The following is a 72,089-nucleotide window of genomic DNA, read 5'->3' as shown; positions in this document are numbered from 1 at the left end:
TGTATATATATATGTGTGTGTATATATATGCATATATATGTATATTTATGTATATATATATACATATATATACACATATATATACATATATATGTGGAGGGTGGACATTAGGTACGGCTATGATGGGGAACTTTTCAAGCCTGCTAGACTAAAATCTCAAAGCTTTGTGAAATTCCGACACGTCACAGAGCTCCAATATGCAGATGACAACATGGTCCTTTGCTATTCTAAGGAAGACATCCAGAGATCCGTAACCAACTTCACGACCGCCTACCACCGCTTCACACTCTCTGTTAATATTGGCAAGATAAAAGTGTTAGCACAACCAGTACCCAACACCATCTTACAAGACAAGTATTCACATAAATGACACCCCTCTTGAGCAAGTAGATCACTTTCCATATCTCGGTAGCATAATATCAGAAAAGTGCTCAAATGAGAATGAAATAGAAAGCCGAATTGGTCTTGCCTATGGAGCTTTCGGTAAACTGATGAAACGCATCTTCAAAAATAAACATCTTTAAATAAAAACTAAACTCATGGTATACCACGCAATTGTTATACCTACGCTTTGTATGGGTGTGAGACCTGGACCATGCACCAAAGTAATCTCATTAAACTCGAAAAATTCCACCAATAAAAACTTCGAGCTATACTGAACATCAAATGGTATGACTTTGTAGCCAACACAAGCGTTCTTGAGAGAGCAAACAGCTACAGTATTGAGGCCACCACTATGAGGCGCGTACTCTGTTGGTTGGTGTACATCCTCAGAATGGATGAAAACAGGTTCCCTCGACAAATCCCGTACTCTGAGCTAGCCACAGGAAAATACCTATATATATATATATATATATATATATATATATATATATATGTATTTTACAAGGGTGTCACCACTTATCAAGGCCCAGAGGCCACTCGAGGATAAGGGTTAATAGGTATACATTAGTCATTGTGATTTTAGCAAAGTAAACAGTGGGAATTTTGTAACTTGGATTACTTAGGGGGACAATTCAATTAGAACTTGTTCACATTGGACTTTTTCTTTTTTTTTCATAGGTATCAACTCATTATCAAGGCCAAGAGGCCACTAAAGGATAAGGGTTAAAGAGTGTACAGTAGAAATTGGACAATATAATAATCATTAGTAATGAAAATTTGTTAAATTTGATAACTTGTATGGAACGGCTCATAAAGAACTTATTTACGTTAGACTTGAAGACAACCATATTGTAGTCAGCCAGAAAGCAGGAAAACGGAAGACAATTCCACAGGCGTGCAGTTCTAATAAAAAAGCTTTGTTCATGGAATCTACATTTAGGTTTAGGCACAGATAAAGAGTGGGGGGAATTATTTATAGTGTTTACAGCTAGACGAGTGTTTCTTGTTTGGCGAGGGGGGACCATAGATTGAAGCTCAGTCGAACACTTTCCATGAAAATAACGATACATCAGAGACAAACTCGCAACATCTCTTCTGTGAGATAGAGGTTGCAAGGAAGAGAAAAGGACATCTCCTACGAGGCTACGAAGTCTATTTTGAACTCTATCAAGGCAGGACAAGTCCTTTCTAGCAGCTCCTGCCCAGATGTGGCAACAGTATTCCATTCTTGGACGTACCTGGCTCTTATATAAATAGAGAATTGCATCAGCAGTGAGATATCTACTGGATCGATAGAAAGATCCCACCATTTTTCCAGCGGCCTTGGCAACAGATTTGATGTACGTATTCCATTTAAGATCAGGAGTAATGGTCAAGCCCAGAAGCTTGTCAAAACTTGAGGCCTCCTGAAGACGAGAGCCATTCATTTCAATTGATGCCAGATGTTGATCAGAATGTTGATGATGTAAAGAGAGAAGCTTGGTTTTAGATGCATTAAAAGTAACCAGCCACTCCTTTCCCCATTGTACTACATGCTCAAGATCAGAGGAGAGAGAATTGGAGAGAATTTGGTCGTTTACTGTCTTAGATGTGCTACCATAAATGGTAGTGTCGTCAGCATAAATGTCTACAAATGATGTAAGGATGTGATTTGGAAGATCATTAATGTAGATCAGGAAAAGAGTTGGGCCCAGGATGGACCCCTGAGGGACACCGGCATTAATACTAATTAATAATATAATTAATAATATATATATATATATATATATATATATATATATATATATATATATATATATATATATATATATAGTAGTGATTTCAAAAGTTTAAAAAAGTGACTTGGGTACAATCAGTGATAATCGACACCCAAACATCTATTTCATGTTAATTTCAATGTTATGTCTCCAGTAGTTTAAGAGTTTATCGGTTAAATATTTTCACTCACATACATACATCTACTGTTTTATTTATACAGACTAACAGCGAGACCCGAATTTGGATGAGCATCCACGAATGTCCCACACATCCAATACATTTATTATCATCAAAACCTCTGAAATCGTCCATTTTTTTAAAAATCAAATCGCCTGTCTGGTTGGGGACCTGGAGGGGGGAAACTTCACATGTTTCCTTGCAGTGAATTAGTTTACAATAAACTGTAGTCTACATTGCACTGTAGAGAACGTACTGTTGATTTTATATAATTATTTTTTATATATTGGCTTTAATTAAAGTTTAAAAAGCAAACAGAAACATTCATTTCGAACGCACCTCTATCCTTTCAAAGAACCTACTACTTATTTTATACGCCGAGCCTTTCTGATTGTGTGCTGATAAAAGTTCGAAAATGCACTTGTGGTATTAGACTGTCGAAGTGTGGTTAAAATAGGATTGTTTCTTGTTTAAGCGAATATTACTGATTATTGAATTTTATATAGTTATCGGAGGAATTCCGATACACAATCCATCGAAAGATGTTAGTTTGTGAAATTTTTTTGGCAAGAGTTGCGTAATCTCGAACCATACTTCTCCTGAGTCGGCATTGTTTTAATTCCGGTTACAAATATATATGTTCAGAATGACTGGTAATATTGCCGAGATAAACAGAGAGAACTTAGAGCGCCTAGTATTCCCAAATGAACACCCGTCCGATACTGGCTGGGATTATTGTTGCTTAACTTCGGTGATCTGGGGAGAACCGGGTTGTCAACCCGATTATACCGTCCGTTTGTATAGTGCGGATATAAATAGGCTAAAGGCTGTTTTTCCGTGAGTGTGTGTTACAAACGCACACACACACACACACAGACACACACACACACACACACACACAAACAAACAAACAAACAAACAAACAAACAAACACTGATGCTGAGATCTCACGAAACGCGTTGTGTACAAACACAAACAGTAAAACTGCGTTTGCCATAAAGTGTAGTGCAACCTCGGATCCGCCGAGAGAAACGCAGGTGACGAACTGAGAGAATCTTGCTGGTGCCTCGTGGCAGACTTCCGCTTCTCCACTCGAATAAACCCCACCTACCTTCATTATTACACTTTTCTGCTTCCCCTCCTCTTCTACTTTGTACTAAACTCTGCTGGTAATTTGATTTTGTCAGTACGCGTTCATCGGTGGGCATATCTTCCGGCATCGACGACACTCTCTCACTAGAGCAGTTTTCGACTGTTTGAACAGGCAAATACGTTGACGAGCACTCATAAACGAGTATTTCTTTATCTGTCAAGCTATCTCTTTGTCTAACCGTTTGCTTGACTATCTCTTGTGTGTGTGTGTGTGTGTGTGTGAGAGAGAGAGAGAGAGAGAGAGAGAGAGCGCACACACGCGCGCATGCGTGCTAGCAGGCTGCCTGGCGTTGCCCGGTCGTAAAATCAGCTTAAAAATGATATTTTAATTCATTGAGACTTCGTATTCATTATTATACATCCAATTATTGATCGATTATTATATTGTAGCCAATAAAAATTAGTGAGATCGAAAAGTAAAAAAATGAGTCTAGATTTGATACCAAAACATACAACAGCTTCATTCCTTATCCTCTGAGCCATACCCATACGCATAGAAATACATAGAAATAACGTTGTTTGACCTATGAATATAGATTTTTACGTGCAAATAAGTTTAGTCAACTGTTTTGGTTTCAAATTTTACCCCTTTGTAACAATATAGCCGGCTAAAAACTAACCCGAAAGTGTGCTATAGGCCCAACTATCTTATATATAAAATTTCAACGATGTGACAAGCAACGCCTCATACAACTAATCGTAGAATGTAGAACTGGATATAAATATAAGAATTTAAAAAAAATCGAGGCATAATCAATAGATTGCGCCGTGGCCCATATGGTTAGGTCGTCAGTATTGCACACTTCATGAGTGCGACGACCTGGCTTCACGCCTATGTCGGAGCACGTCATTGATGAGATGCAGTACATCGAAACCCACTTTGGGCCTGGCGTTGTCCGTTGTCGATGCAATTGCTCGATTCTATCTAATTCTGGGTTCTATCTTTATCGTGAATGGGTGTTTATATATATATATATATACATACATACATATATATATATATATATATATATATATATATATATATATATATATATATATATATATATCCGTGTGCTAGAAATTTTTCATCTTAAATTCTACGCACTTATGCAGAATGTAGAAACTACGCATAAACAGAATTCAACGTAATAATGAAATGAAACCAATCATCTATAATATAAAGCTGAATGTGTGTGTGACTGGTCACGAATAGGCTCTATATGGTTGACTATTTTAAAAAACTGATTACATAATGTATCGAGACACAGGAATGGGTATGTTTGATCTGGCAGAACAGTGGTTCATTAAAATTGTGGGGTCTGCGTTCGCGCCTGGTCCACAAAGTATGGAAATAAAAAATTAAAAAATAAAAGTTTACAAGTGTTTTTTCATATAGATGTACGTAATAATACTTTGATAAGTATTTTCAACTTAAATAGGAATGGTATAATAAAATTGTGGGGTCTGCGTTCGCGCCTGGCCTCCATGGAATGGAAATAGGCACAAACTTTAATAAAGACTTTTCATATCTATCTGCGTAAGTATACTTTGATAATTATGTTTCAGTTTGAAGAAATATGGTATAATAAAATTATGGGGTGTTCGTTCGCGCCTGACCGCCATAGAATGGAAATATGTCACAAAGTTTAACAAGGTTTTTTTTAATATAGATCCATAGAATATTGTGATAAGTCTTTCAGTGTGGACAGGTATGGTATAATAAATTATGAGGTTTATCTATTCTATTTTTACTTTCATCATATTTTGCTTTGGTTTTGATACCCCCAAACTCGAAGCTATCTCTTTACAACCCTTCCTTTTCATAACCTATCATACTTTCATAAATCAGAGTCTATTTTCGGTAGACTGTTTTTGAACCCAGTCAATGACGGGTATTTTGCTAGTATATATATATATATATATATATATATATATATATATATATATATTATTTGCCATTCGAAAACTCTACCAAATTCCTCCGCCACACTAAACACTTTAAATTTTAGATGTAGATTACTTGAACATGAATTAAACTTTTTGGTTTGATTAATTTGAGTTAGACTTTGTAGGGGTTTGTTTTGTATTTTTGAAGTTTTACCTGGACACCCAAACATACAAACGCACAGAAAACTGTCTGTTATATAACAGATGAGGGAGGGGCTTCAAAATTTCTTTATTTTTACTTGGAAGATGACTTAAGTTTCGGAAAAAAAGCTTGATCATAAAAAAAAAAGAAAATGGCGACGAAGATTCGGCAACAGTAACGATTCCTTTTATTTATCGATAATCGATCGAGTTCGTCTCACGGTTTGTCGTAAACAGTGGTTTTCGTTCGGCGTTAATCTTAAACTTTGTGAAAAGAAAGACGAAGAAGAGAAAAAGACGGCGACTGGGAGGCAGTGTTGATCATTTCCGGTGACAGCCATCGAAAAGCTACTTGAAGAGATCGCCGTTTCTCTCGGTCCTTTCCTGTGAACATTAAAAATACACACTCTTCTTTTTATACTGTTCGTAATAATTGCTCTCGTGTTCGAAGAGAATTCTCAATTGCAAACTACCAACCATAACGCTCCTCAATGGTAAAAGTGCCCATAAAATTCTTCACCCTTCATTAAATCTGTGATTTTTTCTTACTTATTGCTTTTTAGTATGCTCTCTCGACATCGTTCGTATTTCCTTTAAGAGCATCCCCGCCGTCATAACTATGTAGCACTTTTAAAATTTATTTTGAAAGACATCTCCTCTACCTCCTCCTCCCCTCCTCCTCCTCTCCCCCTCTCTCTGTCTCTCTCTCTCTCTCTCTCCGTCGCACATGCGTTCTCCCGTTCTCATTGTCTGTTCCTTCCCCTCTCACGCACCCCTTTTGTCCTTCTCTTTTCCTCCCTCCTCTTTCTTTCTCTCATATTTTTCTCTCCGATTTCACCCCTCCCTTTCCCCTTTTTTTCTTCTTCCCTCTCTCCCCCCTCCCCTATCTCTTCTATTTCCCCCTGTTTTTCCTGTTTTTCCTCTTCCCATTCTTTTTTCTCCTGCCTCTCCTCTCTCTCCACTTTCTCCCTGGGACCCGTGGATTAGTGGATAAAGTACTTGGTAAAATTCAGTTGTAAGCTACACACTTTTTTTTAAAGGTTAAAGGTTCAATCCTCAGTGTTGATAGCACTAAGGAAACAATCAAGGATTACTTGAAATTTCTCCTCAGCCATGTTTAATTAAACGAGAGTATGCTACTCCTGCGGATTAAATCAAAGATTCCAGAGTTCGACAGTTGTACAAATAATACAAATTCAAGTCTTGTTTCCTTTATTTCAATGTTGTCAACTAAAATTATTTAACTCCGCTAGATCGAAACCCCCCACAGAAGACCACTAGATTGAAACTTTTAGTATTCTATATAAAATATAACAATAATGATATTTCGTGTTTTCTATGCATATATTTTTGTATTTTAGTGTTAATTAAAGTGTTGAATAATAGGTCGCCCAGGTAACGATAGGTTGCCGATCCTGGCACTGCGATTTTTGTTACCGGAATGAAATATTTAATAGCCGATTTATAAAGTTTCAATAGAATATTTATGAGTCAAATGTTTAAACAAGATAAATAACTTAGCAAAACAAAAACATATTTATAGTTACAATTTCATTATAAGAATTTGGAATTTAAGTTTTCATAAACAATAATAATATATATAAAAAGGGTTACCTATTTGGTGACGTCATGGTATTAAACTGTTAAACAGTTAAAGAGTTTGATTTATACACGTAGTTAGTTAGAGAGAGGTGAGCTAGACAGCGATGAAGAGAGAGAGAGAGAAAGAGAGAGAGAGAGGGGAGCGGGTGAAAAATGGGGTCAGAAGAGATTTTGGTCTCTTGAAGTCCACGGAAACACTAGCAGTGGACATTACAGAAAATGTATAATAAATATATAAATAAAAATGGGTGCAACTCTGAGACGGGAAAACGAGGAATTAAAGTTTATATGTAAAAGTTTAACGTGAGTGTCGACTATCGTTTCTTTCTGAGGAAGAATTTCATTTGCAGCGTAACAAACATGGAGAAGCCATCTATAATATAAATCTCACCTGTCTGTTTAAATGAATGCATGTATGTATGTATGTATGTATGCCTGCCTTAAACTTTCGACAGAGGCAACGGAGTTACACGAGATCGGTATCGTTTTGAAGCTCGACCCTTCGGATGACAAATGTCGAAAAATTGGCCCCAAACATGAATTCCTTCGTCCTTAACTGGGCACTTTTCTACAGCGAGGTTTTTTCACTGACATATTTTGCAAATCATTCAACCCCCGACGTCGCATAAAATCCGTTATTTCAATCTCCCGTGACGTCACAATCACTGTAGGCACATCGGTAAGACTGTTTGTTTATTTTTTACCTCTTTTTTCCTTTGGCACGTTACGGGTTCAAGCCTGCTTACGACGCCTATTTTTCCTTTTTTTTTTTTTTTTTTTTTGCTCAACACACACCTTCAAACAACCGGGCAACGCCGAGCACCCAGAAATAAAAGAAAGAAGAAACGAAAGAAGGTATGTCTCCTTTTGATTTTATGCCCCCCCCCCACAAAAAAAAATGTTACTCGTCCTTGTCAAAAACTGTGTTCGTAACATACAATAAATATTTCCGGTGTACTATTATGTGAATGTCTAAAACACCGACGTACACACAAACAAATATTAGAGACTAAACGACATGAGACGCTAGTCACGTGGACGTATATATCAGTGCATCATGTATACAGCACAGCTACACGAAATACACGTATCCACTGACACATGTTTCGTCGTCTACGACTCATCAGAGTCGATGAATTAAGCGATATTCGAAATCGGGAACCCCGTAATAAGAGGCCTAAACCACTTCCACCGAGCTATCTCGCACGACTACTAATGTATCGCGCTTTTACGTAGACGTTGTTTATTTTATATTTGTATATATATATATATATATATATATATATATATATATATATATATATATATATATATAATTCTTTCGCCCTCAACTGGGCATTTTCTCTCCCCCTCCCTCTCTCTCTCTCTCTCTCTCTCTGTCTATATATATATATATATATATATATATATATATATACACACACACACACACACACAGGCACACATATATATCTATATGTGTACACACACGCGCGCGCTATATCCACAAGCGACAATACACTGAAACGATACTGTCGGTATAAATACGGACGTGTATACAATTAATATACACTCTCCACTATATAACAAAAGTATTTCCAATTTTAATGCTATTAAAATGTAATTTTTAATGTTAAAACAAAGATGTAATTCAGGAATAGAAAATGTAAAAAGTGTTTTATAAGGTCGGGTCGCTCTCGACTACGCTTGAACTATCGAATTATCCATGATATTCTATTATAATTAGGTAGCTTACTTTAAATTTAAGGTCATATTAAACATTACGCTAAAACCATAGAAGAAAATGAGTAGTAACATTTAGCAAGACCCCTGTACCGGCGTTGCCCGATGGAAAGATTGCCCAACATCAGAACAGATACATCACAAGAATACCCCACCCCCAACTCCTAAAAATAAAAAAATGTCAAGTTCATAATTTTTATTCAAATGACTTTTTAGTAAATTTGATAACGCGGATTATTTGGATTCTTCGGATTACTGTTCTCATCTTGAGCGTCATTTTCACAACGTTTCGGTCGATGCCACCGTCGACCTTCTTCAGGCGTATTTTGTCAAAGTCATGAACGTTTATGTCGAAGTCGGGAATTTGAACGTAATTTCGAACAGAAACCTTTATTAATTTCACATGGGTAGTATTCTCTTGTTCTGTCAGCCATGACTGGATAGAGGTCCTAAGTAATTCGTCATTATATTTTTCGGTCGCCCACACTGAGAACTGAACATTTAGCCTTCAGGAGAATATCACTTTTATAGTTGATTTTTCCAAGTACTCTTACCACTGCGCCACGGGTCCTTGCGACGTCAACCAATGACAACCTCACTTAAACATTATGAATATAAAAATGATCACAGATGCCCTGTGCTTTTTAAAGTATTGTACAGTGTTTTTAAATAAAAGACATTTATTTAAATTGAATTCGTAATGAAACTTGCTTATAGAAATGTAGTAATTTTCCCTCATCTTGCTGTAAACAGTTAGGGTTAGTGTTAAGGTGTAAACTGGTATGTTTTCACAGATGAAGTGTTGCAAAATATTATCGGACGCGATGTTGAGAAATGAGATGTAAAGAATTTGTTTGCTCAAAAAAAAGAAAAAAACAAAATGACATCCAAAAACCGTTAACTTTTACTTTCACATTATTTATACAACTATTACGAATATGCATAATGTTTCGTATTTTCTGGGCATGTTTTTATTTTAATGTTAATTAAATTGATATTTTGTTGCGTTATTGCTATTTGCATTTAATTTTAATGTAAAAATAAAGGGAGGTAATTCATGACCATTTGTGTGTCTGACTAATCAACAAGAAAAAAATATAATTCAACGGGTTGTGCCCATTAAAGCAAATACCCCAATTAACCCACAAGCAGCAAAATTTTATCCCTTCCCTGTAGAGGTTTCTCAATGCCGAAGAACCTTCTACTCTAAAAGTTTTTCTCCCAAACGGTTAAACTTTGGAATTCCTTCCCTGTATCCTGTTTCCTCGATTGTACTGAAAAGCATAAATTTAAGTAAACTGTGAATAGACATCTCGCTGCTCAACTCCCTACTCGCTAGCTCAAAAATAAAATATAAAAAATTCACAAACCGTTGGCTCTAATTTTTCGCATCCTGTATACAACTATTACGAATAAAGATATTTCGTATTTTTTGTGCATAATTTTATTTTAATGTTCCTATTTACTTGCTTTCCCACGAGGGCAGAGCAAGATGCAAGGTCGGTTTTTAATGTGAGGAAAATCCAGCCTCCTAAAAAGGGTCATGTTAGATAGGAATAAAAATAAAATTGTACCAGTCTGGAAGAATTTCTCCCTCACTGACCGAGAACAGAAAAAGTGAAATGCAACACCAGAACAGATACTACACTGTGATCTTGGTCCAAAATAGTTATTTTGTAATGTTAATGCTATTATTGGCATTTGATTTTAATGTAAAAATAAAGAGATGTAATTCATGTGTTTGACTAATCGAGAGCAAGAGGTTTATAATTCAACGGAATGTGCTCCAACGAACTTGTAGTATTTGTGGTCATTCGATGACAAGCAGAAAAACGCCGCATCTTTAAGGTAAATGTCCTTAGATGCCGTAAAGTCTTCTACTCTCATAGTTTCTTCCCTCTAATCGTTAGGGTTTTGGAATTCCTCTCTGTATCCTGTTTTACCGATTGTACTAACATACAGCAGTTTAAGTGTAATGTGAACAAATGTCTCACGGCCCAACTCCCTCTTTAGAGTGTCCATGTAGGCGTAGTGTTAAATACACAGTAGCCCTTGTTGCAGGGTAAATATATGAAAAAGAAAAAGTCGTAGTTAATTGGGATTTTAGGGGCAGAGAACCCGTGAAATATTATAAAATAATATAGAATTTTTACTTTTTTATTATTTTTTATTTTTTATTATTACATTTTCACCCCAAACAAGGCAAATTGCAACTTCGGTGTAGGGGGCTACTATCAGGGGCAACAACTACTGGGGTACTATGTAGGGATTTGGGCAGCAAGATGTCGGTTCACGTTACACTTGAACTTCTGCACATCAGTACTGTTGGGGAAGCAGGGACCTGGAATGGAATTCCAGAGTCTAGCGGTTCTGGGGAAGAAACTATTGGAGTAGAAAGATCTTTTACATCTAGGGATCTCTACAGTGTGGGGTGGGATTTAGCAGCCTGTCGGGTTTGTCGAGGGTGCTCTCGTTGTGGGGGCACAAGTGTCTGCAGTTCGTCAGAGCATTCAACACTAAAATACTTGTAGAACAGACAGAGGGATGCAACATTTTGTCGATGGGACAGAGGCTGACGCTTAGATGCCAGTTCAGGGCCTATCAGATTTGCGACTCTTTTTATTGAAATATACAACTACTACTGTTCCGCAAGTATCATATATTGAAGATATAGCTTAAGAAATAGTTTCATATGATGACTAGATAGGAAATGAATACGGAAAGTAGGTTAACTAAAATTTGAAAATGCGGTTGTGTGGATGGCAAACGGAAAATTGTGTAAAAAAAATTATAGCTTCTAAATCCAAATTTTATTTGCTGAATTTCAAACAAAACTTCCAAATCTAGCGAGGAAAAGGCTAAATTGGCAACACTGCGTTTATTATGCTTCTTTTGTTATCTATTTCTTTTAATCACTAAGTTGACATTGTTTAAAAATGAATAAAACTCCTGCATTTTTGGTTTTAATGCATTACATTTCGTTGCTAAATTCTTAAAGTATAATATGTATAATATTGTAAAGGGAGGGCATTATTTAAATTAAAAAAAGGGAGATTTGCGTGGTTTTAGACACAATAATATTCTTGTGTGCTACCTATATTTATCAACTATAATGATATATATATATATATATATATATATATATATATATATATATATACGGCCAACTAGCACCGTGTATATTTGTGTGTGTGTGTGTGTGTGTGTATTGGGGTAGAGAGGGCTCCCGTAAGCCATGGTGAAGGCAACCTTTCTAGGAGAAGTAAATCTCTGATTTAAAAAACCATAAAGTGGAAGACCAGTACCCGCATTAAGCTGGTCTGCAGTTTAATTTGTTGCTGGCTATCTTGCTCTTGCTTGTTGCTGGATCTCAACATTTTGAACCGAGAGAGAGACTTAGCTGTCGTACAAAGCTAAGACTCTGTAACATCATATTTGTATAGATACTCCCTCAGACATTTGGGCTCATGGATTTTAAATGTCTGAGGGAGTGGCACTCGTCTGACAAGACGTTGCAATCATATATATATATATATATATATATATATATATCTTTTCCATTTGCAGAGCGGTTTTAATATTTCAGCTGGCATGTTGTATAAAATGGCGCCCAATAATTGTTCTACTGCCATATTCTTCTCAAGCGCTTTCTATCGGTGCATCCGACTATCATCGGGGTGATTGTTGTTGTTTTCCTTTCCCTTTTCTTTCCCTTTGAGGCTTATTGTATTTATATATTAAAAAAAAAAATTTTTTTAGAATATGGCTGAACAATAATATTTCGGCGCCATTCTGTACACCATGCCGATTGAAATAAAAAAAACTGCTAGGTGAATCGAAAAGATATCCAGAAAAATCAGGAAAAAGAATAATTTTCTCGTGTTCAATCAGATGTGCTTGAATAACGACTTGCTGCCAATATATATATATATAAAATAAGTGTAAATAAAAAATTAAAAAAACGAAAATACGAAGATCTGTTAAGAAAGCAAATAGCAGACAAAAAAGTCGCAGAGAATACTAGCTGACGAAGAAGTCGTGGAGAAATCTTACCGACGAAGTATTCTTGGAAAAGTCCAGCAGATGAAGAAGTCGCCGAGAGTTGTAGCAGACGAAAAAGTGGCAGGGAAATCTAGCAGACGAATAAATCCCGAAGAAGTCTAGCAGACAAAGCCCTGGAAAAGTCTAACAGGCGAACAAATCGTGCAGAAGTCTAGAAAACGAAGAAGTTCCAGAGAAGTCTAATAGAGGACGAAATCGTAGAGAAGTCTAGAAGACGAAGAAGTTACAGACAAATGAAACGTGGAGAAGTCTGACAGACGAATAATTTGTAGACAACTCTAGCAAACGAATAAATTCATGGGAAGCAAGTAGAAGGCAGGAAACACCCGAGAAGATGGCAAGAAGATGTAAAATAAAAAGCAAAAAAGAAAATAATAATTCAGGTAAAGAAAGTACAATAAGAAAACAAAAGTAACGAAAGAAGGGAAGAGCTGGACAAGAAGAGTACATGATAAGAAGGATGAAAAAACAAAAAGTCACAAAAAATCGATCAATATGAACCGACGACGAGGGCAGCAATAATGACGAAGCGAAAGCAATAAAAACTAAATTTACTGAAGAGAATGTACAAAAAAAGGAGGAGGAGAATGTACGACCCAGGTACTTGAATATTTTTTTATTTTTTTTAATTCTTTTTTTTTTTTGCATTAATTTCATTACTTTCTTGTCAACAGTGTAAGAGTGTGTGATCGCCGAACCGTTACGATCCGCCTTCGTTTACCCCCCCCCCACCTTCTACCCTCTCCTTTGTATTAATCGTGAATGTAAAGACGCGCGCCTCTGTCGTCAACCACCAAGAAGACATTGTGACGACACGAGCCGAAAGCCATTTATAGGAAATCGAACACGCATGCGCACACATGTCCGTGCCTTGATCAAACTGGCTTTTAAGAGAAGATTAAAGGAGTTTTCCTCTTTTTTTTAACGCAAAACCTAGTTGTTCGATTAGCACCAAATTCACGGCAAACCTGATCGGTTGTAGAGGGAAGAAAGAAGAGGGGCACTGCGATCGAATCTTGCGTACTTGTTCATCGACTTCAAATAATTCTTAGTCGTTGGATAGACATGTGAATGGACATATCTCTTGACTCTTTCTTTTGTTACTGCTGACATACAAGTGCTCATGCTATATCTGAGGATGTGTCGCTGAGAGAACTCTTTCTCGCCTAGTACTGAAGAAGTACTCACAGGCGACTTGAACCGGCTTCCTCTGAAGGAAGAATTTCAAAGGTGTATGAAATTCACAAGCTGGCTCCAGTCGTATGTATATTTCCATTAAGGGAAATCACGACATACAGTTTCGAGAAAATCACTCAGAAAAAGGGGAAAGTGTGAAAATACTAATAATACAAATTAGCGTGACGTGTTGAAATTTTACAGCCGCATCTTTCATATGTAACATTTTGTAACTGTTTTAAGTTTTTAATTATTTAGATGCAGGATGATTGCTTGCCTTATTTGGATTAATCGGACTATTGTTCTCATCTTGAGTGCCACTTGCACAACGTTTTGGTCGATGTAACCTCCGACCTTCTTCACGTGTTTGGGTTCTAAAGTAATTTTCAAAGTATTTTTTTAATATAAAGCCAATAAAAATATCAAGCTAAACACTAGTGTCATATTGTTTCTAAATTATTTATAACTAAAAAAGGGGTGGACTGAAGTTTAAATACGAAACTTCGAAAGTGTATAGTTACCCTATTCCATTTGACTAAACATGGCGACTTATACACTTGAAGAAGGTCGAAGGTTACATCAACTGAAACGTTGTGCAATTAGCACTCAAGATGAAGAGATTAATCTTAGTAATTCAAATAATACGAGGTGGAATGATAAAACACTATTCTTTATTTTTTCATTCTTAAACTTTGCTGAAATAATCAATTCAAGTAACTTTATTATGTAGTAGAGCTAACGTCTATTGAAGGTAGCCATCTCCAGGCTATATCATAACCTCGAAAGGGTCCAGAGCTGGCAGCATGCCTTTTCCCCTTTTCCACAAGCGCCGGCGGGATTTCGGCGACTACTCGGCGGATGGCGGCGATGAATTGGCTTTCGTATTGTGGGAGGTCATGGTGGTGATGCTCTCGACATAAGACCAAGCTAAGTAATCCAGCGGGTTCAGGTCGAGGGAAGAGGGAGACCATTGAGGAAAAGGTACAAAGTCGTAGCACTCCTTCTGAAGCCAACCTGGCTCTTTTTTAACTTGAGGGCCAGCGCAAGGTCCTGTTGCTACACCCAGGGTCTGTCAATTGTCACCTGATTGTACCAGGGGATCACCATACTCTGCAACACATCCAGGTACACTTTAGTGTTGACTTTCAAGCCGACTTGAAGATATGAGATGGTATGGTGTGGTCCTCACTTGAAACCACATTAAAGACCATAACTGTGACCGGAAACTTTGTTTTCATCATCCTCATCTCTGTTATTCGTGGAAATCCAGCCACGTATTTTGAGGGTGCTGGCAATGGTTCTGTTGTCATAACTTGGATCGGTGGTGAGCATGAGTTGTACAGCGGCGCTTCATCTATCTCTCTCATTGAACGTTATGTCACTTTCAGACATGATAGAAGGCTCCGATCGTTCTTGGGATTCGTACACAACTGGCTTACTAGTGGATAGTCTGCAACAATAAAGGAAAACCGGTTTTTATCATACGGAAATGGAATCATGTCATCTTTTCTTGAGCGACCGAGAAAAACAACCACCCTGTAATATATTTTTATAAAGCCAAACACATTTTGGATATTTGTTAAAATTTATTTTTTTTTTAATTTTGCCTATGTATTTTTTTACCTAGTTTTGAAAACCAACTACTATTTAGTAAACGTTATGGGCTTTTTAAGTTCCTGTAATATCGATTCTGAACAAAGTAGCCATGTTTGTTTAGCTTATAGACAAAACAAACATGGGTAATTCCTTCAGAAAGATATTTACACGAATTTAAAAAGCCTATGATTTCCATTATGTATTTATTTTTACGAAAGTACATTACAACTTGTACGCAAAGCAAAGTATTTTATTTATACAATGATTTCACAAATTTCTTTAAAATAATTCATGTCGGTAATGACTGACCAATAAAAACAATATTTGCAAAGTGAAAAAAAAAAAGAATCGTCAGCAGAATTATTAAAGCGGGTACAAATGTAACAGAGCGAGTGTAGGCGCGTGTTAGAAAATCAGCAGAAGCCGATGATGATATTAGCAGCAGCAAAACCCGTTAAAGCACGTAGTCAAATTAAAAAGTGTGCGTGAGCTTGCATCATAAGAAAAGAGAGAAAAATAAACCACGTGGTCAAGGAAGGTAAAAGTCTATTATATATGTGAATATACTAATTATATGAATTAGTGGGACCTGTCGAAATTCCACAGGAGACGCATTCATATGTAATATATTGATGTTGGCATTCTGTAGATGTTCAGCGTAAATGGAGACGCTCTGATATTATTGTAGCTCTTTTGTTAAGATTGCAAAAGTATTTATTTAAAGCTAGCAGGGACACCCGGTGTAGCCCGGTCGTAAAGTATTCTTAAATATATTTTAATTCTAGCAGATTTCGTATATATTATTTTAGAGTTGATGTTGTATCGATTTTTATATGTTATAAAATTGCGATTTCAAAAATAAAAAATATATTCATATGACGTGGGTGCATCAGCTTGATTCGAAACCGAAACAAAAGCTTATTAAAAAAATACATGCATATATATATATATATATATATATATATATATATATATATATATATATTATTATTATTATTATTATTATATTATATTACACACACACACACACACACACACACACACATACATACATATATATATATATGCTTAATCGCCATATATATTTTATAAATTACTAACTAGCTCTACCTACGTATTGGGCACTTTTGAAGTAAATACTTAAAGTTTACGCATAAATCTATACTTTCGTATATTAATTTTATGTGAATAAATGAAGTAGTTATATATATATATATATATATATATATATATATATATATATATATATATATATATATATAAACCAAAGATTATGAATAATTCTTGATAAAATTATTCATAAAAAATAGATGACTTAAGTGCCATCAGCTATATTCGAAACTGAAATCAAAACGTATGAATAATTCTTGATAAATTTATATATTACAAGAAATGGAATTTTATAACAAATGAACAACAGTCACTCGGATGTAAGCGTGACACACACAAAAAAAAACGCTATTTATATATAGATAATACTAACATTGCTAATAATAGGTAACAGTAATTCCAAAGTTACGAAAATTTTGGAGATCTGCTTTTTGACAAGATTCAGTAACAAAACAAGGTAGCGTTTATATTAGACTAATAATATTATTTGAAGCGCATGGTGTTTTGCTACAAAAATTATTCTAAGCAAGGAAGTAGTTTATTGTTTAATTAATTTATTTCTACAAGTATATTAACTAGTGTTTTTTTTTACTTGGGAGTAACCACTTATCAAGGCCCGAAAGGTATTCGAGGATAAGGGTTAATGAATGTAAGGTCGTAGTATAGTAATCGCTAATGGTGTAAAATCGGTAGAATTTGATTATTTATGGTTATTTATTGGGGACGACTTAACAAGAATTTGTTTACATTGGATTTGAAGGCTACCATGTTGTATTCAGCCGGGAAACAGGTCAGCGAAACAGTGTTCCACAGGCGGGCAGTTTTTGGGAAAGATAAGAAAGAAGCTTTGTTCATGGAATCTGCGATTTTTTTTTTTTTTTTTTTACATTGAGGTCACCACTTACCAAGGCCCGGAAGCCACTCGGAGATAAGGGTTATTGCGTGTATAGTAATCAATGGGATAGTATTTAGGCACAGATAGAGAGATGGGGAAATCATATATAGTGGTTGTAGCTAGTCGAGTGTGTTTTTTTTGTGAACATTTGGCTTGCTATTAAAATAAGAATCGATTAGAGAGAGGCTCGCAACGTCTTTTCTATAGGAAAGGGGTTACCGGGAAGAGAAAACGGTGTTACCTATTAGGTTTCAAAGCCGGTTTTGAACACCGTGAAGGCTTGATAGACTGCGCCGAGTAGCTCCTGCCCAGGTGTGGCAACAATACTCCATTTTAGGGCGTACCTAGTTCTTACACCAATAGAGAATTGCATTGACAACAGGATGCCTTCTGGAGCGGTAGAGTGATCCAACCATTTTTTCTAGCGGTGGGGTGGGGTGTGTGACTAATCAAGAATCAGAAAAATGAGAACATTTTGCGTATTGGAATCGGCATCAGAATCTGTATCTGAATCAGTATCAGAATCAGAAATGCTTTAGCCTAATTTCCGATTCCTAAAACGATTCTTTTAATTTTATCAATGGAAGATGAAGGTTAAAAAAAAAAACTAGTAAATTATACGAAGATTAGTAATCAAGTCTAAATATCAATATTAAAAAAATGTGAATAATATCGAATAACAACACACGTCGGATATTAATAAATCATGCATCTGAAACAGATGAATTAAATTTCAATTTCTGCGAACCTACTCCATCTACAATAAAACCTACCATGCACGTTCGAAAGTCGAACACACGCCTAACGAAGGAAAGACATCCCAAAATATAGCATCACGGATCTAACCGCCTGACGCAAGTAAGAACATTCTACATATAAAATATTGTATATATATAAATAAAAATATATGCATATATATATATATATATATATATATATATATATATATATATAGTTGTTTACTATAATAATTATTCAATAATTATTAAATGCCATACGTTATACATATACACATAAACTGGATAAATAAAAATGAAACTGCATAGCAGGTTCCACCATTATATTTTAAGTTGCGTCAGTTTGAGTTTATCCATTAAACCTTTGCATTGTTTTACCTTCTATAAACTTAAATATTTTCTTATATACACACTTAACAATGCTTCAAGCAAATTATTTTAAACTATTAAAAAACATTTAAACACTTAGTTTCCCATTAATAGACCTAACGATAATATAAAGATGAACAGCAAAGCTTTTATAAATATTTACACAAAGTAAGAATTAAAACCAAAAATACTTCTATGGCGTTTAATAGATGACACACTGAATCCTAAGGTTTGTTTTGTATTTTCAGGTTGTTGTTTTGCATTAACATTGTGGGGTCTGTGCCCGAGCCAGACAACTATAAGGTTAAAATAATTCAATAGTTCAATAATTCTGCCTGTTCTACAAATACTTTAATCGTGATTGCTCTGACGATCTACAAGCACTTGCACCTCCTCGACGTGACTACCCCCGACAAACCCGGCAAGCAACTATATCCCACCCCTTTACAGTAGAGATCCCTAGATGTAAGAAAGCCTTTTACTCTAATAGTTTCTTCCCAAGTTCAAGTGTAATGTGAACAAATATCTTGCTACTCATCTCCCTTCATAATGCCCCTGCAAATTATGTCCACGATACTTCAAAGTGGCACTGCGCCTTGTTTGGAGTGAAAATTGAATTTAAAAAAAAAATAGTCCAAGGTCGACCTGTGAATTTCTTTAGTTAATGTTCTCTTTAGAGCAACGCCGGGACACAGGTCGTCTAGTGGATTAAAATAACTTATGCAAGCGACAACAACAAATAACACTGAAGAAACTGAATAGGATCAACTATTGTAAAACTTTATTTTGATTCCGGGCAACATTGGGTTCCTTTGCCGATATGTATGCATAGAAAACGAAAAGAACGATTTTACGATAGGAAAAGAATCCAGCGTGTAAAGAACTCCTTCCTATTTTGGAAAAGAAGGATGGTCGCTTGCATTGACAAGTGATGCCATTCCAAGCTGCGCATCCCGGAAGGAACCCGTCACGAATAAACAAAACTTTACAAGTATTGTCAACGCAATAAAGGATCAGCTTTTTACAACCATCAAGCGAAGGTTACCGGATGTGGTGCACACCTGGTGAAAACCGGTGTGCACCTGCTGAAACTTCGGATAAAAAAAAACATTCACGACAAGAACTCGCCTTATTACCACAATTGAAAATAACTATAATAATTATAAAAGCCAAGTACGTCCAAGGATGGAATACTGCTGCCATATCTTGGCAGGAGCTGCTAAAAACATCCTATCCTGCCCTGACAGAGTACAAAATAGACTTCGTGGCTTAGTGGGGATGCCCTTTTCTCTACCATGCAACCTCTCTCCCACAGAAGAGCCCTTGCGAGCCTATCCTTGTTTTATCGTTATTTCCATGGCAGGTGCTCGTCTGAACTCCAATCTCTGGTCCCCCCTCGCCAATCTTTCACGAAAAACACCTGTCTAGCTCAATTCACTGTGAAAAATTTCTCCCACTCTGTATCTATGCCTAAATCAAAACGCGGATTCCATGAACAAAGCTTCTTTCTTAGAACTGCACGCCTGTGGAACTCTGTTCCGTCTGCCTGCTTCCCACCTGACTACAACTTGGATGTCTTCAAGTCCAACGTTAACAAATTCCTAATAAACCGCCCCCTTAAGTAAACACTTCATCAAATCTCCACACTAACGTAATGTACTTGCAATAACCCTTATCCCTGAGTGGCTTCGGGCCTTGATAAGTTGTGACCACTGTGTAAAAAAAAAAAAAAACTTTTAAATTCTTACTAGGAATCCTTAGCGTCGGGTAATATTTAGGTGAATAGAAGTATTCTTTCCAAAAAAATCATCTCTTGTGTTACCAAATCAGACTGTCTGAAAATACTGACTTTCTGGTCTAAAATGCATTAAATTTATTGTTATTTTTTTACTTTCTGCTATCAAAACTCAGTCCAGTTCTGCAATGTCAAAAGCAAACACAATCATTTTATAAACAACGAAGAAAACCAAACCCCATGAATAAATATTTGAAAATCTAAAGAACTTGAAGTTTGAAAACTTTTTCCCCCAAATTACTGAATTCGGTATTAAATAATCCAAAAAGGGGTTGATATACCGTAAACCAAAAAGAAAAAAACAACAAAGAATTTTGCATCTCTGGAACACATTATTATGAGACTTCTCCATGCAGACTACAACATTGTTATTTTCAAATCTAATGTACACAAATACTTGTCATGATCCTTCCCATAAATAACCAATCATTTCTTCATTCCACTGTTTCTCAAATATATCTCATTATTTAACGGACAGTGCAACAATTATCTTTGCGTGTCTTTTGGCCTTGATAACCGGTGATTCATAAATAAATAAAAAAATTCAATCGGCCTATTTGCCAATGTAAAAGCTATTTGAAACTGAAGACGGACAGACTGGCCGAGGACCTGATAAACGAGCTTTTTATAAAGAGGTGCTTGAACGCATCTTAGCTTAGATACGTCCATTCGATATAACAATTTAGATATACATACTAAAACAGGGTTTCCCAAAGTGGGTCCCGTGGAGCCCTGTGACTCCCTGAATAAGGCAAAGAGGCTCCGGAATCCTTTTTTTAAAGAAGACTAAATGCTTTATATGGAAAAACTAAATGCCTACAGACATTTACGTATTGATATTTTTTTACTGGAAAAAGATATGATACATAACTACAAGTGCAAAGAGTTTCAAGATGGTTCATGAAAAAGAAAAAATAAATAAATTAACAAAAAATGCAACAATTTTTGATTAATCAAAAACAAAAAAAAAATGGTTGCAAAGTAAAATCACGAACAAGAAAAACAAATGAACAAGTATAAGTAAAAATTTGAAAATAGTGTTTCCATATTTATTTTAGAAATTATCTTGTTAGTGCTCCTTGAAAATACTTTGTCCTGCTCAGGGGCTCGATGGTGTCATGAAGTTTGTGAAATCCTGTTCTAAAAGGTACTTCAACACAAATTAAATGCCACACATTAAATTGTAAATGAAATTCATGATCATTTCTGCAATCCAACCATATTTGGCACAATAAAACTTCAGTGGATGCCTGACTTGTCCGCCATACGCCAGTTACCAATGTTCAACAGTCTTTGTTTTTCGCAATTCAATAATCTACTCCAAATGTGCTCAGTGGTGTTACCAGATCAGGCTGTTTGAAGAAACTGGATTCCTGATCTAAAATGCACCCAAAATTTATGTTATTGTTGCTGTTGTTGTTGTTGTTGTTGTTGTTTTAACTTTCCCTTTGCAAAACTCAATCCTGTTCTGCAAAGCGAAAAGCAAATGTATGTTCTTCTACAAAACAACTAAAACAAAATTCAAGAAGATATAAAAATTTTGTAGTATAAAAATATGTTCTCAAAATTACTACATTCGGTATTAATTAACCGAAATGCGTTGATATGCCGTAAAACAAAACAACCAAACCACGAAATCAAATGTGCAGCATAGCGATGCACACACATGCCTATATCCGACTGATTTGAGCTGATTCCTATTTCCATATTAGGAATAGTCGAGATTGTTTGAACAGCGGTTATCTTTGGGATGACCCTACGGATGAAAACAGTGGTGAGAGATTACGGAGTGAGATGTGCATTTAGGATCATACCTTCTGCTGATGAGATAATCACCAAAGTGTCCCGCATATCATTGAATGGCATTATAAAACAAAGACTGTTGAACATTTAAGACTGAAACTTGGTGGATAAGTCAGACATAGGCTGAAAGTTATTTGTACGATATATAACTGGATTGCACTTAGTAAATTTGAGTGGGGAGGGCACCTTATGCGATACGTTTGTTTGATATGTGCGTTAAGTTCAAACATAAGCGTGAGAGGCGGACCAATGAACAAAGCCCTTAAGTGTCTACATGGTATTTTGGACTTTTAAAGATTGCTTTTAGTGTAAAAGAAATTGTTTTATTAGAGACACTCACCTTACCCACTGGCCCCCAAATTCTTTCAGCATCGTCAGCATCGTCATTGTTAATTTTTTTAAGACAATAGTTGTGCCGGAAATTAATGTGTGTGTGTACGTGTGTGTGTGTGTGTGTGTGTTTTGCATGAGTCTTCAAGAGGTAATACTACTAAGAACCCGGGCCCTGAAGACACCGTCTTCAAGGTAAGGCTTTGACGAGCCGAACAATAGGCAAAGTGTTAACTTTTTCTCTTTTTTTTTTTTTTTTTTTTTTTTTTTTTTTGAAAGTCATAAGGTAAAGATAAGAAAAAAGGGTTAGGTAGATGGTGAGACACCAAGATCAGTAATGGTGGAACTTGAGTAAGGCTAGATTATATAAGAGGACGACCCAATAGGAATTTATTCACATTTGATTTCAAGTGAACCATGTTATAATCAGCGGGGAAGCAGACAAATGGAATTGCGTTACACAGATGGATAGTTATAGAAAAAAATATGCTCATGGAATTTTCGATTAGTTTTACGCACAGATAAAAAGTGCGGGAAATTATTAGCGGTTGTTGTAGCTAAGCGTGTATTTGTTGGGATAGACCATAGATTGACGATCAGTCGAGCAGCTACCATAAAAGCAACGATAGAGCAGAGACAGACTCGTAACGTCTCTTCTGTGAAAAAGAGGAAGCGGCGAGATGAAATGGGCCTCACCCACAAAATTCCCAAGAAGGTTTTGTACCCTGTCAAGGCAAAAAGGGGACTTTTCGGAGCCTCGCCCCAAATGCTGCAACATCTTAGACAGTATTTGACCCCCCCCCATACAGGTAGACTTGGGTGCCATTAGCTGAAATCGAAATTAAAACATTTAACGCTGTAGCCGCGTTCTATACCGTTTGAGATATAAGAATAGTTTAAAATAAAATTAAAGATAAGAATAGTTTAAAATTAAAACACTTCTAGCTATGATTGAATTTGTGCAAGCATAAAACTCATTTTCTTAACTAGTTTAGAGTTTAGTTCGAGCGGTGAGGGTTCCAGAAGACCCGGGTCCGTTTCTGCGCTCGGAACACTTATGCTGCACTAACTCGTGGTCCACACCTATCTTCTGTAAAGGAAATTCATTTTCATTGGTTAGAATGATTTTAATAGCAAATGTCCATTAGCTGAAAGCAGTATTAATCGTCCGCCTCTTTATTTCATTTCTTAATTCTTTTCCAATTTGAAGCTTCACTTTTTTTCCAGTTTTTCTTTGTATGTTTATTTTCCACAAAATGTCGCCGTGGCTTACAACAGTCGTGCGCATAACACATGTAACATGCCTTTTCACATATAAGACAAATTTTGTTTTTATATTTTACGGTACTTCCGCATAACTTCAAAAACCAGCCTTGAGTTCGTAAAAAAAGCAAAAATACAACAAAATTGCAACCAAATTAAAATTTAAATACTAAATTATATATTAAATAAAATATTCGATTAAATATATGTGGTCAAAGCTGACGAATCAATACAATGACCACGTTTTCTTTGCGTTTTTTTTTCGAAAATATGATCATGCAACTGTTTCACACTTTAATGTTCTCTTTTGTATATTTATTTTGCTCTACAACGTCTTTCAAGCTGAACCGTTTTGCCAGTAGATCACAGTCAAGGGTGTGCTGCATCATAATGTCCTCCCTTCCACATTCATAGATGGTTGGATCAATTGTTTTAGCTCCATCTCGTAATAAACAACTTTTGATCCTCTCATTCTTGTTCTGAAGCGGATTACGTTTTCCCACTGTAGTCAGAATACTTCTGAACCTGCAGAAAGGGAATCAGAAGGGGACAAGTTGTTTGGAATTATTTGCTAAAAATGACAGAGAAGAACGGCGAAGATCAAAACGACTCATAAAAGCAGCAGGTATAGTGGGAGACAACCAATTACTAAAGTAGACCTAGAATAGAATTGAATACGATATGGATACAGTTGATTACAAATAATAGATAATATATATAGTAAAGAGTACAAAGTGGAATGATAAAATTGTCGCATTAGAAAACACGACATGATTCCATTTCGGGGTGATGAAAACCGGTTCTCTGTTTTTGATGCAAGCCATCTACTAGCCGGTCAGTTGTGTACAAATTCTAAGAGCGATAGGAGCCTTTTATAATGTCTGAAAGTATCACAATCTCCAACGAGTGAGATCGGAGATATGCTACCGTACAATACATGCCCTCTACCGATCCAAGTTATGACAACAGAACCATTGCCAGCACCCTCAAAATGCAAACCTGGACTGTTTAATACTTAATGGCGCAGTTCAACGCATCGGACGACTTTTTGGATGTGGTGAAGCAGAAGCCCAAGGCCGAAGACACTGCCAGGAAGATCCGGACGAAAGAGTTCATTGAAAAGGTCCAAGCAATCTTTGATAAAACTTCCCAGCGGCTTTTTCGACAGATTGCTAGTGATTTGGGCATCTCACACACAACTGTGAATGCATGTGTGAAAAAGCACCTGACTTGTAGGTCCTACAGATGCAAGACAAGCTAGATCTAGATTAGAAGACAAGGCACCTCAGGCTAATCAAGTCCGTCAGGCTGCTCAACAAATTCAAGCATCCGAAGAAGCTAAACATGTTCTAGTCGGCTTCAGACGAAAATGACTTATGCCAGGACGAAGTGCAAAGCGGCCAGAACCTTCGCAGGATTGCCACGAATAACAGGGCCGTAGGCAATGTGATGAAAACAAAGTTTCTGGCCACGGTTATGGCCTTTGGTGTATTTTCAAGTGAGTGTAGCATAATACCACCTCACATCTTCGAAGCTTGAAAGTCAACACTAAAGTGTACGTGGTTGTGATGAAGAGGGTGGTGCTATCAAGTGGATGCTGGCAGACCCTGTTTGTGACAGCAGGACTCGATGCCGGCCCACAAGTCCAAAGAGACCCAGGCTTCAGAAGGAGTGCTACGATTTTTTACCTTTCTCTTACTGCCCCCCCCCCCCGACCTGAATCCGCTGGACTACTTCGTTTGGTCATCCGTCGGGAACATCACAAAACCAAAACCAGCCTGCTCGATGCCATCCTCCGAGTATTGCGATACAACGTCACGAGTCACGAGTACGTAACAATAATAATGACAAAAGAATAGAAAGAACCCTGGAGTTCGATGTATTACGTTAACCAAGAGGGAAGGAGGTAATTCTATTAAGCCAGAAATAAACAGTGAAAAAAGAACGGAAACAAGCACAAGTTTACAATTTGAAAGCAACTTTTCTTACAAACTGGAAAAAAAGGAAGAAAAACAGTCTGGTCCCCCCTCGCCAATCTTTCATGAAAAACACCCGTCTAGCCGAATCCACTGTGAAAAATTTCCCCACTCTTTATCTGTGCCTAAATCAAAACGTGGATTCCATGAACAAAGCTTCTTTCTTAGAACTGCACGCCTGTGGAACTCTGTTCCGTCTGCCTGCTTCCCACCGGACTACAACTTGGATGTCTTCAAGTCCAACGTTAACAAATTCCTAATGAACCGCCCCCTTAAGTAAACACTTCATCAAATCTCCACACTAACGTAATGCACTTGCAATGACCCTTATCCCTGAGTGGCTCCCGGGCCTTGATAAGTGGTGATCACTGTGTAAAAAAAAGGAAGGAAAACAGGATAAAAGCAAATTGTGGAACTCGTAAGCTAATAATAATATCTAAATCTGCCAAGCAAAAAAAAAAAAAATACAAAAAAAAAACGTATCGATAAACGGAAAAACGGCAAAACAAAAGACATATCAATTTGTCGCACGATAGAGAATGAGAGAAAAAAAGGAGGGTAGACTCACAGTTCATTCTTTTTTATGTGGGATATTAGGTGTTCGTATTTCACGTCATCTCCATGTTTCATTTACATAATTTCTGGCGTATTCTGTCTGAGTCGTACAACGGCCCATGTTTCCGAATTATCCTTCATTCAGGTTAATTCATCTTTTCTTCCGCTTTCGGTTCGCATCGACAAATTTCATTTTTCAAATTCATCGGTCAAATGTCGCTTGAAAGAAGTCTTTCCAATGCCACCTTAGCAAAACCAACTAAAATGGCGAAATATCATCTTTGCAAGCCATAGTTTTTGTTGTTAATTTCTTTTCTTCTTTATTTCTTTTTTTTTAGCTGCAGAATCTGCATCAACAAGTTTATTTGGTCGGATTTTTTTTTCTCATGGTCGCAAAATTGAAGCCTTCTTTGTTTTAGCTGCTGGAACCGAGCCCATCCTTGCCCTCTTGCCGTGATTGCTTGCCGAAATGTGCTCAAAGTGTATTTCGTTTCTTTTTTTCTCTTTCTTTCTTTCTTTCTTCTTCTTTCTCATCGATCTTATTCTGCTTCTCTCTTCTTTTTCTTGTTTGTTCGTTTTTGGTGGAACACGAACACAAAACGGTCAACAGGCTACGCTTGGGTACGCTACAATCGCGATTATCATCAAGGATTGGGAAGGAGTTTAGAAAATGTCGCTATACGTTCCCGTTTCAATATTTTCTCTTTTTCTCTCCTCATTTCTCCTCCTCTCCCCTCTCTCTCTCTTAACCCTCTCTTTCTCCTAACGCATCTATTCGTCCTCTTTCTCGCTCTCTGCAGACTCTCTTCCTCTCTGTATATTCTCTTCACAGAGACAATTAGTAAAACAGAAAAAAAAAACAAAAAAACATCTAAACTTTTCTTTCTTTTCTTGTTACGATTATTTAACACGTCTATTATCCATGATCATACAGTGTGTAAAATGGCGACCAGAAAGATATTTACGAACATGTGTGTCATTATACCACATCTTGGCTGGTGTACCAACCACTAGTCTGCTATTCTTGAATAAATAAGGTTCTCTAACTTAATCGATCCTATACCGTATACAAAGCTTTAGACCTTGTTCCATCGTCGAAATATAGTTTCCCTGTGCTTCACTTTTTTATTTCTTTATCATTTTTTTAGATGAGGATGGAGCATCCTATCGGATACAAGAAATACACCTGCTATCGCATACATTCTAACCGTGAGATTTTTAAAGAGTTTAACAGACTTTAAATGTAATTGTTTGTATTTCTCTTGTCCTTGTTACACCGGGTTTATTTGCCTGGTAGTTTTTGAAATTATTTTTCATAAGTCCGCTTGCCCCTATGATTACTGAAATGAAGGAGATCTTCCTAAGATTCCAATTTCTTTTCATATCGTATACATTTCGTTTTCCAGGGAATGTGCTCAAGAACTTCCTTAACGTAAATACACCCGACAAACCCGATTAGCAGGAAACCCCCAGCCGTCTCATTGTAGCGGTCAGGAATGCTGAAAACTTTTCTGTTTCTGTTTATTTTCTTTGAATCGCATGCATTTGGAATCCCCTCCTTGCTCACTGTTTTCAGTTTCAGTTGTACCAATATACAGAAATTTTAATGTAATGTGAACAAATATCTTGCTCTACAAAATCCTATTTGGAATGCCTTTCCATATAAAGCTAACCCACAATCACATGTGTCTATCATAGCTCAGGGAAAGCAATTTGAGTCATAGAAAAATACACATTTAATATTAAAATAAAACGTACTCAGTTCACTAAAATAAACGACCACACATTAGGAAAGTGAGAGTTGACGCTTGTCCAGTGGTTGACGACACAGACTGACGACCTGGGTATCCACAGATCGAATCCAGTTCATTATACAAAAATTTCGGTACTAGTGCACTTATTGATCCGTGCTGACTTAATAACGTTATTATTTAGAAAGACATTCTTAACATGAGGGGGAAAGGGTGTTTTGTACCCATTATGCACATTAATCTCATAATTTAATAAAAAAAGATATCATAAAATTTTAATTAAACTTGAAAATACTATTTTAAAAATAGCGAGGATCAATAAGTGCACTAGCATTAAAATTACTATCATTTGGGATGCTGGCAACCATCACCTGGTTTCTCCTATAATCCCTGTTGTTTTTCTCAAAAGAATTCTGCTGCCATATCTGGGCAGGAGCTGCTAAAAACAGCCTATCCTGCCTTGACAGAGAACAAAATAGACTTCGTTGCTTAGTGGGGGATGCCCTTTTCTCTACCCTGCAACTTCTCTCCCACAGAAGAGACGTTGCAAGCCTATCCTTGTTTTATCGTTTTTTCCATGGCAGGTACTCGTCTGAACTCCAATCTCTGGTCACCCCTCGCCAATCCTTCACGAATTTCCCCTACTCTTTATCTGTGCCTAAATCAAAACGTGGATTCCATGAACAAAGCTTCTTTCTTAGAACTGCACGCCTGTGGAACTCTCTTCCATCTGCCTGCTTCCCACCTGACTACTACTTGTATGTGTTCAAGTCCAACGTTAACAAATTCCTAATGAACCGCCTCCTTAAGTAAACACTTCATCAAATCTCCACACTAACGTAATGTACTTGCAATAACCCTTATCCCTGAGTGGCTTCCGGGCCTTGATAAGCGGTGACCACTGTGTAAAAAAAAAAAATTCTGACTAGAAAAATATCGAGAAAACCAATGGCAACAATAGAATTTTCGTATTCATACATACACACATACATTTTCGCTTTTATATATATAGATGATGACGACAACATTCTGTCTCAGGAGACGATGGCTTTCTGGTGCGTGCAGGGCAGCGTTTGTTGTGGCTATACAGTTCGAAGCTGGAGTTGCCTCTCCAGATGTAGGCCTAGTCGGGTGATCAAAGAGATCTAGATTTGCTCAGTTAGCAGGGTCACCCACCCCGGCGTTCAAAGTTCGATAGAGAGGCAAGCCAATACGATCGGAGTCAGCGCAGCTGCAAGAGTTGTTGGAAGTGTTGCAATGTTTCACCATTTGCATATCGGAAGGCTAAACCGGATTTTTTTAGAAGTTTTCTCCCTTGGACTTTCCCAAGACATCCACAAGACAGTGATATGATGACGCTTAGCAAATTATTGCCATTAAAGATACAGTGTACGTGTTTAGAAGTAAGAAAAGCGCAAATTGCTTTGAAATTTGCTTCATCAAATACAGCAGGTTTGCTGCCTTATGTTACAAAAATAAAGTTAAAAAAAAAACGGGCTAACATGTTAAAAAAAGAAGAATTTGCTGGTCAGGCAGTGCGAATAGACGAGAAGCGACGACGCCATTCAAAACAAGCAATTTGTCGGAAGGAAACATCTTTTACTTTTTATTTATTTATTTTTGTTTTTAATGTCTTTTTCTTTCTGTTAATTTTTACTGAATGAACTCGAATTTCAAAGCAGCCAATCGTTGTCAAAACCCATCAAAGTTAGCTGGAGGGGGTCATACTGAAGATAGAGAAATTGAGAGAGACAGAGAGAGACAGAGAGAGAGAGTGAGAGGGGGGGAGGAAGGGGTGAGACACAAAAACGATTGGAAACATTAGAATATCTTTATTCCGTTTTTTGTACTTTAATTATTTTCTAGTAATTCAAATCTTTCAGTTTGTAGTTTTTTTTTTTACTTTTTAGTTTTCTGTTTGCTTTTGATTTTGAAAAGATAGAGAAATTGAAGAACACGGTGGCTAATCGCATGTGTGAATATCTAACATCCTTCCCTCTTTCCCTCCCTCTCTCTCTTCTCTCTCTCTCTCTTTCTCTGTGTATATATATATATATATATATATATATATATATATATATATATATGTGTGTGTGTGTGCGTGTGTATGTGTGTGTGTGTGTAGTATCTATTTAGTATCCATCTTTTTTCTTTTGTTCTTTCTCTTCCTGTGTAACTGTTTTCTTTTTTCTCTCTATCTATTTATATCTCTATCTATCTCTTTTATTTCCTCTTTCTACACCTATCTATCTATCTATCTTAAAAAAATCATTGAAAATTTTATATCTATATCATTAATTGCTAGAAAGATAATTTTTTTAAAAAGTGCAACAGAATGTACATTACATAAAATAAATCCAAGGTACGTTTTTGATTCAATTTAAATTAAATGTTTATACCTTACTTTGTAAAATGTATAAAATTGCATTTTGAAGATAAATAAATTTCAAATTGAATCTTGTACCTTTATTTTTAAAGCCTATAGTAAAAACATTTTGTTTAACAATTTTCATGCCTTGGATGACAAGCTTTTCTAACTTGGATCTTATCTTTTTAAGATGATATTTTAAAACTCTCCTTCTTTTATTTCAGTTTGCATTTCTCCTCACACCACAACTCATTTTTGCAACCCCCTCTTTGCATTATTACAGGTCTGAATCTTCTCTCTGTTTCAGTTTGTATTTCTCCTCACACCACAACTCATTTTTTGCAAGCCCCTCTTTGTAATACAGGTCTGAATAATGAGAAAATCTGATTTTTTTTGCAGATTAATTTTTTTAAACTTCTTTCAGAATAGAAAATCTTTAAAATTTAATAAGGAACATATTTTATATAGGTTTCATTAACAAATATTCAGTACATAACGAGAAAAATAGAGATGAAAATTTCAAAAGGACTGTATAACTGGTTACGGTCAATAGTAGTCCTCGCCAGCGAAAGTCTTAATTATTGTTATTCTATTATTATTATTATTATTATTTAAAACATTTTGTGTCCTGCTCTGTCGCGTGAGGACTAATATGTAATATCTATCTATATATTTAGTATCTATGTCTTTTCTTCTCCCTCTCTCTCTCTCTCTCTCACTCTGACGACTCTCTCTCTCTTTCTCTCTCTCTCTCTCACTATATATATATATATATATATATATATATATATATATATATATATATATATATATATATATATAAAGCTGAATGTCTGTGTGTGTATGTTATGTGTGTGTGTGTGGGTCTGGTCATGAATAGGCTCCCATATGGTTGACTATTTTAAAAAACTGATTACATATAATGATAGAAGATGTATCGAGACACAGGAATGGGTTTGTTTGATCTGGCAGAACGGTGGTTCATTAAAATTGTGGGGTCTGCGTTCACGCCTGGCCCACAAAGTATGGAAATAAAAAAATTAAACATAAAAAAAAGTTTACAAGTGTTTTTGATATAGATGTACATAAGAATACTTTGATAAGTATGTTTTAACTTAAATAGGGATGATATAATAAAATTGTGGGGTCTGCGTTCGCGCCTGGCCTCCATAGAATGGAAATAGGCACAAACTTTAATAAAGACTTTACATATTTATTCCAAATTCGAAGCTATCTCTTTACAACCCTTCCTTTTCATAACCTATCATACTTTCATAAATCAGAGTCCATTTTCTGTAGGCTGTTTTTGAATCCAGTCAACTTTTGCTAGTATATATATATATATATATATATATATATATATATATATATATATATATATATATATATATATATATATATTGGTCTTTATGTTCTGTTTTGATTTGAATCCATAGGTTGTTTGGTTACACACAATCTGAGATCAAAACCAAAACAAAAAGACAGGGAGTCAAGAACGATAACCATTAGACCAGCTTGATATATTTTCAAACAAACTTATACTTAACATAAGAAAGCGGTCATGTTTAATGACTGCGCATACGCTGTTGTGAAACAGTTAAAAACAGATAAAAATCCGATCATATCAATTTTTCAATTTTGTCCTTCTTGCAACAGTTTTTTTTTTCCGGATGGAAATAAATGAGAACAGTTTTATTCTACAGGGTGTTTCAAAAGTCTTGGGAACATTACAAATGCGTATATCTCATGAACTATTCCAGCTAGAAAAATGAAACTGGTGTCATTTTAAAGCTTGCTTAATCAAGTTTTTGGTCATACTAATGATTTTCGTCTTATCTTTCCATGTGCAGTAATGGCGTTCTCTAAACAAGACAAGGCGTTTTGCGTCCTCCAATTTGCAAAGACTGAATCGTGGACATGTGTTCAGCGTGCATTTCGCAGGAAATTTAAAAAAGAAGTCCCTGAAAGGAAACCCATTGTCAGATGGCATGCTAAATTTGTGAAAGATGGGTGTTTGTGCCCAAGTAAGCGAACAGATCGCCCTTCAACTTCAGAAGATGCAGTTGAGCAAGTCCGGACAGCCTTTCAGCAGAGCCCCCGTAAATCAGTGAGAAGAGCCAGCAGGGAACTTCGGCTTGCTCCAGCAACTGTCTGGCGTGTCTTAAGGAAACGACTACAAATGGTACCTTACAAGCTCAAGTTGGTCCAAAAGTTGAAGGACACTGATGAGCCACTTCGCCGTGACTTTTGCATTGCAATGCAAGAGAAGTTGGAAGATAACGGCTTTGATGACCGGCTTGTTTTTAGCGATGAGGCGACCTTCTATCTGAATGGCAAAGTTAACAAGCATAGCACTCGCATATGGGGTACTGAGTGTGACTTTTTCCTTTGGGGCTTTGTCAAGCAACAAGTCTATGTGCCGCCCCTTCCAAGAGATATTGACGAACTAAAGGCTCGAATAACGGCAGTTGTGGGAACCATTGACGTCAAGATGCTGGAACGCGTTTGGCAGGAAATGGACTATCGACTAGATGTCTGCCGTGTGACGAATGGTGCTCATATTGAGCAAGTTTGAAGATTCCCCACAAAACTTGAAACTTTAACCTTTCCAACGGTACCAATTTCATTTTTTAACTCCTAATAGTTTTTGAGTTATTAAAAATCTTTCACACACACACAAACACACACACACACACACTTATTTATATATATATTTATCTTCTTTCCTTCCTCTTCCTCGCTTTCTATCTGTTTACTTTCCTTCTCTCCATATTTTCAATCTATTTGCACCTTTTCTTTCTGTCGTTCTTTCCCATTTTCCCCTGGTCCTGGATATGACCTTAAACTATATCCAGTGGTGAAGACCCAGCTTGTGGGCTTCAGGGTGTGTGGGGCCACCTTTTAATTGCCATTGCTCCCAGGTCCATTCTGATCCAGAGTGCTAGTATATGTTAGGGTCCCAACTATGAGTTAAATAGAAACTGACTTGAAAACAACAAATATATTCTATTAAAAATGTTTTCTTCAAAATCTTTGGATTCGGCATTAAATAACCTGAAAAGGATTGATATGCCGTAAAACAACCAACCAACCATTTTCCCTATATTTCCCCCTTGTCTCTCAATTTCTTTCTCCCAGGCCCCTTCTCTCTACTTCTCTGATATTCTGTCTCTTTTTCTCTCACCCTAACCCCCTCTCTCTCTCTCTCTGTCATCTATATATCCCCTTCTCTCTCTTTCTCTCTTTCTCTCTCTCTCTTCCTCTCTCTCTCTTGCACTCTCTGTCTTTCTAACACTTTATTTCAAACACCGTCTTTCTACCCTTTTCTCTCTCTCTCTCTCTCTATTTCTCTCTCTCTTTTTCTCTTAACAAATTTATATGTAAACGTGTTTTTAACTACTAGTTTTCACTTTCGATTTATTTCTACCTTCGATTTCTTTACTTGGATAATTTCGTTTGTTTGTATTTCGATGACGAAGGGTGATTTTATGATTCTCATTTTCCAACGCTGTCTCTACTTTGTGTCTGCATGTTCAACATGAAGCCGTTTGCATAGTTCTTAGTAAACTGCTATTCCTGCTTAGTCACTATTATAAGATATAGTAGAAAAGAAATATAAAGATGGAAACTGCAAAAAAAAAAAAAAAAAAAGAGAATGATGCGGGAATGAATAAGTAGGAAACTGAGTCGGCGATGATAAAGGATGAAGATGATAAAGATGATAAAGATGGATGAAGAAGAAAACAAAACATAAGAAAGGAAATGATGCAGAAGAACACCGTGAAAAAAAAATAGAAATGAAAAAAAGAAAGAAACGAAAGAGAAGAGAAAAAAAGAAAAGAAGCAATCAAATAAAAACATGTCCCATCACCGCAATGTTGCATCCTTGTCCCTCTTTTACCAATAAGAAGGGCGTTCCAAACGTAATACCTCCTATTTTTTTATTCCGTCCTAATCGATTAAAGATGATTGCAAATTGCATTGTTATGATTACTAAACTGAATTTTTCATGTCTTCGTTGCAGAAATTGACAGATAGAGACTCTAAGAAACAACCGCTGTCATGGACATGAGTCAGAAGCAGAGATGTGTCATTGGAATACATTTTAAAGCACAAGAAATCGCTCGTTTTAATAGTACCACTCAAGTCTTCGTAGTTTTTTTCAATTTTCTAAGTTAAAAAATATAGGAGGCTTCACTTTAGAAAGACGCTTTTACTTCAATGGAATCTGCTCTGATAAACTGATAACACTTGTGCCCCCTCGACGTAAATGCTCTCGATTAACCTGACAAGCAGCGAAATTCCACCCCTTCACTCTTGATGTCCGTAGATGCCGGAAAGCCTACTACTCTAATAATATTTCTATTGAACTACTAGAGTGTTTCCTGCCTCCCTGATGATACTGACCTACTGAAGTTTCAATATAATGTGAACAAACATCTTGCTGCTCAATTCCGAATAGTACCCCGTTAAACATGAACCTACTAGTACCCTTTTGCCTTCCAAATGGCAATTTGCCTTGTTTGGGAGAGGGGCGAAGAAGAGCTAAAAAAATGGTTGGAGTGAATGAATTGGAAATAAAAGAAATGAAGCTACAACGACAGAATTCAATAAAGAATGAAACGAAGAAACGTTTCCATTGAAAGTTTCCTTACAGTCGTGGTGTCGTATTCCGATTTTGGATACGTGTCGAACAGCTAAGAATAAGAAGTGTGTAGGGGAATATCCAAGATCGATAATGCAAAAATAGAAAGAGAAATACAGAATAACACAAAAAAAATAGAGCAGAAATATTTGTAAACCTAATTAAATAACTTGAATACAAAGTCAATGTAGCACAAAGAATAGTCGTCTCTCTTTCTCTCTCTCTCTCTCTTTCTCTCTCTCTCTCTCTCTCTGTCTCTCTCTCTCTCTCTCTCTCTCTATATATATATATATATATATATATATATATGGCGAGAAGCCTTGACGGTCATTTGGGCGGTCGAATTTCAATCCTAGCTGGAGGGAGTTGCCTGTCTAGCCGCACTGATGAGCTGTGAAACAGCAAAAGACTACTGTATGTGGATCACTATTATATATATATTATATATATATATATATATATCTTTTTTATCTTTTATAAAGCTGAATGTCTGTGTGTGTGTCTGGTCACGAATAGACTCCTATGTGGGTGACTATTATAGAAAACTGATCACATATAATGATCATATCATGATGTATCGAGACACAGGAATGGGTATGTTTGATCTGGCTTAATGATGATTCAGTAAAATTGTGGGGTCTGCGTTCGCGCCTGGTCCACAAAGTATGGAAATAAAAAATTTAAAAATGAAAAAAAAAAACAACTTTACACGTGTTTTTGATATAGATGTACGTAATAATACTTTGATAAGTACGTTTTAACTTAAATAGGGATGGTATAATAAAATTTTGGGTCTGCGTTCGCGCCTGGCCTCCATAGAATGGAAATAGGCACAAACTTTAATAAAGACTTTTCATATCTATCTGCGTAAGTATACTTTGATAATTATGTTTCAGTTTGAAGAAATATGGTATAATAAAATTATGGGGTGTTCGTTCACGCCTGACCGCCATAGAATGGAAATATGTCACAAAGTTTTACAAGGTTTTTTAATATAGATCCACAGAATATTGTGATAAGTGTTTCAGTGTGAACAGGCGTGATATAATAAATTATGGCGTTTATCTATTCTATTTTTACTTTCATCATATTTTTTTTATTTTGATACCCCCAAATTCGAAGCTATCTCTTTACAACCCTTCCTTTTCATAACCTATCATACTTTTATAAATCAGAGTCCATTTTCTGTGCACGTGTCTGTGTGCGCGCGTGTAAGGGAGTTCGTTCCCTGTGGACTCGGAAACGGCTAGGTCGATGTCTTTTTAATTTCGCACGAAAGTACGTCATGTGTCTGGTGTGATCTTAGGTTTTGTATCGAAATGAATCTGATAAATAACAAAAATCGATAATCGACAAAGATCCGATTAAAGGGGAAAGTCCGATTTTGACCAAAGTTAACACTCTTATACAACCTAACATCACAAGTGCATTTGAGAAGTGTTATCATCACATAAGTCGAAAGACCCAGCTTATAAAATCAACAGTTGGTTCTTTATAAGACAGGGGCAGCGTTCGAAATAAATGTTTCTGTTTTAACCATGATATTTAACTTTTGCATTTTAAACTTGAAGTGAAGCCACTATTTACAGATAATTTTATAAAATCAATATTAGTTTCTCTACAGTGCAATGTAGACTACAATATATTGTAGACTAAGTCACTGTGGGGATGCATGTGAAGCTTCCTCTATGTACACTGCAGGTAAGAGTCCTCAACCAGATCAGGCAATCAATTGATTTGATTATACAAAATGGTCGCTTTCAACGATTTTCATGACAATGGGAATGGAGAACATTTGTTGATCCCGAATAACGTCGGGTCGCCCTCCTCCTCTCTCTCTCTCTCTCTCTTTCTCTCTCTCTCTCTCTCTCTCTATATATATATATATATATAAATTCGTATTCCTGTGTGTGTGTTTGTTTCTTTGTTTGTTCACAATTTGATTAATATATATAAAAGGTCCATTACTTTAATATTTCAATTATTTCTATATATAGTATGGCTCTTTCAACATATACGATTAAGAAGTCACGTCATTTGCATATTATTAGATTTTATTAAATAGCTGTTAGTTTAAGTTTCTAACGAGAGAGTTGTTTTAGGTGTTCTATTTACGGTTGTTATTTCACCAACTTTAAATAACAATTATATTGATAATGTATTTAATTTAATTTATTTGGAATTTCCGACATCGTTCTCTTTCTTAGAAACGGGTAGAGTTATTTCTCCTGATGAGTTTTTTTAAGTTCCGAAGTTTGAAAGATAAAAAAAAACTTCCACACATAAAATAATTTCCCTACATAAAATAATTTGATAATCGCAATAATTTTCTAGCGTGAAAAAGTAATTTCGTGTTGACAAAAAGATGTTTTGCTTTATATTTAAATATAAAAAATAAAAAATAAATAAATGAAACACTTACAAATAACCGAAAAAATCTCATTAGTTTGTTTTTATTATTCTTGAAACGACTATACTGCTTCTTTGAGCGTTCCGAGAATTGACCTTCCCCACAAAAAAAAAAAAAGAAATAAGTCGAAAATTTCTTTTATTTACGAAAAAAGCCAGTTAAAAATACAAAACGAAAACAAAAAAAAACAATAAAAGGAATTCCATTTTATTCTTAAACTTTTCAAATGCGTTAATGTTTATTAGGTACCTCCAACGCGCATCACAGTTTTACCCCCCCCCCGTATGTAACACGATGTAACTTTAATTTAATTTAATTTAATTTAATATTATCAGCCTAACTTTTTTACCATTTAAAAGAAGAAGCTTCAAATAAACTGCTAATTTTTTTTCATTTTTTACAGTATACAAAAATAATGAAAATGCGAGACAAAAATCGTGTTTACATTATGGACGCTTTAAAACAACGTTCTTATGTAGTAACGTTCTTTAAGCCATTGACACACCAATGTTTTAAAAATCTAGCAAAAATCAAATAACAGTCATATTTTCCTGAAATTTGCGATATTTAATCATTATTTAATAGATTTACTTAATAAAAGTAGTTTTTAAATATATTAGTGGAAATTTATTTTTAGGTGTTTTACCCCTATTATATTTCCTGTTACGAAAACTAAAAAATAAATAAATGTAGATTGATAAAAATTTCAACAGTTTTTAAAGCTGAAAAGATCAAATAATTAAAAAAATAGTTATATATATATATATATATATATATATATATATATATATATATATATATATATATGTAAGAGAATGGATAAAGAGAGAGAGAGAGGGGGGAAGAGGTAAATTATAGTGTAGACACGTTGGCCGGAAGTAAAAGATCAGCTGATTTGATTGCGTGTGAGTCATGTGATCAGGTTAGCTGAATCGTTGAAATTTGATTTGGACTCAGAAGACAGCGGACGGCTTCCCGTTGTCTCCTCCTCTTCACTGGGGGGGACGAACGCTGACGTGTGTAGAAGAAGAACCCACACAGGCCGATTTCACTTTCCACCTTCTGCAGGACATCTGGGAAAAGTGAAATAAACTATAGAACTGATTCCTTGTCTTGGAGTGATTGAATCTTCATCCAAAAACAGGTATCAAGTCTCCCTCCAGGACGAGAAATTCCAGATGATCCAACATCGAAGAAGCAGAGGTAGGTTCTGAAAATACATGTCACTCACACACGATTCCCTTTATGATACAACATAAAAATATAATATAACACGTCATCTCTTCTAATCCATTATTAGAGATGACGCAACAAACACACTCAACCCTTTATTATAGAGCAACAACGTAACATATATATATATATATATATATATATATATACATATATATATATATATATATATATATATATATATATATATATATATCCTGGTATTTTTTCACTTACTTTAAAGTTGTAAATAAAATTCGACATAAAATTAATATTATTATGTTTAAAAAAAAAAATAAACAATTTTTCTTGATATTTTTTCTCGGTTTGAATTACAACAAAAAAAACAAAATTCTAAAAAATAATTATTTTTAAAAAGCTTTAAATGATATTAAATTCAAATATTACACGATATGAAGTTTGAACAGATTTTTTTTATATATAGCAGGCTTCCAATAATAAAAAATATATTCATATAATAGAAATATTATAATATTATAATAGAAATATAATAGATAATAAAAATAACAAAAGCGAAATCGACTAAAAAAAATTCGTTTGGATTTAATTGTTGAAAATGACAGAGGTTATAATCAAAATTTGCGCTTTTTTTTCCAAAAAGTGCGGAGGTCTGTAAACGACATTATGTTTGGATACATGTATCAATAGAACAGGTTAAAATTAATTTATCGTCTGTGTAGTTGGTTATTAAAAATCTATTTGTTTTATATAAGGTAAGTATTATATTGTTTTTATCCATTTTTTATTGTACATTTTATTTATTCATAAATTTCTGCATAAATGATCTTCCATAGAAATTGACCCAAACTATAGTAGACACACGAAATGATGACGTCACTACTTAATGTGTATAATGATGACGTTCTACACAACGGTTTGGAGGTGCATAATGTTTATAAACGTTATTATTTCTAAAGTGGGCAAATTAGCTTTTCCCTTTATTCACTTTTCAGGTTGGCTGCTTTTTTTTTTCGGTCGCGCCGGCACTCGTTGCTATTTTTATTGAAACAAAATTTGTTTTGATTCATTTATTTTTTATTTTATTTATGTTTTGGGGGGCGAAGATGGGGTCCAGCGCACAAGTAACAAAAAGTGCTCAATATCCGGAGAATAGCTTCTTCTCTTTGTATCTCTTCTGCCGAAATATCTGGTGGAAAGTGTATCATGTACTTTTTTTAAGCGATTACATTTACATGTTTTATCCGTTCTTTTAGTTTTGAAATTATTGTGAGGGGTATCGACGTTTCCCACGATGAAAATGATTAATATCCTTTGTATAGCAGGTATGTTCGAAACGGAACTTCATGTCAACCCTGGCATCGCCAGGTATCCATGCTAGTATATATATATATATATATATATATATATATATATATATATATATATATATAGTTAACTGTGACCGAATGGATTATGTCCTTACTAATGAAGCCAGAGATAACATCTGCTGCCGGGTTCGAATCTACCGACCGGTGTTAATCGTGACACTCTGTACTGATGATTCCCGAAAGGATGAAACAGTAGTGTCTGTAGATATTTAATAATTATTATAGTAAATGATTATATATATATATATATATATATATATATATATATACACACACACACCCACACACACACACATATATATATATATATATATATATATATATATATATATATATATATATATATATATATGCATTCACATATACATTTTCCCTGTATCACAGCAACTGGTTTAAGCAGAGATCGAACCTACCTCTTTTTAATTAAAATCAGAAATTTTAACCATTTGCCCATATGAGCAAGAAAGAGAGAGATAAGGGGTGTGGAAGGGATATTGATATAAGGAGAGATTTGTGTGCTCGCTAACTGCATGCTAACTGCATGCTAACTGCATGGCGGTGCGAGATTCTCGGTATAAAATGAAATGCATGTTGCCTGTGAATGTTAAGCCAAAGAGTTTGAATGAAGAGCTCTTAGGTAGGGGATTATTAGTCTTGGCAATTGGTAGTTGAGAAGGGTTCTTGTAATTATTACAGAGGAAGCTTAGTCTGAACCGCAGTAAATGTTACCATCAAATCATGTCCTTATCCTCAGCTCAATCCCTTAGTTTGTAGCTATTGTCTTTAATACATATACATTTGCTTTCCCCTTGTGTCTGTGAACTTACAGACTCTATCTATGAGTCTCTCTCTCTATCGTTCTATCTGTCTATCTATTTATTTATTAGGTTGACAAGAAATAGAAAGACAAAAAAATTGATCAATTGGGTACCTTACGAATTGAACGACCCCCCCCCCAAAAAAAAACACTGTTATGAAGTGTCATCTTCCCTTCTTTTACACAACAAAAACGACCCGTTTCTCGGCTGAGTTGTGACTTGCGATGAAAAATGGGTTCTGTACAACAACTGACGACGCTCAGCTCAGTGGTTAGACATCGACAAAACTCTACGACATATCCCAGATCCAGAGTTGCATCAAAAGAAGGCCATCCTGTTTGGTCGGCTGCGACCGGTCTTATCCACTACAGAGTTTTGAATGCAAGCAAAACCATTACGGCGGAGAAGTCAACAAATGGAGGAAATACATAAAAATCTTCGACAACAACCCCCCAGAATGAGTCAACAGAAACGGCCCAATTCTCTTCCAAGACAATGCCCGACCACACGTTGCTAAACCGATTCTTTCTTTTTTACATGGTGGTCACCACTTATCAAGGTCCGGAAGCCACTCAGGGATAAAGGTTATTGCAAGTACAGTGCGTTAGTGTGGAGATATAATGAAGTGTTTACTTAAGAGGGCGGTTCATTAGGAATTTGTTAACGTTGGACTTGAAGACATCCACATTGTAGTCAGGTGGGAAGCAGGCAGACGGAACAGAGTTCCACAGGCGTGCAGAAGTTGAACGAATTGAACTACAAAACTCTGCCCCATCCACCATACTCTTTCCTAATCTACCGACTACCACTTTTTCAAACATATCGACAACTTTCTATGTGAGAAACGCCTCAAAAACTTAAGCGATATCCAAAAGACTGTCAACGACTTCATTGCGCTGGCAAAAGTGTGTTGATTTTGATGGTGTTTATTTTGATTAATAAATTTTGATTAATAAATTTTGATTAACAAATTTTGATTAATAAATATCTGTTTGGGCCGAAATATGTTCATCTACATTTAAAAATTAAGAACCGCAAGAACTTTCTTGTCAACCTTATATCTATTTTTTCTCTTTTATAGTTCTTGTTACCTGCACAATTTCTCTGCTTATATATAAAAAAAACTTTGTCTGTGTGTGTGGAGGGGGTGAGTGAGTGAGAGAGAGAGAGAGAGAGAGAGAGAGAGAGAGAGAGAGTTTCGTATTAACTTGATAACGGCTGGGAGGATTTTGTTTTAAATGTCATACAACTGTACCTTATGTCTCTGGCAGTGTTCTTTGATAGATTGTGTATCAGAATTTCCCGATGTGTACCAAAAATCGATAATCGAAAAAATACCCAAGTAGAGAAACAACTCAATAATTAATGAGAATTGGTTCGGTCTTTTCTCTTGTAAACAACCCTTTTCTAAATCAGATTTTTGCAAACAACTCTCCTTTGGATTCCACGCATAAGTAGTTTAGCTTGAGTAAAACAAATGCTGTGTGACAACAAGGAATCACGGCCCACATGCGACTAGATCCCTACTACCATGTCTCTTTCTCCAACATCAGGGGTCTACGTTCCAACCTTCCAGAGGTTGAAACCCAATTGCAGGAGACGAATCCAGACTTACTCTTTCTAAGCGAAACTGGCATAGGGCCGACCACTTCCCTAGATGAGTTCATAATAAAGGGATACTCTAAATTAACATCTAAATCTGACCCCCAAGATCGCCATGGACATGGAATCTGCGCCTACATTAAAGATGGCTTCCCATGTGGTACAGATATCTCCAGAGAAGACTCTAATTTATCTTATATGTGCTTCTGGGTTGCACTTGCTTACACCACTGCATTCATATTTGCTCTCTATCGCCCCCACAACAGCAGGGTTACTGTCCTTAAGAATATATCTGAGAAAATTGACCTCATCCTGTCTGCTCATCCTTCGGCTACCATTCACATTTGTGGTGGCTTCAATGATTTTGCCATTGCCTATGATCTCACTCAGATTGGCCGTAAATGACAAAGCTTTCTCTGATTCCCTCTCCTCTGATCTAGAGCGTGTGGTTCAGTGGGGGAAGAGATGGCTGGTTACTTTTAATGCATCTAAAACCAAGCTCCTAACGTTACATCATCAACGCTCTGTTCCTCATATAGCATCAATTGAAATGGATGGCTCTCGTCTTGGGGAGGCTTCATGTTTTGACAAGCTCCTGGATTTGACCTTTACTCCTGATCTGAAATGGAATACGTATATAAAGTCTGTTGCCCTGGGCTGCTTTCCCGGGCCGCTAGGAAAATGCTGGGATCCTTCTACCGCTCCAGAATATATCTCACTACTGATGCAATTCTCTATCTCTATAAAAGCTAAGTACGTCCAAAGATGGAGTACTGCTGCCACATCTGGGCTTGAGCTTCAAAAAACAGCCAATCCTGCCTTGACAAATTACAAAATACACTTCGTGGCTTAGTGGGTGATGCTCTCTTCTCTTCCCTGCAACCTCTCTCCCACAGAAGAGACGTTGCGAGCCTGTCTTTCTTTTATCGTTATTTCCATGGCAAGTGCTCGTCCGAGCTCCAATCTCTGGTTCCCCCTCGCACATCCTTCATAATATACACCCGTTTAGCTGAAACCACTGTCAGTAATTTTCCCCACTCTTTATCCGTTCCCAAATCAAAACGTAGATTCCATGAACATCGCTTTTTTCTTAGAAGTGCACGCTTGTGGAATTCTCTTCCGTTTGCCTGTTTCCCACCGGGCTACAACTTGGACGTCTTCAAGTCCAACATAAACAAATTCCTGATTAATCGCCCCCTTAAGTAAGACACTTTATCAAATCTCCAATACCAACTTTATTATATTATCCCATTGATTAGTGTACACAAAATAACCCTTATCCCCGAGCGGCTTCCGAGCCTTGATAAGTGGTGATCCACATGTAAAAAAAAAATCATGTCCTTATCCTCAGATCAATTTCTTATTTTGTAGCCATTATCTTTGTTTTCCCCTTGTGTCTGTTATTATTATTTATTTTTATTTATTATTATTATTCTTATTCTTCTTATTATTTATTATTATTCATTATTATTATTTATTATTAATATTTATCATTAATATTTTTTTACATTGTTATTTATTTTTACTACTTATTTTTATTTGTATTTATTATTATTATTTATTATTATTTTATTCTTATTTATTATTATTATATGTTATTATTACTTTATAATGCTATTTCTTGTTATTGCTTATTGTTATTTTATTTATTATTATAATCATTCATTTGAATTTATATCATTATTACTATTTTTATTTTCATTTGTTGTTATTATTATTATCACCAGAAATCTTATTATTATTATTTTGTTATTATGAATATTATTATTTTTATTATTAATAAAAATAATAATATTATTATAGTTATTATTATAAATATTATTATTATTATTATTATTATTATTATTATTATTATTATTATTATTATTATTATTATTATTATCATTATTTTTCTTTTGTCATTATTATTATTATTATTATTATTATTATTATTTATTATTATTATTATTACTATTTTATTTTTGTTTTTGTTATTATTATTATCATCAGCAATTTTATTATTATTATTACTTATTATTATTAGTGTTGTTGTGGTTATTATTATTATTGTTATTATTATTACTTATCATTATTATAATTATTATTGTCGTTGTTATTATTATTATTGTTATTGTTGTTTTTGTTGTTATTATTATTAGTGTTGTAGTCGTAATTATTATTATTATTATTATTATTATTATTATTATTATTATTATTATTATTATTATTATTATTATTGCTGTAATACGCAACGACGGATAGTTTCGCTAGTGTTGGCAATCGTTATCTCTAACCGAATCGTCATATCCACGGACACTTATTACTATTATTATTATTATTATTATTATTATTATTATTATTATTATTATTATTATTACTATTATTTATTATTTATTATTATTTATTATTAATATTTATCATTACTATTATTATTATTATTATTATTCATTATTTATTATTATTATTATTATTATTATTATTATTATTATTATTATTATTATTATTATTATTATTGCTATAATACACAACGACGGATAGTTTCGCTAGTGTTGGCAATCGTTATCTCTAACCGAATCGTCATATCCACGGACACTTATTACTATTATTATTATTATTATTATTATTATTATTATTATTATTATTATTATTATTATTATTATTATTATTATTATTATTTATTATTAGTTATTATTAATATTTATCATTACTATTATTTATTATTATTATTATTATTATTATTCATTATTTATTATTATTATTATTATTATTATTATTATTATTATTATTATTATTATTATTATTATTATTATCGTTGCTGTAATTACTCCGGGGATAATAGTCATAGATTCATTAATCCAAATTTGCAAATATAACGCTTCATCTCCCGCCGTTTGAAATAATATTTACGAAAGTAATTATATACTTCGTTCTATTTTTTCATTTTTTCCCGCTTGTTTTCATTTTTTTTAATTTTAGGTGTTTTTGTGTGTTTTTGCGGTTTAATGTTAGGATGTTTGCGTAATGTTTGTGTTTATTGCCTCAAATTTAAAGTAGATAATTTGAATTGGATGGAAATTCTGAAAATGTTAATTGCATCTTTTAACGAAGTATTTTTTTCTTTATTTTGATACACGTGCGAATTCAAAGCCATAATCTTTTCTCCCCTCTCTCTTTTTCTACCCTCTTTCTCTTTTTTCCTATCTTCCTGTCTTCTCCTCTTTTCTCTGTCTCCTTTTCTCTAACTCTCTCTCTCTCTCTCTCTCTTTCATTATAGATATTTGTATAATTAGACGCACACGCAGACGCACATAGCAATGTATTTATACATTTGCCCATGCTGGATGGAATACTGGATGGAACGAAAACATTGTCGCCGTTGAAAATACAACCTGATTCCATTTCTGTTTGATGCAGACCATCTACTAGTTGGCCAGTTGTGTACAAATCCAAATGTCTGAACTTAACACAATGTTCACCGAGCGAGATCGGAGATGCGCCGCTGTACAACTTATGCTCTCTACCGATCCAAGTTATGACAACAGGACCATTGTCAGTTCCCTTAAAATGTATCTGTGGATTGCCACGAATAACACAGACGTGCTCATGGGGATAAAAATATTCAGGCCACGGTTATGATCTGTAGTGGCTTCAGAAGGAGTGCTACGACTTTGTACACTTCTCCCCTTGGCCCCTCCTTCCTTTCTCGATCTGAATCCGCTGGACTACATTGTTTTGTCATACACCGAGAACATCACCAACATGACCTCCCACAATACCAAAGTCAGCCTGACTGCTGCCATCCGCCAAGTATCCGCCGGCGCTTGTAAAATAAAATATGCTCCCTGTTCCGGACCCGTATCGAAGCGGTGATTGAGTCTGAAGGCGGCTATATTGAATAGATGTCAGCTCCACTACATAACCAAGTTACCTGAACTGATTTTTTCTATAAAATTTTAAAATAAAGCTGTAGTGTTAATTCTTTTAGGGCGACACTTTCAACGTTACACCCTATGTTTCTTAGCAATTACTCATGCATATATATATATATATATATATATATATATATATATATATATATATATATATATATATATATATTATTTTTAAAAAACTGTTTTTAATAATAATAAATAAATAAATAAATAATACGTCCAAATAAAAATGGGCGACTTTCTAAGAAAAACACCGGTTTCCGAGGCGGAGACATAAACATTACTATCGTTTTTAAAAAATCAAAATAAAAGCCACTTATGTATATATATATATATATATATATATATATATATATATATATATATATATATATATATACAAATATATATATATATATATGTATATATATATTTTTTGAACACGATTGAACCATGATACTTGACTTTAGCATTTTAAACTTTAATTTAAGCCATTATATAAAAATAATTTCATAAAATCAACAGTAGATTCTCTACAGTGTAATATATTGACTGCAATGTACTATAGACTAAGTCACTGCAAGGAGGCGTGTATGCTTCCTTTCGGTATACCATGGTGAGTCCCAGACTAGAGCAGACAATCAATCGATTTGATTGTAAAATGGGCGATTTTATTGATTTCAATGACAATAAATTTTTCGAAGCGTGAAACATTTGTTGATCCTCATTAAATCCCCGGCAACATCGGGTCTCCCTGATAGTTCTATCTAATGTTAGATCATATATGCGGCATCCCAAACTTGCATATAGTTACAGTACTCCATTAACTGGAGGAGTTATGCTTCCTATCGTCAAATATATATGATCATATGTGAATTCACACCACTTTCAGACCCAGCTCATAAGTTGTTGGTGGTTCCCACGGAAACTACTGCTACTTGTGAAATAGCAAGTTTTGTGGTCAACGTTTACTCCTCTAGGTTCGCCGTGTTTCATTCATATCCATGCATATTAAAAGGATAACAATAGGGAATTGGCCTTCGGGCCAAGATCAAAATGTAGTATCTGTTCCGGCAGATACTGCAAGCAAAGACCATATGTGGGGGAAACCCCACATATAAGACCTTGGTCAATGTAGGGGCAACCCTTCATACCAATTGTCACTATCCAGCTACCCTACTCCACGGGGAGCTGGTCCCCATTTCCCCTTCATTCCTCACTTTAAAAATCGGCCTTGTGCTTAATTTGTTCAGTGGGGGAGCAAATAAATACCTCAAAGTGTAGTATCTGTTCCGACAGATGCTGCAAGCAAAAACCATATGTGGGAGTAACTCCACATATCAGACCTTCATACCAACAGTTACTATCCAGCTCCCATTTCCCACCCATCGGAAGCTGGTCCCCTTTTCCCTCTCTCTCTCTCTCCACATTAAAAATCGGCCTTGTGTCTAATTTGCTCAGTGGGGAAGCAAATAAATACAATCTGTTCTTCAGATGCTGCACTTCAATTTCTTGTTCTCTGTCAGTGGAGGAGAAATCCTTCACGACTGAGACAATTTTTATTTTTGTTCCTTTTCTCCACGTTAAAAAAACGACCCTGGTGTCTAACTCTGTCCCGTGCGGAAGCATTGTAAATAGGAACAATAGGAAGAATGTGGCTCCTCACCACGCACGGACTGTCATTCACTATGGCGAGGAAGATTAAATCTGCAGAGTATAGAAAGATGGGAGGTGAGGTGGTCATGTAGTTAACGACACAGACTGATGACCTGGGTGTCCCAAGTTCGAATCCAGTTCATTCAACAAAAGTCACTTTTACTTAGAATGTTGGCAATATTCACGTAGTCTCTCCTGTAAGTTCTCGATGTCTTTCTAGAAAGAATTCTGACAAGAAGAACATTGGGGAAACCAATGCCAACAATAGAATCTTCGGATTCATACGATATCATGATGATGAGTATAGGGAGATTTTGTATTCCACTGTAAGAAATTTGACAATTACATCATGCCTCCCATTGTATTTGTTTTGAACCAATCAGATTTGTCGATTGTATTTGCTGCGGGGCGGTTCGCCTTGGCGGACTTTTTGCATGTGTGCCTTTCTTTTTCAGTTCCACATATACAGCCGATGAAGAAGGAACAGAACTCAACACTGTCTGAATGAGGAAGTGCATGCCTCTTCCTGTTCGTCTCCTTGAGAGTTTTATTTAAAGCCTAAATAATTAGGCTTAATTTTTATTATATGGATCTCCCAGAGACTTTGTGGACTGAATTGCCGACCTGTTTTAAGGACTTTTCCTTCAATGAACATTAATTATGAACTTTTGTAATATCGTATCCAAGCGAGAATCGGATTGTTTTAATCAGAAGGCATCGTAACGACTGTTTCAAACGGCTGTAAACTCAGATCTTCAAAGACAGATAAACCTGCATTCAGTTTCTGTTGAAGATAAAAGACGATCACCTTTTGAGGTTGTTAAAAGATCTTTTTACAGAGGCAAAATGGGCAATCCTTTTTTGCAACTGAAGAACTAATAAAATTTGTATTGACTTTTAAGGCCTTTGTTGTATTTTGTCTTATTTTGCCAATGCTACGAAGCAAAAAATAGGCGAGATAAAATATCTTACACCATTAACTGTGGAATTAATTTCTATTGTCATGATATGACCATTTGTGAATTCATGTTGTTTTCAGAACCATCAGTTTTTTAGTGAGTGCAACTCAAACTACTGCTACCTGTGAAATAGCAAGTTTTGTTTTAAAGTTATACTTCTCTACCTTCGCCGTTTTCTGTCTAGGCCGATGCATCGAAAAGTATGTGGCTCCTCACCACGCACAGGTGGTCATTCATTATAACGAGGTTGTTGTATAGTTCTGGGATTAATGAAGAATAGGGAAGTGCTTGCTTCTATACGTTAATTATTAATAAATACGAAAACTTTAATTAATCTACTATTATATTAAAGGAATTGTGTGTGTGCATGTGTGTGTGTGTCTTAGTTCGTTCCCTAAGAATTAAAGAACGGCTATGGCGAGTTTTATGGAATTTCACACATGTACTATAGTTTCTAATAAGTTTTGTATTAGAATGTCTTCGATAAATATTGATAATCGATTTAATCGAATGACAGACGGAACCAGCGATTTTGACCAAAGTTTACACCTTACACAGCCTGATATAACAAGTGCATATGAGAAGTTTTATTAACACACAAGCTGAAAGGCTCCATATATAAATTCGACAGTATGTTCTCTGATGTGACGAGGGTGCGTTCAAAATAAATGTTTCTGTTTAAAGCACAATTAAACCATGATACTTCACTTTTTCATTTCAGATTTAAATACAGGTCATTATCACCACGCAACCAGTAAGGTCAGGAATATAAAATAAATAGTAGGACCTTTGGTATGACAGGAGCACGTTCGAAATGATTGTTTCTGTTTAGAGCACAACTTTTGTTTTCTTTTACACAGTGATCACCACTTATCAAGGCCCGGAAGCCACTCAGGGATAAGGGTTATTGCAAGTACATTACGTTAGTGTGGAGATTTGATGGAGTGTTTACTTAAGGGGGCGGTTCATTAGGAATTTGTTAACGTTGGACTTGAACACATCCAAGTTGTAGTCCGGTGGGGAGCAGGCAGACGGAACAGAGTTCCACAGGCGTGCTGTTCTAAGAAAGAAGCTTTGTTCAAGGAATCCGCGTTTTGATTTAGGCACAGATATAGAGTGGGGGAAATTTTTCACAGTGGATTCAGCTAGACGGGTGTTTTTCGTGAAAGATTGGCGAGGGGGGACCAGAGATTGGAGTTCAGACGAGCACCTGCTATGGAAATAACGATAAAACAAGGATAAGCTCGCAACGTCTCTTCTGTGGGAGAGAGGTTGCAGGGTAGAGAAAAGGGCATCTCCCACTAAGCCACGAAGTCTATTTTGTACTCTGTCAAGGCAGGATAGGCTTTTTTTAACAGCTCCTGCCCAGATATGGCAACAGTATTCCATCCTTGGACGTACTTGGCTTTTATAGAAATAGAGAATTGCATCAGTAGCGAGATATCTTCTGGAGCGGTAGAAGGATCCCACCATCTTTCCAGCGACCTTGGCAACAGACTTGATGTACGTGTTCCATTTCAGATCAGGAGTAAAGGTCAAACCCAGAAGCTTGTCAAAACACGGGGCCTCACCCAGACGAGAGCCATCCATCACAAATGATGCCAGATCAGAGCGTTGATGATGTAAGGATAGGAGTTTGGTTTTGCATGCATTAAAGGTAACCAGCCACATCTTCCCCCACTGAACCACGCGCTCGAGATCAGAGGAGAGAAAATTAGAGAGAACTTTGTCATTTACAGCCTTTGATGTGTTGCCGTACATAGTCGTGTCATCAGCATAGATGTCAACGAATGATTTAAGTATGTGTTTAGGGAGGTCATTGATGTAGATCAGAAAGAGAGTTGGGCCCAGGATTGACCCCTGAGGGACTCCAGCATTTATGTTGCAGGCCTCCGATTTTTGTCCATCTACCACTACTCTTATGAGCCTATCGGAGAGAAATGATTTAATGATTAAGAAAACATTTCCAGTTATACCGTAGCTGGAAATCTTGTGAAGTAGACCCTTATGTTATACCTTGTCGCAGGCCTTTGATATGTCAAGAGCAATTGCCCTAGAAAGGAAGCCTTTGTCAAGAGATTCACTAATCCTGTGGTATATAACCGTCAGCATATCTGCGGTAGATCTTGCAGAGCGGAAACCATATTGTGTGTCACTAAGAAGGTTATTCCTGCTGAGGTGGTTTACTATTTCTCTATTTAATATGGATTCCAGCAACTTACTCAACTGAACGATGACACTTGATATTTACACCTTAAGCTTTAATGCAAGCTACTATATATAAAAAATAAGTTAACAAAATCAACAGTAGATTCTCTACAGTGCAATGTAGATTACAATGTATTGTGGATCAAGTAACTGCGAGAGGCATACCTAACTCAATATGCAAAACCTTTCAGTGCATCGCGATGAGTTCCCAATTAGAGCAGGCAATCAATTGATTTGATTGAAAAAAATGGACGATTTCATCAATATTAATGGCAATAAAAATATCACAGTGTGAAACATTAAATCCTGGGTAACGTTTGGTCACCCTGCTAGTTCTTTGATATTTTTGTTGATTTTTTTCCCATCGGGATTTAATTCATTTTTTTTTTTCACTTTCACGGTCCATCTTTTAAGAGAAAGAGAAAATATTGTAACGTATTAATTGTGATGTAGTTGCAATTACAGCCGCACCATTTTTTTTTAACAAAATGATTCTAGCATAAATATTTGTGTTATCGGCTTTCTAAATAAAATCGATCTATTATGTATTTGTTTATATATTTATTTTAGTTTTGTCCGGCCAAAATCTTTCCTTTGTTTGAGACTGATCGAACAATCATATCCGATCGTTATTATTTTTTCTTTTCCTTTTTACCCTCCCATCCCCCGTCTTTTATCATTGGGGTGGCAACCTTGGTCAATAAATCCAATGTCAGTTCCTAGTCTTGACCCGCCGTGTCTCCTCAACTGACCACGGCATCTTCTGTCTTGTCTTCAACTTTTGACCATTCGTCTCTCGTTAAATTTTTCCTTGTCTACGTTTAGTAATTCTATCTACTCCATCATGGCGTCCCTTGTTGACTTCGTTTCTTTCAAGGTTTTGCTCTCGGGTCATCTGCTCCACACGCCCGCACACGCGTTTATACATACACATGTACAATGACACACATACATACACTAACATAAACACAAATACACATATGCACTAAATACCGGCACGTAAACACATATCCACACACACATACCTATAATCATATTAAGTCTCTATCATACGCATACTCGCATCTAAATATCTACGTACGTATACACTCATATAAATATACGCGTACACATGTATACGCACACACATACAAATGCACAAGCATATACATACACTTACATGTATACAAAATACATATTCACACATGCACACATTCGTAAACACAAATAACCATACACTTATGTATACTCGTATCTATGACATTAAATTTGTGTCACACGCATGCACACATACACACACAGACACACACAAACACGTATATATGTATATATATGCATGTATGTATCTATATATATATATATATATATATACAAATCTACATATATATATATATATATATATGTGTATATGCACATATAGATACATGCATGTACACACATTCACATTAATGAATATGCTGACAATAACATACAAATATACATACACACTTATAAAATATACATAGTCATAAATACATGCCTACTAGATATTATCCTCAGGTGTTGTAGGTTTATCTGTACATAAGATTCTCAGGATCAACCTGGCATGAAGATACACTTCCTTAGAAGTAAACACTAAACAAATATTCGACATCAAATAGTATTAACAGCTCAAAAAATATTCTCGCACTGACTTTTCCGAGGAATAGTGCACCTTCTCCAAGTAATGTTACCTCAAGTAGCAAAAAGGAGCTTGAAACTCCACCAGAATAGATTAATTCTTATCCTGGAATCCAGTAAGACCAAGACACTAAAAAGAAATATATAATACTAGCGAGGGGTACCCGGCGTTGCCCGGGTGTTTGGAGGTGTGTGTGGAAACTCCATGGATGGGTGGGAGGGTTAAAAAAATGTAAGTATGAGGATCGAACCCGAACCCTTGAGGCAAAGTTGTAAATTAAAGTGTGAAAAAAAAAAAAAAAAACGTGCGACGTTAACCATTGCCCAACCGCGATATGCTAACGGAAACACGTTTGAATTTATTTAATTATTTGGATTTGGCAGGTGCCCGTTTTAATGAGTTAATGAGGTCAAGTTTGATTGCAGAATTTATTTTCCCAAAATGTTATAGGAAAAAGACTAACCCACATGCGGCGAGCGACAAATGTTTAATATTTATCTTCCCACAATCGAGCAAATTAAATAGATAGGCGAGCTTCCTTGTTAACTGTGAGATATTACGATTTATATGTGATATAAAAAGTTTTTAAAAGTTGTGAAGCGACCGACCGCTTCTCTGAAAAAGAGCCTTTTGTAGACATACAGAAAAAGCGAACACACATACATACATTTTCGCTTTTATATTTATAGATAACATACAAAAATAGTCAATTAGGCAGAGGAAAATTATTTTCTCAACTCAGTGTTTGTTAAAGAACTTTAATGGAATATTTGAATATCTATGTATCTCATATAGAGTTCAAGTGTTAGAGACAACAACTTCCTACGACAAATGGAATTTTGAAACCAGATGCTGCAAACTTCCTACGCAAATTAGTGTTGTAGATTATAGATTAGTGGTAGATGCACCTGCCCAGGCGTGACAACAATACACCATGCATGAGCGAACGCTGACTTTGTGTAGATACAGGATTTTCTCAGGTGTAAGTAATTTTCTAGCATGGTAGAGGGAGTTCACCTTCTTTGCAGTACTTACTGTCACTTATAATGCTGAGTTCTTAGTTGAGGCGTGAAACGTGAAATAATGAAAGCACTAAAAACTACTTAAATTATTCTGGAACCATGAACATGTCAAAAAGGGAGTGTGCTTCATTATTGGCGCAACTTGTTGTCGCTTCTTCCATTTTGAAAACTAAAACCACGGTAATAGCACCGAAAAATAAACTTAATCCCAATGTGCACAAATTTATATATATATAAATGTGTGCTGTACATTACCTGTACTAGGGAAGGTAAAGCTACTTCATATACATGCTGTCAATTACCTGTCCTAGGGAAAGTGCAATTATTTCTTACACATGTTGTGTAATACCTGTCCTAGGATAGGTAAAATATTCTTTTGCTTAAGATAGCAAATGATACATAGACATAAAAAAAAATCCGCTATCCTAAGAATAACAGGTATGTTCAAAATGAATTTTATTTTTCTCATTGTTTTATACGGTCCCGAGCAATGTCGGGTAGCCCTGCTAGTATATATATATATATATATATATATATATATATATATATATATATATATATATACATATATATATATATATATATATATATATATATACATATATATATATATATATATATATATATACATATATATATATATATATATATACATATATATATATATATATATATATATATATATATATATATATAAGGATGGGAGTGCACTGGACTGTCGGAAATGTTTTTTATCGCTTTTACTCTTGTATGTACTACCAGACTGCCTTCTGTTGGCGTGAATTAATAAAAGAATGATAAAAATAATGTTTAAATAACTCTGAGGTTACACCACACCAACGCACACCTAGTTTTAATTGGGGTGACAAAAATAAGGTCCCAAAAATGATTTCAATAAAAAGCCAAAAGAGCATAGAATGCTTAAGGGCAATGGTAGTTGTAGTTCAAGCACTGTCGGCTAGGAGTGGGACGGGGATGTCAGTCGAAACATTTGCTATCGAAAGTAATAAGCTATTTTCCGTTTAATGCTGTGTATGTTAAAGAAAATGTTTGTTATTGATGCCCTGGGAATTAAGCTTAATCATTACTGTCGATGTTATCCTCATAGTGCAGCACAGATTTCTTGTGATGCCACGGGCAAATTATGATTGCATACTCTATCCTTCCAAGACTCTAGTATCAGGTCTAAAATACTGTGAAAAAATATCAGAAAAGAAAATGTTTTGAATTATATATTAACACAGGTAATAAAAAACGTAAATTCCAATGAAGCAGCATGACAGGATGTTTTTTTTTTACTAACTTTATTCTATCGTTGACATTTGTTTCTATGTTTCTTTTATGAATCAAGAACTTACAGAAAAAAAACATGTGAAGGTTGCCAACATCCATAGTAAAAGTGGTGCTATAGAACACTCTGAATTCGAACTTGGCAATCTGTAATATAATTTAAATCCAATTTCAGAACTGATGCTACCAGATTAAACTGTTTAAAGATACTGAATTTTTTAACGAAAATGCACCGAACATTGATATTATTGTCGTTTTTCCTGTTTTGCAAAGTACAAATTAAAAACAATGTAGAACCAGACCAAATATCATGAATAAATATTTGAAGATATAAAGAACTTGAAGCAAAAACAAAATGTGTTAAAAAATTAAATAAATCGGAAAAGGATAGAAATACCGTAAAAATACAACCAAAGATCATAAATAAATATTTAAAAATATAAAGAACTTGAAACATAAAATTATTTTACTCAAATTGGCGTTAGAATTGATGTTGAAGTAAAAGAAAAAAAAGTTTTTTTAATTACTGGATTCGGCATTAAATAACTTGAAAGGGGTTGATATGCTGTAAATCGAATCACTCACACTAATTTCGGGATGAAAAACTTCAAGCAATTATTTCACAAACGTTCCGTAATGTTTAATGGAGTTTATTAATTGAGACATAAATTAATGCCTAGCATTTAATCTGTCTTTTATGGAGTTACAACAGAGCCGTGACGCGTGTTAACAGACGCAGCCGTGTGACACGTATGCTAATGAGTTTACCGGTGCGCGAGCTGACGTTACAACAGTGGAAGAGAAGGGAAAGCAAATCGGAGATAAAAGGACACACACGGGCGGCAAGTGACGATATAAATACGTGTACAGCCACAGCGAGGAACCACGTGCTAAGAGAACCGGCAAGGCATGTCGACATGAGATGGATGTGTGGCCACGTGGTGGCGTGAAAGACTTTGGAAGCACGTGTTCGACACGGCAGGGTTTTGTGAACTACCTAGCGAACTAAAGGACTTTTGAAACAGGACGCAATTCGTCATTTTGGAAAGTACCATGAATAAATGCCTTTTCATTTCAACTGAAATATATTTCCTTTTTGTTCCCTTGCGACCGTCTCTGTGTGCTAAGTGTGAGTCAGTGTTAACATGCAACGACACCGTTATAGGTATATTGACAAACACATTTGAAGATGAAAAAATATATCACAATCATAAAAAAATATACAGCAATGTTTACAACAATAATATATACCAATATTATTCATGAGTATAAAAACGAACTTCAAGAATTGATGTTATTATTTATTAGAGCAAGAAATTTAGGTTTATAGAAGGTAAAACACTAGAACAATGCAAATATGTAATCAATAGACTGAAGCAACTTAAGATATAATGGTGGAACCGACTACATGGATACTAGTTGTCATGTCACTTTTATTGATCCTGGATTGATCATGGATACTAGTTGTCTTGTCACTTTTATTGATCCAATTCATGTATATATATATATATATATATATATATATATATATATATATATATATATATATATATATAGCAAAACTGGTAATTAGTAAAAACCTGGAGAAGGTGCTCAATACTATTGCAGAGCAAATATATATTTTTTTATTACCGTTAAATCTGTTTTAGTTACACACGTTTCTGTTACCGAATCGTGTCAATGATCCAGCAACTTTTGTCAGACTTGAACAGAAGCCCTCAAGTCTGACGAAGTTGCTGGATCGTTGATACGATCCGGTAACAAACATGTGTAACTAAAACAGATAAAACGGTAATGATAATAATAATAATAATAATAATAATAATAATATATATATATATATATAGTGCAATATTTTACATGTAGGATGTTCTTACTTGCGTCAGGCGGTCAGATAACCTGTCTGTGATGATATATTTCGGGATGGCTTCCCTTTGTCAAACGTGTGTTCGACCTTCAAACGTGTATGACAGGTTTTATAATCGATGGAGTAGATTCGCAGAAATTGGAAATTAATTTATTTGTTTCAGATGCATGATTTATTAATATCGATCATGTAATTGGTACTCAATATTATTAAAAGATTTTTCTTTTTAAATTACTATTTAGCGTTAATTATTTATCTTTGTATTGTTAACTAGTCTTTGCTTAGTTATTTCCCTTTGGTTCTTGAGATTGTTGTTAAACTGGCGACGCGAGATAGCAGTTCCTCGGTTACTAATAAAATTTGATTTTTTTTATTTATAAATAGATCTACTTGACCAGTTTACGTAATTTTTGGCATGTGATATTTACGTTTTGTCACGGGTATTTACATAAACAGATTTTTCTTTCTTTCTTTTAATATGAGGGGAATTCTGGATAAAAAAAACCTTCTATTTTACTTCTTATGAAAGAATAACCTATTTTCAAACTATTAAAAAAACAAAGCTTGTAAAAGAGTAACTAAATAAGTTTTAAAGAAAATATCAAATGGACCGTTCCAACAAAATCTACTCGCCAACCAAAAATATAATGTCTTTTTTTAGCCGCTTTGAAAAGACAGGTTATTTTTCATCGAAGCTTCTTTGTTGTTCGAAGCGGCAGCATCACTATTGACGTAATCTTTTTATACTTCCGGCTCTTTTCAGCTTGGATTTTTTTTTCGGCGCGGGTCGGGGGGGGGGGCAGCTCGGCATTTATTATGGAAATACTTCAAACAGATTTCCGCTTCCTCTCCGGTCATATCCAGGATTCTCTTCGGTTTCTGACATCATCTCCTTCCTGTTTCGAGAGACTTCATTTTCTTGTCCTTGTTGCTCTTTCCTTTTTCTTTTCTTCGAATTTTGTCCTCCTTCTTCTTCTTCTTCTTCTTCTTCTTCTTCTTCTTCTTATTATTATTATTATTATTATTATTATTATTATTATTATTATTATTATTATTCAGTAAGAATTTTCACACAGGTTATCATCAAAGATTTCAATTTGAAAATAACCTGTGCTATTCTCTGGAGTCTGAGTGACAACTAGTATCCACAGATTTTCAGTACTCTCAACCTTTTTTTTTTTTTGATAACCTTTGCAAATGAATTTGCGCTATCGCAACAGTCGTTTCTTCTTCATCTTCTTCTTCTTCCTATTATTATTATTATTATTATTATTATTATTATTATTATTATTATTATTATTATTATTATCTACAATGAGTTCTCACGCAGGTAATCGTCTGACAAAAACTGGTGTTCCCTCGAGTCCAGGAAACAACAGCCTTCCCAAATTTCCAGCATTCTCCACGTTGTTCGACAACCTCTGCAAATAAATTTGCGCTATTGCAACAGCCGCCTGCCCTTGATTTCCGGCTGGGAATGAAATGGTTTTCACTGGAATCAAAGTGGCAATAAACTTACCCAAGATCCCAGTTTTTATCGCACTTTTTCAGTAAAGGTCTGGTTAGTGATTTCCCTTCCTCGGTCCTTCCATCTCCGTTGACTTTTGTCGATTTGATGTGGTGCCAATCTGTGCTAACAATACACTTTTATTTTATTTTAGGAGAGACGTAGTTAGCATTACGGTTTTCTTGGTTTCCTGACGGCGTGTTATGCTTTGATTTATTTTTATTCAAGTTGCTGGTTATTTTTCGTAGTTCATGAGGTTTGGTTACCACATTCTAAGATTTGTTTCAGGAGTACTCCTAAAATTATTGGTGTCATCTTGACTGTCTTTATATTACATATCACTTTCGACTCTCTTGCTAGCTCCGTCTTTTTGATGTTAAACCTGTGGTTTACTAAAGAGGCGAAATCACCTTGCCTGGATAGGTTTATTTGTTTGCACGTTCATGACCTATAAAATTTTATGGTTTCCATTTTCAAGTACGGTTGCCGGTTTGTGTTTGTATCATTTGTCTTAGATGCAGTTGTTAACATAGTTACTAGTGTATTGACTTCCCCACCTGGACGTGTTTACTTTTATGTTATTTTAAAGTTAGTTTGGCTGAATTCATATATGTGATTTATTGTTCCGTCTCTTTATCTGCAGAGTTTACATTTGCTGTTTTTTGTGTCATATCGATCTTAGCCTTGGTATAGTTTGTTCTAATCACGTTATCTTGTGCAGTTGTTAGTAGTGATTCACTCGTTTTATTAAGGTGTCCTTTTTGTAGTTATGTCTAGATGTTTTCAGGAGTCTCATCTTTTATGAATCGTTTGTGTAGCTGTTTTTCTTCACATTTTATTTTCTTGTTTATCCTTTGGCTCTCTGTTCTCCGTTTTGTTCATCTTTACAATATTTTTTGCTGCGAGCATTATCTTATCGTATTTTTCTAATTTTGTGTGTCATTTATATAGTCCTCTATACTAACCAGTCCTCTTCCTCTGTTTTTCCTTTTCGAGTACTGTCGGTCAGCATCATCCTTTGCGTCGGTCAGCATCATCCTTTAGGTGTAATGCATTGTGCGTTCCTGGTTTTCTGATTGAGGTGTCTCAGTTCTTATTCAGTACATCCTATGAACGGTTTAGAATATCTTCTTACTGATACTGCCCATGTTTTTATACTTTATATAATTTAATTTTGTTGTTATACTTCTTATTAGGTTTCTATTATATAATTTAATTTTGTTTTTATAATTCTTATTAGGTTTCTACTATATAATTTAATTTTGTTGTTATAATTCTTATTAGGTTTCCATTATATAATTTAATTTTGTTTTTATACTTCTTATTAGGTTTCTATTATATAATTTAATTTTGTTGTTATAATTCTTATTAGGTTTCTACTATATGATTTAATTTTGTTGTTATAATTCTTATTAGGTTTCTACTATATAATTTAAGTTTGTTTTTATAATTCTTATTAGGATTCTACTATATAATTTAATTTTGTTTTTATACTTCTTATTAGGTTTCTATTATATAATTTAATTTTGTTGTTATACTTCTTATTAGGTTTCTACTATATAATTTAATTTTGTTGTTATACTTCTTATTAGGTTTCTACTATAGAATTTAATTTTGTTGTTATACTTCTTATTAGGTTTTTGCTATATAATTTAATTTTGTTTTTATAATTCTTATTAGGTTTCTACTATATAATTTAATTTTGTTGTTATAATTCTTATTAGGATTCTACTATATAATTTAAGTTTGTTTTTATACTTCTTATTAGGTTTCTACTATATAATTTAATTTTGTTATTATAATTCTTATTAGCTTTCTACTATATAATTTAATTTTGTTGTTATAATTCTTATTAGGATTCTACTATATAATTTAATTTTGTTGTTATAATTCTTATTAGGTTTCTACTATATAATTTAATTTTGTTTTTATAATTCTTATTAGGTTTCTACTATATAATTTAATTTTGTTGTTATACTTCTTATTAGGTTTCTACTATATAATTTAATTTTGTTTTTATACTTCTTATTAGGTTTCTACTATATAATTTAATTTTGTTTTTATAATTCTTATTAGGATTCTACTATATAATTTAATTTTGTTGTTATAATTCTTATTAGGTTTCTACTATATAATTTAATTTTGTTTTTATACTTCTTATTATGTTTCTACTATATAATTTAATTTTGTTGTTATAATTCTTATTAGCTTTCTACTATATAATTTAATTTTGTTTTTATAATTCTTATTAGAATTCTACTATATAATTTAATTTTGTTGTTATACTTCTTATTAGGTTTCTACTATATAATTTAATTTTGTTTTTATAATTCTTATTAGGTTTCTACTATATAATTTAATTTTGTTGTTATAATTCTTATTAGGTTTCTACTATATAATTTAATTTTGTTGTTATACTTCTTATTAGGTTTCTACTATATAACTTAATTTTGTTGTTATAATTCTTATTATGTTTCTACTATATAATTTAATTTTGTTTTTATACTTCTTATTAGGTTTCTACTATATAACTTAATTTTGTTGTTATAATTCTTATTAGGTTTCTACTATATAATTTAATTTTGTTGTTATACTTCTTATTAGGTTTCTACTATATAATTTAATTTTGTTTTTATAATTCTTATTAGGTTTCTACTATATAATTTAATTTTGTTTTTATACTTCTTATTAGGTTTCTACTATATAATTTAATTTTGTTTTTATAATTCTTATTAGGTTTCTACTATATAATTTAATTTTGTTTTTATACTTCTTATTAGGTTTCTACTATATAATTTAATTTTGTTTTTATAATTCTTATTAGGTTTCTACTATATAATTTAATTTTGTTTTTATACTTCTTATTAGGTTTCTACTATATAATTTAATTTTGTTTTTATAATTCTTATTAGGTTTCTACTATATAACTTAATTTTGTTGTTATAATTCTTATTAGGTTTCTACTATATAATTTAATTTTGTTTTTATAATTCTTATTAGGTTTCTACTATATAATTTAATTTTGTTTTTATAATTCTTATTAGGTTTCTACTATATGATTTAATTCCTAGACGTCTTTTTGTTCTTCTTGGGTATTCGTTTCCATTTTTTTTTATTTCTATTGATTTGATAGTGTCTGTTTCTAAATGACCCAAACATTTCTAGGCGTCATGTTTACCCAGAGTTCTCATTTTCCCTTAGTTGGGTAGTCCCATGCGTTCTGTTGCTTACAGTTTTCCATTTCTTATAGTGTACACTTTCCATTCTAAATACAATAAGATATTTTAGCCGAGGATTTTGGTTATGTTTATAAACGTCTCTAATTCTTTTTTGTTTCTTGTGAAAAGTTTCATGTCGTTCATATACATTAGGTGGTTCATTCTTTAATCTATAATAGTAAACTTTTACCTAGTCTGACATCTCCTTAGTATATTGTTCAAAGGCATAATAGCTATAAACAATAGTGTAATGTTATGATCCATTAGGCTGTGATAATAGCGTAGTATCTGTTAACTGTGGCAAGCGGGGACAATGGTCAAAACATTATTATTATTTTTATTGTATTCTTGTTAATTGATTTGAGCGACGGATGGTCGCTGGGTCAGTTATTATGATTAGAAGAATAAACAATTAAATTGCGAAAGAAATGATTGGCGTGTAAATCGCAAAAGGAATGCGAAAATAGAAAATAGATGTAAACATTCTTTTGGATTTGAAGAAACAAATAACTAGGTGGAAACATTAGATTGGTATGAGACACGTAATTAGGTGACGTAAGAGAACACGTGATGTAGTTAGTTTTGGAGAGATTGAGAGAGTTGAAGATTGACCACCAGAGCGGACAGACGTCTAGACAGGGGTGGACAGACAGCTGGGAGCGAACTGTATGAACAGAAAATCTAGAAACTGCAGATCCTGTGAAAACCAATTGAGATAACTTTAATAAATTTATATTACAAAAATATAAAGAGTTGTTTTATGGTTTTCACAAAAAACAGTTGTCTCAATTATAGGATGCGGATCGCTTCATGGTTGTCACAGAGCAGCGGGAAGATACAGAAGAAATCTTCAAGAAAACAAAAAGTATGGAGCATATATTATTCTTCTTACATATGAACTGTAAAAATATCCCGTGTGTTAAGTCTGATACAACATGATTCAGTTTACACGACAATAGCATGTCCTCCTAGCTAAACAACATACATACGATTTATACGTTTATTAATTGTCTGTTAAAAGAACAATATCTTACATCCACTAGATAACACATGACACGTTTTAATATATCATCTCCATTCCAATTTCAACCAATATACAGCAATAGTAGTAATGGCGAGTCTTCTTGGAAAGTACCTCTTTGTATTTTTATCTCATTTATGAATTATTCTTCAGCTGTCAGTTCAAGTCTCCATATACTCATTGTTTTTTTTAATCAGATTTGAAAGATTTGCCAACACTTTTTTGCTACCGACGGTTTCTAAGCTGATTTATAGTAATTTTAGGGATGCTGATTCCGAAAATCATATTAATATTTTTCTCATCTCATTGGTCTCGAACAGTATTATTCTCAAAGGTGGCCCCATTTTATAGACATTTCTACAAAAAAAGTTTAAAATGTCATCTTCTTTACAATGACAACTGATATGGATTAGTTTCTCTAAGCTATTCAAACACTCTTAAAGAAAAATATGATGAAATCAAATTTGTTCTGAAATAGATTTCAAACAGACAGCATCAATAGATCATATGTGTCGATTTGAAAATAATTCAGTTTCTCCTCGGGCTACAAAGGGGCTACACAAATTTTCTTGCTTCCTGTGTTTGTAGGATAACAAAGCAAGAACACCGGATAAAAAAGATTGCCTGTGCGTAGTGAACCGATTCCTTGCTCTCTTAATGTTCTGGCTTCTCCTTTTGTGGAGCATTCCAAAATTGTGTTTCCTCCTTTTTTTTTATTACATTTTCACCCCAAACAAGGCAAATTGCCACTTTGGTGTAGGGGCTACTATCAGGGGCAGCAACTGCTGGGGCACTATGTTATGATTTGGGCAGCGAGATGTCGATCACGTTACACTTGAACTTCTGCATGTCAGTACAGTTAGAGAAGCAGGGACCTGGAATGGAATTCCAGAGTCTAGCGGTTCTGGGGAAGAAACTATTGGAGTAGAAAGATCTTTTACATCTAGGGATATCTACTGTGTGGGGTGGGATTTAGCTGCCTGTCGGGTTTGTCGAGGGTGTCTACGTCGTGGGGACACAAGTGTCTGCAGTTCGTCAGAGCATTCACCATTAAAATACTTGTAGAACATGCAGAGGGATGCAACGTTTCGTCGATGAGACAAAGGCTGAAGCTTAGATGCCAGTTCAGGGCCTATCAGATTGGCGACTCTCTTTTGAACCTTGTCTAGGAGCCAGAGACTTTTTTTTTTATTACATTTTCACCCAAAACAAGGCACATTGACACTTTGGTGTAGGGGGATACTATCAGGGGAAACATCTACTGGGGTACTATTTAGGGATTTGGGCAGCGAGATGTTGGTTCACGTTGTACTTGAACTTATGCATGTCAGTACAGTTGGGGAAGCAGTGACCTGGAATGGAATTCCAAAGTCTAGCAGTTCTGGGGAAGAAACTACTGGAGTAGAAATATCTTTTACATCTAGGGATCTCTACAGTGTGGGGGTGGGATTTTGCAGCTTGTCGGGTCTGTTGAGGGTGTTTACGTCGTGGGCTTGCAGTTCATCAGAGCATTCACCATTATAATACATGTAGAACAGGCAGAGGGATGCAACGTTTCGACAATGGGACAGAGGCTGAAGCTTAGATGCCAGTTTAGGACCTATCAGATTTGCGACTCCCTTTTGAACCTTGTCAAGGAGCGAGAGACAAGTAGCAGATGCACCAGCCCAAACGTGACAGCAATACTCCATGCATGGGTGAATGGTGGCCTTATAGAGGTACAGGATACTTTCGGGTGTTAGTAGTTTTCTAGCACGGTAGAGAGAGACCACCTTTCTTGCAGCGGCCCTGGCAATGCTTTCAATGTAATTCATCCAACTCATGTTTCCCGTGAACGTTAGGCCAAGGAGTTTGAAAGATGTACTCTCAAATAAAGAGTCGTTGGCCATTGCTATAGGTGGAAGAGAAGGTTTCTTGTAATTATTGAATGAAACTAGTTTAGTCTTGGCGGCATTGAACGTGACCATCCATTTTTGTCCCCATTCCACTACAGATTGGAGGTCATCCTTTAGTGTTTCTGCCATTTCTTTAGATATGTGTTCATTTGTTTTCCTGTCGTGCCTGTTATAGAGTGTGGTGTCATCAGCAAATCTACCCATCTCAGAGGCAATTTTGTCGGGGAGGTCATTTATGAATATCAGGAACAGCAGAGGTCCAAGGATAGATCCCTGGGGCACTCCCGCATTTATATCATATTGTTTAGATGTACGACCGTCGAGGACAACCTGGATTTTTCTCTTATCTAAGAAGGATTTAATTATGTTAAGTATTCTACCAGTGATACCGTATGATCTAATCTTCCTGAGGAGACCTTCATGCCATACCCTGTCAAAAGCCTTGGATATATCTAGAGCTACCGCTCTGCCCTCCGTTGCTTTGTCCAGTGAATGGTATATGCGTTCAGAGATTACAGTGAGGATGTCTGCCGTGGAACGGGCTTGTCTAAATTCATATTGTTGGTCGGTCAGAAGTTTAGCATCTGTAAGGTGCTGGACTAGAACATGGTTAATTAAGGTCTCAAATATTTTGGCAAAAAGTGGGAGGAGGCTAATAGGGCGATAATTTAAGACTAGCAATAGATGCACCAGCCCAAATGTGACAACAATACTCCATACATGGGCGAATGGTGGCCTTATAAAGGTACAGGATACTTTCAGGTGTCAGTAGTTTTCTAGCACGGTAGAGAGAGCCTACCTTCTTCACAGCGGCCCTGGCAATGTTTTCAATGTAATTGTTCCAACTCATGTTTCCTGTGAACGTTTTGTTGTCTGTGTTTGATCTGTATTATTTTGGTACTTGAATGTAGAAATGACACTTACTTTGTTGGTGTCTGTGATATTCTTCTTTCTTAAATTTAACGAGCCAATATTCAAAGGATGACGTCTAGGTCCCCAATGCTGGCCACTGGAGTGGTACCTGCCGGTTATTATACCATTTTCTGCTTCCCATATCTTGCGGCATGTATTTTGGTAATATTGGGGTGTTTGTGGCAAGATTAGTTTTAGAATTATTTCACATGTAGCCCCGTCACAGGGATCGTGTTTATCTGTCATATAGACGAGAGGTCAAATGTGCTATCACACATGCATAAAGAAACACATATATTAACAGAACATATACAGAAAAACACATTAAATAGACACTTTGATAAAGTTTTCGTGCCCCATCCAGTGTAAACTGGAAGATAAGTTTTTCTCGTGGATGCGAGAAGGAATAAACTGGATAGATTATTGATGAATAATAAGGTTGCTTGCCTCATCTAGCTGAATCAAGAAGAAAAATGGGATTGTTAACTCATACATGGTAAAAAAATGAAAATAAAATAGTTAAAGAAATGGATATAAAATACGAATACACGAGAAATATGTTTCGAAATGATACTTTTTAAAAAGAGAAATCAGTGACTTTTCAAATATCGTCTTTAACGACACGAGTTAATTTGTTAGTAAAGGATGATGGGAATTGATAGGAGGGGGTTTAATGGATTAAAGAAACACATACTGTTATCGTTTTTAAAATAATTTCGAAAATCCATATGCTAATATGTTCGCTTTACAAATTTCCAAAAAATTAGATCACAAAAGGTCGGTCGTTTTAATGGAAACTCTTCCGTCTTCGTATCTGTTCAATGTTTTAGTTTCAAGTTTAAAAATAGGAGGCCTTATTTTGGAACATTTCTCGTATTAGGGAGTGAAAAACAAAAATGGCGTTATGAGCATAGTGAAAAAGTACATAGTAGTAAGTCTCAGTCAATCCCAAGTAACGTCGGATATCCTTGCTGGTTTTATGATATTTGATAACTAAATTTATTTAATATAGAGACAAATCAGGTAAAGTGAAAGTGAAAGTTAAAATTGAAGACGTCTTTAACATAATCTGAAGTAGTTTCCAATTTATCTACAATTAGAGAAAAAAAACGGAACAAACTACGGTATGCATCGAACGGTTACCTCAAGAAAAATCATAGATGTTCACTTAAATTTTACAAGAGTCTTTCTGCGAGTCTGTTCTCCTTGATAGATGAGTTAAAGATAGAATTATTTCATTTATTTACTAGAACATCGTCCGGCGTTGCCCGGTTATAAAATATGTATAAATATTATATTTTAATTAATGCAGATCTCGTATTTATTATAAACAGAAATGCCGTAGGTATTAAACCTAACGTTAAATTCCTTAAAAAATATAGAGGTAAAAACGGAAAGAAACTGATACCTGCGCATGCGAGTATTATATGTGTGTGTGTTTTTTTTTTTTTTTTTTTTTGTTTTTTTGCAGTTCACTTTTCGAAGGTAAAAAACAATATTCGAGCTTGGATCGAAACCAAAACCTAAAGACAGTTAGTCAAATATGATAACCATTAGATCAGCTTGCTACGATCTATCAAAAGTATTTTCAAACCTACTTATTCTTAACATAAGGAAACTGTCATGTTTCATGACCGCGTATGCGCATTCGTGAAACAGTTGACAAACAGATACAAATCCGATGATCACCTCGTAATAATTTTTCAATTTTGCCCACTAGCAGCTCTTTTATCCGGATGAAAACTGATTAGAATGTTTTCCACATGTCTGAATTTCTGATATACAAAATTTCAAGTGTGTAGATAAAAGAAATCGTTGAGTATATAGGTTGAGAAGTGTCCTAAAACACACATACACACACACACACACACACACACACATTCTCACTTTTACAGATGGATAAATTTTTGTTTCATTTTATTTCAATCGAAGCCATTTTTTCACTTGATGTCTATATGAGCTGTGTCCTTTTTCACCTCTTTCTCTTCGGCTTTACTTTTATATGCATGTATTTTTCTTTTTCGTTTCCTTTCTCTTCTTCTTCTTCTTTTTCTTCTTTTCCTTTTCTTCTTTTTCTCTTCTTTTTCTTCTTCTTCTTCTTCTTCTGTTCCTTCTTTTTCTTCTCCTTTTTCTATTTCTTCTTTGTCTTATTTTTCTTTCACTTCTTTTTATTCTTTTACCTCTTTTTCTTCTCTTTCTTCTTCATCTTCTTTTTCTTTTTCTTCTCCTTCCTTTTTTCTCTTTCTTCTTCTTCTTCTTCCATTTCCTCCTTTTCCTCTTTCTTATTCTTCTTCTTTCTCCTCTTCTTTTATTTCTTCTACTTCCTCTTCTTTTTCCTCTTCATCTTTTATTTCTTCTTTGTCTTCTTCTTATCCTTCTTCCTCTTCTGCTTCTTCTACTTCTTTTTCTTCTTGTTAATTTGCGGCAACTCAAAGCTTTGGAGGTGCGTATCGTAATCATAATTTGCATTCTGTTTGGTGTTGTTGCTGCTGATGCTGCTACTGCTGATGATGCTACATCACCACTTCTACCATCATCATCGTCGTCATGATAACGGACTTTTAATAATCTTTATATATTCTAGTCCGATTCGTTTCGTCAGATTTATTTTGAAAACGCACGCATATTATGGGATATAAATGTATGTCACGCAACTACTTAGAAGCGTCCATATATTTTTTTTATGAGCGTCATCTTCATAAAAAGCAATCCTCCTCTTCCTGATTCTTTTTTCATTTTTTATTATTTGCTTTGCCATTATTATTGATTTCTTATACGTTTACAATATTTCTGGTTTAGACTCGTCGGCCACCTTAGTATTTCTTTTCTTTTATTTTAATATACACTTAAACATATTTGAAGAAACAGAAACAATAACTTCACAGTTTAAAGTTTAGTGAAAATATGTAGTGCGGCACAATGAGGCTCCGTTTTGGCGAAGCTGGGGGCTTCTACATTGATTAACCTTGTACACAACTGGTTCTGTACTTGCGGGGAGGCAAACACACACATCTCAGTGGTTACACATTTTAAAAGGTTGACACTTGACAGGTGGCGAGATTGTTTATGAATTTGGTGGACAGTGAAAAGTCAGCCATGTTGACATCTGAATTTGAAAAAAAAACAACATGTGCGTTAAAACGTATATTTCTTTTTCTATTTTCTTTCACCCCCTTCTCTCTCTCTCTCTCTCAGAGAGGATAATTGAATTATAATTGTATTTTTAATCAATTAAAACTAGCATCTTGAGCATGACGGACGCACATAGCTGTTTAGCTGCGCGCGTCGGGTCTCAACGAGTCTTAACTAAATATGCTCCTCCAATGTTAAATGTAAAATAGATTATATATTTTTGTAAAAATGCATTTGTTCGCTATTTTTGTACAAGCGTTAAATTTCAGCATGTGATTCCTGCCATTTAATGCCGACGATGGAAATGCTGCCAGTAACAACGAAAAGAAGCGACCAATGTCATTAGCAAAGATTATACCCGGAACCATAACTCCTCCCATCTGTCGTTTGTTCGGTAAAACAGGCTCACCCCTTCTCGACCAAGTACACCATCTATCGGGCCCATCAAACTTGAAATGCTTCTCATCAGTAAATATAACCTTCTTAAAGTCAACATACTTTGTTAACCACCTTTTAGCACTCTCTAGTCTTGCTCCTTGTGTTTCTTTGTTAGTGTAATTTTTTTCTTAGCCTTTGCATACTTCAAACCAATCCCCTGCAGCATTCTTTGTATTGTTCGGACGTTTACATCCAATTCAAATTTCTCCTTCATTTTTCTTGCTGTAACTTTTTCTCCACATGTCAAAAAGCCGTGTCACAGTCCTTTGCATTCTTCTTTCAGTCCTCTTACCAATTGATCTTTTCTGTCCTCTCGTGCCAAACAAATGACTTCTTTTGAATGCATTTTACCTCATTAAACTTAATTTTTTGCCAGTAGAATATGACAGATAACTGATTCTAATGATGGCAGCTAAGTACATAGCTCTTAATAAAATAATTTTTTTTGTCATGTCCGAAAAATAGTGTTGCGCAAGTTTTCGCAAAAATCACAAAAAACTAAAATTATCAAAGCCAAACTAAAAAAATGATTACACTAGTTGTTGATTTTCACTCCTCAACTACGAACTTACAATCTCAAAAAGTTTTGGTACTAGTAACCACCTTGAAGTACTTTTTTCAAAGTTTCTGAAAAATATTGTGTGTAGTCATTCATAGGCTGCTGTTCCACCATCTACGAATCAAAACTAGGGTACATATATAATGTATAAAATTAGATTAGTTGGATTCTCCAACTTAGACTTATATAGCTTTTTGTCGAACTGCAATGCTGATAAGCCAGATTTTTTTTTATTTGGTTGCACCTAAAGAGAGATTGGGGTTGGGAGAAGAATCGTTAAATTAGTCAGCTTGTTTCAGTCTCCTGGATAGAAAGAATTTAGACTGTATTAATCATTTTGTGGGGGGGGTGCTCCAGACGAGGCATTAAGCCACTGGATGTAAGGAGCTAAAAAATAGTACTTCAATGTCAAAAGTTGCCAACGATAAGTGCTAAATGGAATAGATTCTGACCCACAAAACAGCAATTCTTCCTAGAAAAATTGCTCGTGGAATGTGAGGACTAAAGGACAAAATAAGCGAAGCAAGAATTATGCGGCTGCCGAAAATAAACCCAGTATCCACAACTTTGTTCAACGTATATCATGTTTTCGGCTCGCCTGAGAGATGGTCTTTGATTAAACAAGCCCGAAAAGAAATGAAATTCTTTCACCAATCAACGCGAGCTTATAATCTAAACACAGATTCAAAATCGTAAACCATGAACTGCCGTTGCTTTGGTTATCCATCGCTGCTGCAGCATTTCTACCCCAGAGTTTTAATTTTTCCTTGTTTTTGTTTGTTTATTTTTAATTCGGAAGTTTATGACATGATTTAAAATTTTAACTTAAAATATTTGCTTTTCAATAAGACATAATTTAGCATACGCACGTAATGTAATTGTTTTTTTTTCTCAGAAACGGTATCACACATTTTTCTAACGCATGAAGCATATATGAATGCTTTACCATAAAATGTACTTTGAATCTAACATTGATTGACTGCCAAAAAAAAAAAAAATGGTGAAACTTGTATAGTCCGTTAAGTCGTATAAAAATAATCATTTCTTAAAGGGAAAATTACACAAACATTAAACAATACATATGTTTATACGTGCTTCTAATTCTTCTACCAAATTTCGGGTCGAAATTAATGAATAAAGCAGTGTTTTATTTTGTTGGTTTTATTTATTTATTTTTTTTTCATTATTTTGTTTATTTTCTTAAGGGTTGTGTTTCCGTGCCAAACACTATCTATTTGATGTGATTTATAGTATGCGATTAATTGTATATGAATTGCTATTTTGAAGTGAAAGTCAATAGTTTAACCCATAAAAGATGGAAAAAGAAGTAATAATCTAACTAGGGAGTCATTACGCCATCTTCAAACTCCCAAATTAGGGCGTCACCACTAGGTGCATTTTAATGGTATTCCCAGGACTTTTTCTGTTTTTGCAGTTTTGTATATACGAGGGACGTTCCAAAAGTAAGGCCACACATTTTTTTAATTAAAAACGTGTAAGAGATACGAAGGCGGGAGTGATACCATTACAATGAGCGACTTTTTGATCTCCAGAATTTATTTTACTACATAGTCACCACAATTCTCAATACATTTTGCCAGGAATTCAATGACGCATCTATGTTTCTGGTGCACGTCAATGAGAATGGTTGTTTCTTAGAGTCTCACACTGTCAACACTTTCAACAGAGAGATGAAACTTTCAGGTTATGAATATATAAGTTCAGTCATCATAACAATGCGATTTTCAATTCCTTCTGATCCATTCGGACAGAATAAAAATGGGAGGTATTTATCAAGTACTTTATCCACTACGCCACGGGTCTACAATGTTCAATCCTCGGTGCAGGCGATACTCAAAAGTATAATGACTTGAGTCTTCTACCATATCATGGCTGACAGAGTGAGAGCATGCTGCCACCGTGGATTACAAAAAGGATCCCGTTCGAAATTCCGTGTCGATTCCCGAATTTGGTTGAGATATCCCTGAGATTAACAATATACACTTGAAGAAGATCGAAGTTTACATGGACTGATATGTTGTGAAAATAACACACGAGGTAGAAACAGTGGTCCGAAGAATCAAAGTAATATGAAAATGTTCTATTTCTCCGAAGAATGAACACACAATGTAGGAAGCGTTTAAAATAAAGAGGTTGGATATTTGGGAATACTGCAAATTGGAATCGAA

This window comes from Euprymna scolopes, chromosome 21 (assembly GCF_053919585.1).
Source record: "Euprymna scolopes isolate OS-2025 chromosome 21, ASM5391958v1, whole genome shotgun sequence".
Classification (NCBI taxonomy): domain Eukaryota; kingdom Metazoa; phylum Mollusca; class Cephalopoda; order Sepiida; family Sepiolidae; genus Euprymna; species Euprymna scolopes.
The sequence above is the reverse complement of the archived record's forward strand: the minus strand, read 5'-3'. Positions refer to the sequence as shown.